At 42.0% G+C, this 63,114-nt stretch overlaps 1 protein-coding gene across 1 annotated transcript; it reads left to right on the top strand.

The window, feature by feature from the left end:
• Positions 1 to 30,656: 30,656 nt before the first annotated feature.
• Positions 30,657 to 60,099, top strand: LOC140191534 (meiosis-specific coiled-coil domain-containing protein MEIOC-like). Its single transcript, XM_072248983.1, has 4 exons — positions 30,657 to 32,480; positions 49,557 to 49,691; positions 54,214 to 54,385; positions 60,095 to 60,099. Exons 1-4 carry the CDS (start codon positions 30,657 to 30,659, stop codon positions 60,097 to 60,099), a joined length of 2,136 nt encoding a protein of 711 aa, XP_072105084.1.
• The last annotated feature ends 3,015 nt before the right edge of the window (positions 60,100 to 63,114 follow it).

Here is a 63,114-nt window from a genome sequence, read left to right on the forward strand (position 1 = left end):
CTTCCAAGGCGCAAATCCATGGACTCACGAGACTAACGGATGCCTATATATTGTTAGTCACTATTATTTATTTATTTTTATTGCTAAGTGTGTTTCCCATTCAGGATCAATAAAGTACTTATTATTATTACAAGCACAAATACATGCTACAAGGTGTTATATTTTAGTTATGCTTTCACAGAACCAAAGTAAATAAGGTGCTTGAGGAGTATAAGAAGTGCAAGAAAATACTTAAGAAAGAAATCAGGAGGGCTAAAAGAAGACATGAGGTTGCCTTGGCAGTCAAAGTGAAGAATAATCCAAAGAGCTTTTACAGGTATATTAAGAGCAAAAGGATTGTAAGGGATAAAATTGGTCCTCTTGAAGATCAGCGTGGTCGGCTATGTGCCGAACCAAAGGAAATGGGGGAGATCTTAAAGAGGTTTTTTGCGTCTGTGTTTACTAAGGAAACTGGCATGAAGTCTATGGAATTAAGGGAAACAAGTAGTGAGATCATGGAAACTGTACAGATCGAAAAGGAGGAGGTCCTTGCGGTCTTGAGGAAAATTAAAGTGGATAAATCCCCGGAACCTGACAGGGTGTTCCCTCGGACCTTGAAGGAGACTAGTGTTGAAATTGCAGGGGCCCTGGCTGAAATATTTAAAATGTCGCTGTCCACAGGTGAGGTGCCGGAGGATTGGAGAGTGGCTCATGTTGTTCCGTTGTTTAAAAAAGGATCGAAAAGTAATCCGGGAAATTATAGGCCAGTAAGTTTAACGTCGGTAGTAGGTAAGTTATTGGAGGGAGTACTAAGAGACAGAATCTACAAGCATTCGGATAGACTGGGACTTATTAGGGAGAGTCAACATGGCTTTGTGCGTGGTAGGTCATGTTTGACCAATCTATTGGAGTTTTTCGAGGAGGTTACCAGGAAAGTGGATGAAGGGAAGGCAGTGGATATTGTCTACATGGACTTCAGTAAGGCCTTTGACAAGGTCCCGCATGGGAGGTTAGTTAGGAAAATTCAGTCGCTCGGTATACGTGGAGAGGTGGTAAATTGGATTAGACATTGGCTCGATGGAAGAAGCCAGAGAGTGGTGGTAGAGAATTGCTTCTCTGAGTGGAGGCCTGTGACTAGTGGTGTGCCACAGGGATCAGTGCTGGGTCCATTGTTATTTGTCATCTATATCAATGATCTGGATGATAATGTGGTAAATTGGATCAGCAAGTTTGCTGATGATACAAAGATTGGAGGTGTAGTACAGTGAGGAAGGTTTTCAGAGCCTGCAGAGGGACTTGGACCAGCTGGAAAAATGGGCTAAAAAATGGCAGATGGAGTTTAATACTGACAAGTGTGAGGTATTGCACGTTGGAAGGACAAACCAAGGTAGAACATACAGGGTTAATGGTAAGGCACTGAGGAGTGCAGTGGAACAGAGGGATCTGGGAATACAGATACAAAATTCCCTGAAAGTGGCGTCACAGGTAGATAGGGTCGTAAAGAAAGCTTTTGGTACATTGGCCTTTATTAATCAAAGTATAGAGTATAAGAGCTGGAATGTTATGATGAGGTTGTATAAGGCATTGGTGAGGCCGAATCTGGAGTATTGTGTTCAGTTTTGGTCACCAAATTACAGGAAGGATATAAATAAGGTTGAAAGAGTGCAGAGAAGGTTTACAAGGATGTTGCCGGGACTTGATAAACTCAGTTACAGAGAAAGGTTGAATAGGTTGGGACTTTATTCCCTGGAGCATAGAAGAATGAGGGGAGATTTGATAGAGGTATATAAAATTATGATGGGTATAGATAGAGTGAATGCAAGCAGGCTTTTTCCACTGAGGCAAGGGGAGGAAAAAAACAGAGGACATGGGTTTAGGGTGAGGGGGGAAAAGTTTAAAGGGAACATTAGGGGGGGCTTCTTCACACAGAGGGTGGTGGGAGTATGGAATGAGCTGCCAGACGAGGTGGTAAATGCGGGTTCTTTTTTAACATTGAAGAATAAATTGGACAGATACATGGCTGGGAGGTGTATGGAGGGATATGGTCGTGTGCAGGTCAGTGGGACTAGGCAGAAAATGGTTGGGCACAGCCAAGAAGGGCCAAAAGGCCTGTTTCTGTGCTGTAGTTTCTATGGTTTTATGGTTTCAAATATAAAGTACTGGAGATATGAAATCTTCACCTCTGGACAACAAACGGCTGGGATCATTTGGCTGTTATAGAACAAGTTTCACTGGAAAAGAAAATATCCAGTTAAACAAAAAGTAGACACGGCTCCGGCATTTGAGATTAATGTGAAAATGTCTATTAAAATATACAAATCTTCCCCGTCTTCCTTTGATAAACGAGACACTCCAGTAGATTAGAATATTGATTTATGTAAAGACGTTAGCAAGGAACCTTGGTTAATGCGTACCCTAGTGACCGAGCCTGGTTGGAGACTGATGAAGATTTAAACATATATTCCCAGAAAATGTAGGGTTAGGAAATTTCCCTCAAGAAGGAGCAAAGATCAAACTGACATCATAACTCAACCACAAAAGCGCAATCTTTATCTCGAATTTCGAAGCATTGCGGTGTTTTTTCACTGAACGGATTTTCTGTCAGTAAAATGTAATTTGACAAAAGTAGCGTGAAAACAATTGGAGCAAATTACACTGGGTAATAAAGTTAGTTCTCTTTTAAAAATTCGAATCCCTTTAATACCTCGAACAAGAAGCTTTGACTAATGGAGCCAGGCCGTGGCGGGACTCTTACAGTGGGAGGGTAGACTCAACCAATAGGCGGGTGTGGAGATTCCCTCGCCTGAGTTTCATCCAATCATAATTGAGGCTTCGCAGTCCTTTCACCCAATCGAGGAGGAGGAGGAGCCGCCTGGCTTTCGCGGAGTGCGAGCGTGCGGGACTTCGAAGTCACTTCGTAGCTGGCGGTTGGCACCGAGTGGCGGCAAGTTGTTGTCCTCCTCCACAAAAACTGCGGGTGACCAATTCTTTGAGCGCGAGAGGCTGTGAGATCGTGAGCTTGCGGACTCTCCAACGGTCGTGCCCGTAGGTAGCGAGAACGGAGCAGAAACAGAACCAGGTGATCCACAACTGACCCTGTTCCTCGCCTGACAAAAAAAACTCCTCAGCGGTCTCGCCACCCTGTTCTCTTCGTCAGTGAAGGCCGTTTGAAGGTGTATGGAGGTGAGACCGTCACTACTGGCGAATAAAGTCACTAGACCCTAGAATACAGTGTTTTGGGCTGGGTGGGAAAAAATTCTCCTGTGGGTTTTACTGGTTTTGAAGGGTACAGTTCGAGGTCGGGCTGGACGGTTTGAGGGTCAAATTTCAGGAATTTCCCTGTGGTTTCTGTGCCGAATAATTCGGGGGGGGGGGCAGAAACGGTCGACGTTTTGAGTCAATGCCCTCCATCTGGATTGGGATTTTCCGCTTCGTATTTCAGAACCTGCAGTTTCTTGTGGCTTCAATGACAGAATACAGACTAGTGCAGGTTATGATCAGGCTCCTTACCCACTATGTCTGTGCCAATGTAATCCCTTTTCCAGCATTTGGTAACTTCGAGAGACTAGATTGACTGGCAAGATGTCTCTACCTTACTAACTAGAGATGACACACTGGAAATGAAATAGTTAGAGATGAAAAACACCTAGACATAATGTAATGTTGTAAAGAGAACTAGGATATTGTTCAATATATTCAATTACTACAAGGTAGTAATCAATATTACCAAAAGGATGTTGTGATATAAAGCACAAATAGAATTTAAACCAGAAGAATACAGTTTGTTTTCCGTGGAGCACAAAGCCAAAGTAGGACTTGATACCAAAAATATAAAGTGCATAGTTGTCCAGATAGTAGAAGGAGCAGAAATGTCTTAAATCAAAATCGGGTGGGGATGTGTTAAAGGATTAGAGGTGATGAGATTTTCATCCATATAGTGGCTGTGATCTGGAATGCAATGTCTTATGGAGCTGAAGGAGGTCATTTAATTGAATTTTAAGAGTTAATTTCATTTCCCAACATTATGTGGCTGATGTATTATGATTAGTCAAGTAGTAAGATCAGTCTTCTGGAGATTGAAGCTACGTAAAACATCTGGCCCGGATGGTGTCCCTGGCATAGATCATGCACAGATCAACTGGTAGAGATCTTTGCGGATATTTTTAACTTCTCCCTGCTTCAGTCTGAAGTTCCCACCTGCTTTAAGAAGACCACCATCATCCCAAGAAAAACAAGGTAACGTGCCTAACTACTACTGCCACCCAGTGACTCTGACATCAATCATGAAGTGCTTCAAGAGGCTGGTCATGGCACACATCAACTTCCCAGACAATTTTGACTCATTGCAATTTGCCTACCAGCAAAATTGATGCATCACATTTTGACATGGCATCTGCTTTGTTGTCATCACAACAAATAGCAGAGCTTTGTGCACATAGCTCAACACATCACAGAAACTAGCCTCCCTTCCATGGACTTTGTCTACGCTTCTCAAATATCCCTCCCCTTTCCTATTGGGCAGATGATGCAAAAGCCTGAAAGAAATGATAATTACTTCAGGAAAGCAAGAGGTAGTGGAAGGGGTCTCCAGTTTCAAGTTTCTTGGATCACCGAGGAGCACTCTTGGTCCATCAACACGACCTCAATAGTGGGGAAGGCACAACAGCCTGAGGTGCTTAAGCAGAGCTAATCTGCCCCAAAAATTGCTGGCCAACTTTTATTGATATGCGATAGAAAGCATACTGACATACAGAATGACAGTAGGACAGATCACAAAGTACTTCAGTGGGTGATTAGGATGGCTCAGTGCATCATTGGGACTCAACTACAAGACCTGGAGATGATCTACAACTCTTGATGCTGTACCCCATGCATTGTAAATATCTGTTTTTCATGGACTGGAGTAGGAGTGCAATCTTGTTGTCTTGAGCAATGACAAAAAATTATTGTCTACCTGTACTGCATTTGCTCTGTAGCTGGTGCACTTTATTCTGCTTCCTGTTATTTTACCTTGTACTATTAATGCACTGTGTAATGATTTGATCTGTAAGACAAGCTTCTCGCTGTACCTCAGTACATGTGACAGTAATTGTCAACCAAACCAATTAGTATCTTTGAAAAGTCACTAACCTAAAAACGTCAACTTTGTTTCTGTCTTGGGAGATCCTGCCGAAGATGCTGAGTGTTTTTATTTTAATATCACAAATTTCAAGCATGTTTGCATCCCTTATTGTAGGCCCAACTCTCACGGGAGGGAAGTTCCTGACTTGTTGAGGTAGTGAAATTATTTAATTTTCACTCCCAGCCAGTTCTAGCATTTCCCATCCTGAATGTGTAAAACTGCAGTGAGCAAAACGGTTCTGAATTGTTTTCCTGCTTATTTTTCACCAACTCAAAAAGGCAACAGTTATACCAGCGCCTAAGAAGAGTGCTGTGAGCTGTCTTAATGTCTATTGCCCAGTAGCGCTCCCATCTAAGGAGATGAAATGCTTCGAGTGGTTGGTCATGGCTGGAATGGACTCCTGCCTCAACAAGGACCTGGACCCACTGCAAATTGCCTATCGCCACAATAGGTCCATGGCAGACACAATGGCTCTTCACACAGCCTTAGGTCGCCTGGACGATACAAACATCTATATCAGGATGCTGTTCATTGACTGTAGATCAGCATTTAACACCATCATCCCCACAATCTTGATCGATAAGTTACAGAACCTGGACCTCTGTACCCTCCCCTGCAATTGGATCCTCAACTTCCTAACCAGAAGACTACAGTCTGTGCAGATTGGTGACAATATCTCCTCCTCACTGACAATCAACACTGGTACACCTCAGAGGTGTGTGCCTAGTCCACTGCTCTTGGGGGTATTCTATAGGCCCCCTGGTAGCAGCAGAGATACAGAGGAGCAGATTGGGAGGCAGATTTTGGAAAGGTGCAAAAATAACTGGGTTGTTATCATGAGTGACTTTAACTTCGCTAATATTGATTGGCACCTGATTAGTTCCAAGGGTTTAGATGGGGCAGAGTTTCTTAAGTGTGTCCAGGACGGATTCCTGTCACAGTACGTGGACAGGCCGACTAGGGGGAATGCCATACTAGATCTAGTACTAGCTAATGAACCGGGTCAGGTCACGGATCTCTCAGTGGGTGAGCATCTGGGGGACAGTGACCACTGCTCCCTGGCCTTTAGCATTATCATGGAAAAGGATAGAAACAGAGGGAACAGGAAAATTTTTAATTGGGGAAGGGAAAATTATGAGGCTATAAGGCTAGAACTTGCGGGTGTGAATTGGGATGATGTTTTTGCAGGGAAATGTACTATGGACATGTGGTTGATGTTTTGAGATCTCTTGCAGGATGTAAGGGATAAATTTGTCCCGGTGAGGAAGATAAAGAATGGTAGGGTGAAGGAACCATGGGTGACAAGTGAGGTGGAAAATCTAGTCAGGTGGAAGAAGGCAGCATACATGAGGTTTAGGAAGCAGGGATCAGATGGGTCTATTGAAGAATATAGGGAAGCAAGAAAGGAGCTTAAGAAGGGGCTGAGAAGGGCAAGAAGGGGGCATGAGAAGGCCTTGGCGAGGAGGGTAAAGGAAAACCCCAATGCATTCTTCAATTATGTGAAGAAAAAAAGGATGACAGGAGTGAAGGTAGGACAGATTAGAGATAAAGGTGGGAAGATGTGCCTGGAGGCTATGGAAGTGAGCGAGGTCCTCAATGAATACTTCTCTTCGGTATTCACCAATGAGAGGGAACTTGATGATAGTGAGTGAGGTTGATGTTCTGGAGCATGTAGATATTAAGGGAGAGGAGGTGTTTGAGTTGTTAAAATACATTAGGACGGATAAGTCCCCGGGGCCTGACGGAATATTCCTCAGGCTGCTCCATGAAGCGAGGGAAGAGATCGCTGAGCCTCTGGCTAAGATCTTTATGCCCTCGTTGCCCACAGGAATGGTACCGGAGGACTGGAGGGAGGTGAATGTTTTCCCCTTGTTCAAAAAAGGTAGTAGGGATAGTCCGGGTAATTATAGACCAGTGAGCCTTACGTCTGTGGTGGGAAAGCTATTGGAAAAGATTCTTAGAGATAGGATCTCTGGGCATTTAGAGAATCATGGTCTGATCAGGGACAGTCAGCATGGCTTTGTGAAGGGCAGATCGTGTCTAACAAGCCTGATAGAGTTCTTTGAGGAGGTGACCAGGCATATAGATGAGGGTAGTGCGGTAGATGTGATCTGTATGGATTTTAGTAAGGCATTTGACAAGGTTCCACACGGTAGGCTTATTCAGAAAGTCAAAAGGCATGGGATCCGGGTAAGTTTGGCCAGGTGGATTCAGAATTGACTTGTCTGCAGAAGGCAGAGGGTGGTGGTGGAGGGAGTACATTCGGATTGGAGGATTGTGACCAGTGGTGTGCCACAAGGATCTGTTCTGGAACCTTTACTTTTTGTGATTATTATTAACGACCTGGATGTGGGGGTAGAAGGGTGGATTGGCAAGTTTGCAGACGACACAAAGGTTGGTGGTGTTGTAGATAGTGTAGAGGATTGTCAAAGATTGCAGAGAGACATTGATAGGATACAGAAGTGGGCTGAGAAGTGGCAGATGGAGTTCAACCCAGAGAAGTGTGAGGTGGTACACTTTGGATGGACAAACTCCAAGGCAGAGTACAAAGTAAATGGCAGGATACTTGGTAGTGTGGAGGAGCAGATGGATTTGGGGGTACATGTCCACAGATCCCTGAAAGTTGCCTCACGGGTGGATAGGGTAGTTAAGAAAGTTTACGGGGTGTTAGCTTTCATGAGTCGAAGGATAGAGTTTAAGAGTCGCGATGTAATGATGCAGCTCTATAAAACTCTGGTTAGGCCACACTTGGAGTACTGTGTCCAGTTCTGGTCGCCTCACTGTACGAAGGATGTGGAAGCATTGGAAAGGGTACAGAGGAGATTTACCAGAATGCTGCCTGGTTTAGAGAGTATGCATTATGATCGGAGATTAAGGGAGCTAGGGCTTTACCCTTTGGAGAGAGGGAGGATGAGAGGAGACATGATAGAGGTGTACAAGATAATAAGAGGAATAGATAGAGTGGATAGCCAGCGCTTCTTCCCCAGGGCACCACTGCTCAATACAAGAGGACATGGCTTTAAGGTAAGGGGTGGGAAGTTAAGGGAGATATTAGAGGAAGGTTTTTTACTCAGCTGCCAAATCATCCTACTCCTACCTTCTCTGGCACGTGGCAGAATCAGCAATCCAGAGATTACTACCCTGGAGGTAGTGTTTTTCAGCTTTCTACCTAGCTTTTATATTGTAATATGGAGTCAACTCGCCCAACTTTGTATCTCAACTACAATCTTGTTTCCTTCAAGACGTGTTGATACATTTCTACTGCAAAATCAGACTCATTGTTTCTCAGTGTTTCAGAGGCATGATTAAACATGTCTGTTTGGGATATGGGTATATGTAATCTCCTGTAATACCTTTGCTGAAAATGTTTTGTAAGAACTAGTATTTATTTCTAAAGAGAAGTATTTCATCATGCTTGCTTTAACATGTGAATTCCTTTTAGGTACCTCAATATGAAGAAAATATTGATTGGCCTCAGTCCTACACTACATCTGTGTCAACCACTCCTGATTCTTCATTGTTTTATGTTCCTTCGTCAACATCTGGAGAGGACTATAAGCACTCTGTTGGATCACAGAGTAATCCTAACCAGTACGTGGATTATCTGTTTTTTTAATTGGGTGAAATCAATGCAAAATTAATGTACAGGCAGCCCTCACATTACTAGAAGTGTGTTGAAGGGATAGCATTCCAAATAAACAACTGGTAATGCAAGCCACTCATCTGTGCATGTATCAAGAAACAGAAGATGGGGGTGGGGGTATTATTTTTCACAATTTCTGAGAACAAATCATATTCCTGACCCCAGATAATTGGATTTTGTGTAGGTGATTTTTTTAACCACAATCATAGAAACATAGAAAATAGGTGCAGGAGTAGGCCATTCGGCCCTTCGAGCCTGCACCGCCATTCAGTATGATCATGGCTGATCATCCAACTCAGAACCCTTTACCAGCCTTCCCTCCATACCCCCTGATCCCTTTAGCCACAAGGGCCATATCTAACTCCCTCTTAAATATAGCCAATGAACTGGCCTCAACTGTTTCCTGTGGCAGAGTATTCCACAGATTCACCACTCTCTGTGTGAAGAAGTTTTTCCTCATCTCGGTCCTAAAGGGCTTCCCCTTTATCCTCAAACTGTGACCCCTCGTTCTGGACTTCCTCAACATCGGGAACAATCTTCCTGCATCTAGCCTGTCCAATCCCTTTAGGATTTTATACATTTCAATCAGATCCCCCCTCAATCTTCTAAATTCAAACGAGTATAAGCCTAGTTCATCCAGTCTTTCATCATATGAAAGTCCTGCCATCCCAGGAATCAATCTGGTGAACCTTCTCTGTACTCCCTCTATGGCAAGGATGTCTTTCCTCAGATTAGGGGACCAAAACTGCACACAATACTCCAGGTGTGGTCTCACCAAGGACTTGACCACTGCAGTAGTACCTCCCTGCTCCTGTACTCGAATCCTCTTGCTATAAATGCCAGCATACCATTCGCCTTTTTCACCGCCTGCTGTACCTGCATGCCCACTTTCAATGACTGGTGTATAATGACACCCAGGTCTCGTTGCACCTCCCCTTTTCCTAATCGGCCACCATTCAGATAATAATCTGTTTTCCTGTTTTTGCCACCAAAGTGGATAACTTCACATTTATCCACATTAAATTGCATCTGCCATGAACTTGCCCACTCACCTAACCTATCCAAGTCACCCTGCATCCTCTTAGTATCCTCCTCACAGCTAACACTGCCGCCCAGCTTCGTGTCATCCGCAAACTTGGAGATGCTGCATTTAATTCCCTCATCCAAGTCATTAATATATATTGTAAACAACTGGGGTCCCAGCACTGAGCCTTGTGGTACCCCACTAGTCACTGCCTGCCATTCTGAAAAGGTCCCGTTTATTCCCACTTTTTGCTTCCTGTCTGCCAACCAATTCTCTATCCACATCAATACCTTACCCCCAATACCGTGTGCTTTAAGTTTGCACACTAATCTCCTGTGTGGGACCTTGTCAAAAGCCTTTCGAAAGTCCAAATATACCACATCCACTGGTTCTCCCCTATCCACTCTACTAGTTACATCCTCAAAAAATTCTATGAGATTCGTCAGACATGATTTTTCTTTCACAAATCCATGCTGACTTTGATGATTTCACCGCTTTCCAAATGTGCTGTTATCACATCTTTGATAACTGACTCTAGCAGTTTCCCCACCACCGATGTTAGGCTAACCGGTCTATAATTCCCTGGTTTCTCTCTCCTTTTTTAAAAAGTGGGGTTACATTAGCCACTCTCCAATCCTCAGGAACTAGTCCAGAATCTAATGAGTTTTGAAAAATTATCACTAATGCATCCAGTATTTCTTGGGCTACTTCCTTAAGCACTCTGGGATGCAGACCATCTGGCCCTGGGGATTTATCTGCCTTTAATCCCTTCAATTTACCTAACACCACTTCCCTACTAACATGTATTTCGCTCAGTTACTCCATCTCACTGGACCCTCTGTCCCCTACTATTTCCGGAAAATTATTTATGTCCTCCTTAGTGAAGACAGAACCAAAGTAATTATTCAATTGGTCTGCCATGTCCTTGCTCCCCATAATCAATTCACCTGTTTCTGTCTGTAGGGGACCTACATTTGTCTTAACCAATCTTTTTCTTTTCACATATCTATAAAAGCTTTTACAGTCAGTTTTTATGTTCCCTGCAGTTTTCTCTCATAATCTTTTTTCCCCTTCCTAATTAAGCCCTTTGTCCTCCTCTGCTGAATTCTGAATTTCTCCCAGTCCTCAGGTGAGCCACTTTTTCTGGCTAATTTGTATGCTTCTTCTTTGGAATTGATACTATCCCTAATTTCCCTTGTCAGCCACGGGTGCACTACCTTCCTTGATTTATTCTTTTGCCAAACTGGGATGAACAATTGTTGTAGCTCATCCATGCGATCTTTAGATGCTTGCCATTGCATATCCACCGTCAACCCTTTAAGTGTCATTTGCCAGTCTATCTTAGCTAATTCACGTCTCATACCTCCAAAGTTACCCTTCTTTAAGTTCAGAACCTTTGTTTCTGAATTAACTATGTTACTCTCCTTAATGAAGAATTCCACCATATTATGGTCACTTTTACCCAAGGGGCCTCTCACGACAAGATTGCTAATTAACCCTTCCTCATTGCTCAATACCCAGTCTAGAATAGCCTGCTCTCTAGTTGGTTCCTCGACATGTTGGTTCAAAAAACCATCCCGCATACATTCCAAGAAATCCTCTTCCTCAGCACCCTTACCAATTTGGTTCACCCAATCTACATGTAGATTGAAGTCACCCATTATAACTGCTGTTCCATGATCATGGGAGTCACTTTTATAAGTATTGCTATTTTTCGAGAACTGTCAATTTTTGCCCTGATGATATCAGAAGGAATTACTTTGCTAAGGCTATTATGAGTCTAATCTGTGCAACTTCAATCCCATATCTGTGGTCATTTACTTTTAACAATGAGAAATTAATAACTTAAAAATGAGCAACACATCAAAGTTGCTGGTGAACACAGCAGGCCAGGCAGCATCTCTAGGAAAAGGTACAGTCGATGTTTCAGGCCGAGACCGTTCGTCAGGACTAACTGAAGGAAGAGCTAGTAAGAGATTTGAAAGTGGGAGGGGGAGGGGGAGATCCAAAATGATAGGAGAAGACAGGAGGGGAAGAGATGGAGCCAAGAGCTGGACAGGTGATTGGCAAAAGGGATATGAGATGATCATGGGACAGGAGGTCCAGGGAGAAGGAAAAGGGGGAGGGGGGGAAAACCCAGAGGATGGGCAAGGGGTATAGTGAGAGGGACAGAGGAAGAAAAAGGAGAGAGAGAGAAAGAATGTGTGTATATAAATAAATAACGGATGGGGTACGAGGGGGAGGTGGGGCATTAGCGGAAGTTAGAGAAGTCAATGTTCATGCCATCAGGTTGGAGGCTACCCAGACGGAATATAAGGTGTTGTTCCTCCAACCTGAGTGTGGCTTCATCTTTACAGTAGAGGAGGCCGTGGATCGACACTCAGAATGGGAATGGGATGTGGAATTAAAATGTGTGGCCACTGGAAGATCCTGCTTTCTCTGGTGGACAGAGCATAGGTGTTCAGCAAAACGGTCTCCCAGTCTGCGTCGGGTCTCGCCAATATATAGAAGGCCACCTCGAGAGCACCGGACGCAGTATATCACCCCAGCCGACTCACAGGTGAAGTGTCGCCTCACCTGGAAGGACTACCTGGGGCCCTGAATGGTGGTAAGGGAGGAAGTGTAAGGGCATGTGTAACACTCGTTCCGCTTACACAGATAAGTGCCAGGAGGGAGATCAGTGGGGAGGGATGGGGGGGACGAATGGATAAGGGAGTCGCATAGGGAGCGATCCCTGCGGAAAGCAGAGGGGTGGAGGAAAAGATGTGCTTCGTGGGGGGATCCTGTTGGAGGTGGCGGAAGTTACGGAGAATAATATTTTGGACCCAGAGGCTGGTGGGGTGGTAGGTGAGGACAAGGGGAACCCTATTCCTAGTGGGGTGGCGGGAGGATGGAGTGAGAGCAGATGTGCGTGAAATGGGGGAGATGCGTTTGAGAGCAGAGTTGATGGTGGAGGAAGGGAAGCCCCTTTCTTTAAAAAAGGAGGGCATCTCCTTCGTCCTAGAATGAAAAGCCTCATCCTGAGAGCAGATGCGGCAGAGACGGAGGTCCCCCCCCCCCACACCTTTTCCTTCTCCCTGGGCCTCCTGTCCCATGATCCTCTCATATCCCTTTTGCCAATCACCTGTCCAGCTCTTGGCACCATCCCTCCCCCTCCTGTCTTCTCCTATCATTTTGTATCACCCCCTCCCCCTCCCACTTTCAAATCTCTTACTAACTCTTCCTTCAGTTAGTCCCGACGAAGGGTCTCGGCCTGAAACGTCGACTGTACCTCTTCCTAGAGATGCTGCCTGGCCTGCTGCGTTCACCAGCAACTTTGATGTGTGTTGCTTGAATTTCAATTTCAATTTCAGCATCTGCAGAATTCCTCCTGTTTGCAAACTTAAAAATGAGAAGTAGTTTAATCATATAGATTAGAGCAGGGGTCCCCAACCTGTTTCGCACTGCGGACCGGTTTAATATTGACAATATTCTTGCGGACCGGCCAACCGGGGGTGGGGTGGGGGGGGTTGTTAGGATTGCCAACGGACAAGAGTAGCAGTCAAACAAGAGGAATTCTGCAGATGCTAGAAATTCAAGCAACACACAAAGTTGCTGGTGAACGCAGCAGGCCAGGCAGCATCTCTAGAAGAGGTACAGTCGACGTTTTTCAGGCCGAAACCCTTCGTCAGGACTAACTGAAGGAAGAGTTAGTAAGAGATTAGTAGCAGTCAAATACGTTGTGTTTACCCCGAGAAAGACTACAATGACCATGAAGCCTTGCGCGGGCACCAGTGCGCATGCGTAACCTGCGTATGCGTGTGCCTGCCGATTTTTTCCCCTGCAAATAGTTTTTGGCGATTCTGTTCGGGGGTGGGGGGGGCCTTGTTTATCACGACCGGAATATAGGTGATAAAGTGGCTAATAAGTTTTTTTTCTAAAAGGGTTTATCTAATGAATTTAATATTAAACACACAGCGCATATTTTCCTCGCATAAATACAGTGATAAGTCAATTATCAGGGGAGGACAGGGGAGCTTGAAGTAAGTGTTGAACGAACTCTCAGTAGAAGTGGCAGAAACAGGTTCGATATTATCATTTAAAGAAAAATTGGATAGGTATATGGACAGGAAAGGAATGGAGGGTTATGGGCTGAGTTCAGGTCGGTGGGACTAGGTGAGAGTAACGTTCGGCACGGACTAGAAGGGCAGAGATAGCCTGTTCCCGTGCTGTAATTGTTATATGGTTATATAAGTCAATAGTATCATAATATTTTAAGTAACGTTTGGATATTAAACACACAGCGCATATTTTCCCCGTATGAACATATAAAATCATTGCAATGCACCAATATTGCTGAATCAGTGGGAGCCCTGGGCTTGTTTCCCTGCAACAAGACTGCCCCATCGAGGGGTGACGGGAGACAGCGATACTCGAAGGGGGTTCCTTATGTCCGGTCTATTCCGCAATTTAGTTATCATTGCAGAAAACTCCGCTTTGCAGAAAAATGTTGGAAGCAATGTTTTCGGTGCTTTCGTGGCTATCTCAGGATATTTCGCCTTGGGTTTGATCCGGAATGCCAGCAGAGACGTTATGTCAAACATACCTTTCAGTCCACCGTCATTTGCAAGCTCGAGGAGTTGATCTCCTTACCGCGCTGACACGGATAACGCGCGGATAATGACCTCGCATGCGTAATGGCTTAACAGTGGCCGTGACAAGGAATGAGGAAAGGTGCAGCTGACTCATATCCTCATATCATAGCGTTTCCTCATGGCCCGGTGGTTGGGGACGGCTGTATTAGAGAGAGAGAAATTGATAAGTGGCAGCCAACCAAAATTTAAACTAATAGGTACACAATAAAAAGAATTAACTGTCATAACAATTCACAGCCATCATAGTGTGTATGAGAGAAGAACTAATGGCTAAAGTCAAAATGATAAGACCCCCCACCAGATAAACCAGATACAGCTTTCATGCAAACTTGCAGTTCCTTTATTTCTACCTGATCCTTGCTTTAGCAATGCAAACAATCAAGGTGCAAACTTCAGTTGTCGAGGATGGTACGCTCATTTTCCAACGTTGACTTTAGTAGGGTGGGGACCAAAAGACACTATCACAAAAAGATGTAGTGCCAGCTAAGAGAAGTTGGTGAATGCTTGTTAATGGCTGATGACTCGTCTGAATGAGATGTGTAGATGAGATGAATGAAAACAGAAAATTGAGAAATAAAAGTTGGGGGTAGAAAGTGTTGGAACTGAGAAAGAAACTGGAGAAGGAAAACATGGCATATATTGGCCGGTTCTGAAGCAAGTGGGAAAAGTTGCTTATCTGCAATTGTTGAATTCAGTGTTGAGTCTTGAGGGCCACACAGTGTGCCTGGACAGATGACAAGATACTGTTAGTGTGTTTGTGTTGGGTTTCTTTGGAACAGTATAGGAGGGCTTGGAGGTAGAGAACTAAAGTACTGGGCCTCCATGCAGACTGAATAATAATGAACTTATGTTTTCACTTTGAGTATTTTTAAGTTACCTTTTAAGTACTCGTGTTTGGTCATAGAAGATGGAGGGTAGTTATGAAAAGATGCTTCTCTGACTGGAGGTCTGTGATTACCTGTGTTCTGCAGGGATTAGTGCTGGATCCTCTGTGATATAAATGATGTGGATGAAAATGTAGATGGGCTGATTAAGTTTTCAGGCGAGACAAAAATTGGTGGAGTTATGTAAAATGAGGATTGCTGTGGAAAGCAGCCAGTGCGTGAGTGGGCCAGTGAAGGAGGGGAGCTTTGAGGCTTTGACTCGAGAGGCTTCGACGAGAAGAGGCGGAGGACAAGCTAGCTCGCAGTTAGTTTTTACAATATCTCCTGAGACGGTGATGTGCCTCTCATGTGAGATGTGGCAGTCTTGGGGGATCTCCCCTCTCCCGCAGAGTCACATCTGCCAGAAGTGTATACGGCTGGGCGATCTGGAAGACCGTGTAAGGAATCTGGAGCAGCAGTTGGATGACCTTCGACTCATAAGGGAGAATGAGGCAGTCATAGATCAGAGCTACAGGGAGGTAGTCACACCTAGGCTATCGGAAGCAGGTCGTTGGGTGACAGTCAGAGGGGGGAAAGCGAAGGTTAGCAGACAGGTAGTGCAGAGCACCCCTGTAGCCATTCCCCTGAATAATAAGTTTACCGTCCTGGATACTGTTGGCAGGGACGACCGACCAGGTGTGAGCCACGGTGGCAGGGCCTCTGGCACTGAGTCTGATCCTGTGGTGCAGAAGGGTGGGACGGAGAAGAGGAGAGCTGTCATCATTGGAGACTTTATAGTCAGGGGATACAGGAGATTTTGTGGACATGAGAAGGACACCCGCATAGTTTGTTGCCTTCCAGGTGCCAGGGTCCGGGATGTCTCTGACCAGGTGCATGACATCCTGGTACGAGAGGGGAAGCAACCAGAAGTCGTGATACATGTTGGGACCAACGACATAGGCAGGAAGAGGGATGAGGTCCTGAAGTGTGAGTTTCGGGAACTAGGCAGAAGGCTGAAGAACAAGACCTCAAGGATGGCGTTCTCAGGATTGCTGCCAGTGCTACGTGACAGTGATGCTAAGAATTGGAGGAGATGGCAGTTGAATGCGTGGCTGAGGAGTTGGTGCAGGGAGCAGGGTTTTAGATCTTTAGATCATTGGGATCTCTTCTGGGGAAGGTGGGACCTGTACAGATTGGATGGGTTGCACCTGAACTCGAGAGGGAGCAATATCCTTGCAGGTAGATTTACTAGCATGGTTCGGGAGGGTTTAAACTAATTTGTGAGGGGAATGGGACCCACAGCGATAGAGCAGTGAAAGAAGTGCATGGAGTAAAGCCAGATCTAACATACAGAGAGGCTTTGAACAAAGAGAAGCAGAATAAACGGTGTAAAGACAGTAAGGTAGAAGGGCTGAAATGTGTGTACCTCAATGCAAGAAGCATCAGGAATAAAGGTGATGAACTGAGAGCTTGGATACATACATGGAATTATGATGTAGTGGCCATTACAGAGACTTGGCTGGAACCAGGGTGGGAATTGATTCTCAATATTCCTGGATTGCAGTGCTTTAAAAGGGATAGAGAGGGTGGAAAAAGGGGAGGAGGGGTGGCATTACTGGTCAGGGATACTATTACAGCTACAGAAAGGGTGGGTAATGTAGCAGGATCCTCTTTTGAGTCAATATGGGTGGAAGTCAGGAACAGGAAGGGAGCAGTTACTCTATTGGGGGTATTCTATAGGCCCCCTGGTAGCAGCAGAGATACAGAGGAGCAGATTGGGAGGCAGATTTTGGAAAGGTGCAAAAATAACAGGGTTGTTATCATGGGTGACTTTAACTTCCCTAATATTGATTGGCAACTGATTAGTTCCAAGGGTTTAGATGGGGCAGAGTTTGTTAAGTGTGTCCAGGATGGATTCCTGTCACAGTATGTGGACGGGCTGACCGGGGGAATACCATACTAGATCTAGTACTAGGTAATGAACCGGGTCAGGTCACAGATCTCTCTGTGGGTGAGCATCTGGGGGACAGTGACCACCGCTCCCTGGCCTTTAGCATTATCATGGAAAAGGATAGAATCAGAGAGGACAGGAAAATTTTTAATTGGAGAAAGGCAAATTATGAGGCTATAAGGCTAGAACTTGCGGGTGTGAATTGGGATGATGTTTTTGCAGGGAAATGTACTATGGACATGTGGTCGATGTTTAGAGATCTCTTGCAGGATGTTAGGGATAAATTTGTCCCAGTAAGGAAGATAAAGAATGGTAGGGTGAAGGAACCATGGATGACAAGTGAGGTGGAAAATCTAGTCAGGTGGAAGAAGGCAGCATACATGAGGTTTAGGAAGCAAGGATCAGATGGGTCTATTGAGAAATATAGGGAAGCAAGAAAGGAGCTTAAGAAGGGGCTGAGAAGAGCAAGAAGGGGGCATGAGAAGGCCTTGGCGAGGAGGGTAAAGGAAAACCCCAAGTCATTCTTCAATTATGTGAAGAAAGAAAGGGTGACAGGAGTGAAGGTAGGACCGATTAGAGATTAAGGTGGGAAGATGTGCCTGGAGGCTGTGGAAGTGAGCGAGGTCCTCAGTGAATACTTCTCTTCGGTATTCACCAATGAGAGGGAACTTGATGATGGTGAGGACAATATGAGTGAGGTTGATGTTCTGGAGCATGTTGATATTAAGGGAGAGGAGGTGTTAGAGTTGTTAAAATACATTAGGACAGATAAGTCCCTGGGGCCTGATGGAATATTCCCCAGGCTGCTCCACGAGGTGAGGGAAGAGATTGCTGAGCCTCTGGCTAGGATCTTTATGTCCTCATTGTCCACAGGAATGGTACCAGAGGATTGGAGGGAGGCGAATGTTGTCCCCTTGTTCAAAAAAGGTAGTAGGGATAGTCCGGGTAATTATAGACCAGTGAGCCTTACGTCTGTGGTGGGAAAGCTGTTGGAAAAGTTTCTTACAGATAGGATCTATAGGCATTTAGAGAATCATGGTCTGATCAGGGACAGTCAGCATGGCTTTGTGAAGGGCAGATCGTGTCTAACAAGCCTGATAGAGTTCTTTGAGGAGGTGACCAAGCATATAGATGAGGGTAGTGCAGTGGATGTGATCTATATGGATTTTAGTAAGGCATTTGACAAGGTTCCACACGGCAGGCTTATTCAGAAAGTTAGAAGGCAGGGGATCTGGGGAAGTTTGGCCAGGTGGATTCAGAATTGGCTTGTCTGCAGAAGGCAGAGGGTGATGGTGGAGGGAGTACATTCAGATTGGAGGATTGTGACTAGTGGTGTCCCACAAGGATCTGTTCTGGGACCTCTACTTTTCGTGATTTTTATTAACGACCTGGATGTTGGGGTAGAAGGGTGGGTTGGCAAGTTTGCAGACGACACAAAGGTTGGTGGTGTTGTAGATAGTGTAGAGGATTGTCAAAGATTGCGGAGAGACATTGATAGGATGCAGGAGTGGGCTGAGAAGTGGCAGATGGAGTTCAACCCGGGGAAGTGTGAGGTGGTACACTTTGGAAGGACAAACTCCAAGGCAGAGTACAAAGTAAATGGCAGGATACTTGGTAGTGTGGAGGAGCAGAGGGATTTGGGGGTAAGTGTGGAGGAGCAGAGGGATTTGGGGGTACTTGTCCACAGATCCCTGAAAGTTGCCTCACAGGTGGATAGGGTAGTTAAGAAATCTTATGGGGTGTTAGCTTTCATAAGTCGAGGAATAGAGTTTAAGAGTCGCGATGTAATGATGCAGCTCTATAAAACTCTGGTTAGGTCACACTTGGAGTACTGTGTCCAGTTCTGGTCACCTCACTATAGGAAGGATGTGGAAGCGTTGGAAAGGGTACGGAGGAGATTTACCAGGATGCTGCCTGGTTTAGAAATGCATTATGATCAGAGATTAAGGGAGCTAAGGCTTTACTCTTTGGAGAGAAGGAGGATGAGAGGACACATGATAGAGGTGTACAGGATAATAAGAGGAATAGATAGAGTGGATAGCTAGCGCCTCTTCCCCAGGGCACCACTGTTCAATACAAGAGGACATGGCTTTAAGGTAAGGGGGTGGGAAGTTTAAGGGAGATATTAGAGGAAGGTTTTTTACTCAGAGAGTGGTTGGTGCATGGAATGCACTGCCTGAGTCAGTGGTGGAGGCAGATACACTAGTGAAGTTTAAGAGACTGCTAGACAGGTATATGGAGGAATTTAAGGTGGGGGCTTATATGGGAGGCAGGGTTTGAGGGTCGGCACAACGTTGTGGGCCGAAGGGCCTGTACTGTGCTGTACTATTCTGTGTTCCATGTTCTATGTTCAAAGGATTTAGTAGATCTATTGGAGACATGGCAGATGCAGTTGAAACCCACTTTTACTGGGCTGTGGAAATGCGGCTTGTTAGCCCCTCGCTAACAGCTGCTGCAGTCGTTGGTAAGAAACTCGCCTTTCTCAGGTGTCATACGTCTAGGGTGCATATGACTTTGGTCCTGCCAATCCCTGAGGTTGGGATGTCTTGTCCACCCACACCCCAGTTTGTGTGAATGTTGTGTGATTTACTGCCCCGGCAATTGCCCATTGGCAAGAAATAACAGATCGTACATTGCATACAATTATACAGAAATATATTTAACAATGTTAACTTAAGCAAACAGTCAAGGAAGGCAAGAAAAAAAAAACAAAAAGGGCCCATTACTCTTGCAGTCAAATGTGCACTTAAGATGGAGCTCATTTTGAACTTGTCTGTCACTCATGGAAAAGCAAGTAGATGGGGGAAGGGGTAAACAAGGCATACAGCATGCTTGCCTTTTAAGTATAAAAGTTAGGAAGCCACATTTCAGCTGTATAAAACACTAGTTAGGCCACATTATGGAGTATTGTGTGCAGTGTTTATTGCCACATTATGGGACTGATATGGAGGCTTTAGAGAGAGTGCAAAAAAAAAAGGTCTACCTGGATGTTCCCTGGATCAGAGAGTATTATCTATAAAGAGAGGTTGGACAAACTTGGATTGCTTCCTTGAGAGTGTCAGAACTGTAGATGGTCTTTTTCATTATACACCTGCTCAGGACTGAGATTTTCGTCAGCTTTGAGCTTCACAAATTTGTCCACGTACTCGGTAGCTCCTTCATGGTTTGCAGACTGTTATGCATGGAAATTCCATGGTGCTTCTTCAACCTTTGAAGCCTTCCTTCACTATAGTCACACACATGTTCTAATTTAAGTTCTTTATGGAACAATGTAGCTTGGTTTATTATCATACGGCCTGACAAGTGGCTTCCATCGCTCTGACGCTGGTGAAACCAGTTATCACTTGATCAAGTTCAGTGCTCTTACCAACTTTCATAGTTTTTCTAATGCTCATTTGTTTTAGCGAATCACTATTTGCATAGAATTGCAAATTTTTTTCTCTTTGGTGCTTTATATCATACACGATTGATTAACTAATGCCATATAAGTCACACAGCTTATGCACAGAAACACCTCGGTCCAGTTTTTTTTTCAACATTTTAATCTTCTCTTGGATCGATATGGGCTGGTGTTTACATTTGATATCACCACTGGTACTTGCACTCATTTTAAAAGCCATAGCTAGGTTTAAATTTACATAGAATAAACACAAAATATTGGGACTACCACCAGCAAGTGCAATGTAAATAATAACAATGGTGTGGTTTTGTCAAAGTGAGCCTCGCCGCAGATGGCTATGCATGCACTACACAGTGCCATTTGCTGGCCGCCGTCCTCCCCACCCCCCATAAACTTCATCTTGTGATTTCATCCAAATTAAGAGGTGCCAACCCATCAGTTTCTGGAAAATCTGTGGTCAAACATAGAACATAGAATAGTACAGCACAGTACAGGCCCTTCGGCCCACAATGTTGTGCCGACCCTCAAACCCTGCCTCCCATATAAGGTCCCACCTTAAATTCCTCCATATACCTGTCTGGTAGTCTCTTAAACTTCACGAGTGTATCTGCCTCCACCACTGACTCAGGCAGTGCATTCCACGCACCAACCACTCTTAGTAAAAAACCTTCCTCTAATATCCCCCTTGAACTTTCCACTCCTTACCTTAAAGCCATGTCTGCTTGTATTGAGCAGTGGTGCCCTGGGGAAGAGGCGCTAGCTATCCACTCTATCTATTCCTCTTATTATCTTGTACACCTCTATCATGTCTCCTCTCATCCTCCTTCTCTCCAAAGAGTAAAGCCCTAGCTCCCTTAATCTCCGATCATAATGCATACTCTCTAAACCAGGCAGCATCCTGGTAAATCTCCTCTGTACCCTTTCCAATGCTTCCACATCCTTCCTATAGTGAGGTGACCAGAACTGGACACAGTACTCCAAGTGTGGCCTAACCAGAGTTTTATAGAGCTGCATCATTACATCGCGACTCTTAAACTCTATCCCTCGACTTACGAAAGCTAACACCCCATAAGCTTTCTTAACTACCCTATCTTCCTGTGAGGCAATTTTCAGGGATCTATGGACATGTATCCCCAGATCCCTCTGCTCCTTCACACTACCAAGTACAGTATCCTGCCATTTACTTTGTACTCTGCCTTGGAGTTTGTCCTTCCAAAGTGTACCACCTCACACTTCTCTGGGTTAAACTCGATCTGCCACTTCTCAGCCCACTTTTGCATCCTATCAATGTCTCTCTGCAATCTTTGACAATCCTCTACACTATCTACAACACCACCAACCTTTGTGTCGTCTGCAAACTTGCCAACCCACCCTTCTACCCCCACATCCAGGTCGTTAATAACCTGTACAAGTTTGCTGATGACAGCACTGTTGTGGGCTGTATTAAAGGCGGTGATGAATCAGCATTCAAGAAGGAGATTGAAAACTTGGCTGAGTGGTTTAGTAACAACACCTCTCACTGAATGTCAGTAAGACTCAAGAAACTGATTGTAGACTTCAGGAGAAGGAAGCCAGAGGTCCATGAGTCAATAATCATCAGAGGATCAGAGATGGAGAGTCACTTTAAATTCCTGTGTGTCACTATTTCAGAGGACTTATCCTGGACCCATGATATAAATATTATTGTGAAGAAGCACGGCAGTGTCTTTACTTCCTCAAGAATCTGCAGAGGTTCGGCATGTCATCTATAGATGTGTAGTGGAAATTGTGCTGACTTGGTTGCATTACAGCCTGGTATGGGAACACCAATGCCTTTGAATGGAAAATCCTACAAAAGATAGTGGATTTGGCCATTACATCATGGGTAAAACCCTTTCAACCATTGAGTATATCTACATGAAATGTTGCCGTAGAAAAATGGTATCAATCATCAAAGATTCTCACCACCTAGGCCATGCTGTTTTCTCACTGCTGCCATCAGGTAGAAGGTATGGGTGTCTCAAGACTTTTACCACTAGGTTCAAGAACAGTTACTATCCCTCAACCATCAGGGTCTTGAACAAAAGGGGATAGCTACACTCGTTTAAGGATTTTGTTATATTGTTATTTCATTCTCATTATTTATTGCTATTTATTTATATCCGCATTTGCACTTCGTTTGCAGCTAACAGTTTCCGACCTTTATAGTTTAGTTACTATAAGTTTGCTAAGTATGCCCACAGAAAAAGAATCTCGGGGTTGTGTGTGGTGATGTATGTACTCTGATAATAAATTTTACTTTGAACTTAAGCATAAAAGGAGATTTGACTGAAATTTTTAAATAGAGAAGTGTCCGATGCTTATTTTTAAAAGTTGTGCTTTCAGTGTTAATTATGTAATATAAAAGTTACAGATACAGAACTTGTAGACAAAGAAGTAAAATGATTTTTTTCTTATTTTCACAGCATGTCATCTTCTGGAGCATGCAGTGGATAATGTGGAGCTGATGTTTTTTTTTTTGGAAGGGCGAGCCCCAAGTAGACCAAGCCTAAATAATTGTTAGCCATATTTGAGGTGCTGAGAACAAATTGGAGCACATAAATCTGTCTTCAGTATTTGAAGATTAAATTTCCCTTATTCTTCTTGACTTGGCTGAAGATTTATTTTTTGCTACCTATCAGCCAAGGACTGGATGAATGCTGCAATTTTTTCTTTGGATGGTTCAAAAGTAGGAAATGCAGTGGATTCTGGTTAATTGGGGCAGCTGTTTATTTGGGATACATTTCAAAGAACAAGAACTAATCAAGAAAATAGTCAGGATTCCCTTCATTTATTTGGGATACTATGCTCCTTAATTGGGACAGAAGATTGTTGCCAAGCGGTTTCTAACTAGTGTCAGTTGCATGCGTTTCTGAGGCTGTTAGACACTACACCATGCAAAGAACAAATGGTTTTTAAATAGCATCAGTTGCATGTGTTTGTGTCCAAAAAGTAGTGATTTTTCTCTTGTTTAAGATTGGACTGCTGCACTGCGAAGTCTCTTCCAGGGATGCCTACCCTGAAGAAGTTTAAATCTTCCCTTTGCATTTTGTGTGTGTTGATTTTTGTCACTGATAGTTGGCGAGAAATAAGCAGTAAGATAATTCAGAACTGTTGCTCGCCGTGGTTTAGAAACATAGAAACATAGAAAATAGGTGCAGGAGTAGGCCATTCGGCCCTTTGAGCCTGCACCACCATTTATTATGATCATGGCTGATCATCCAACTCGGAACCCCGCCCCAGCCTTCCCTCCATACCCCCTGATCCCCGTAGCCACAAGGGCCATATCTAACTCCCTCTTAAATATAGCCAATGAACTGGCCTCAACTGTTTCCTGTGGCAGAGAATTCCACAGATTCACCACTCTCTGTGTGAAGAAGTTTTTCCTAATCTCAGTCCTAAAAGGCTTCCCCTCTATCCTCAAACTGTGGCCCCTCGTTCTGGACTTCCCCAACATCGGGAACAATCTTCCTGCATCTAGCCTGTCCAAACCCTTTAGGATCTTGTACGTTTCAATCAGATCCCCCCTCAATCTTCTAAATTCCAACGAGTACAAGCCCAGTTCATCCAGTTATTCTTCATATGAAAGTCCTGCCATCCCAGGAATCAATCTGGTGAACCTTCTTTGTATTCCCTCTATGGCAAGGATGTCTTTCCTCAGATTAGGGGACCAAAACTGCACACAATACTCCAGGTGTGGTCTCACCAAGGCCTTGTACAACTGCAGTAGTACCTCCCTGCTCCTGTACTCGAATCCTCTTGCTATAAATGCCAGCATACCATTCGTCTTTTTCACCGCCTGCTGTACCTGCATGCCCACTTTCAATGACTGGTGTATAATGACACCCAGGTCTCATTGCACCTCCCCTTTTCCTAATCGGCCACCATTCAGATAATAATCTGTTTTCCTATTTTTGCCACCAAAGTGGATAACTTCACATTTATCCACATTAAATTGCATCTGCCATGAATTTGCCCACTCACCCAACCTATCCAAGTCACCCTGCATCCTCTTAGCATCCTCCTCACAGCTAACACTGCCACCCAGCTTCGTGACATCCGCAAACTTGGAGATGCTGCATTTAATTCCCTCATCCAAGTCATTAATATATATTGTAAACAACTGGGGTCCCAGCACTGAGCCTTGCGGTACCCCACTAGTCACTGCCTGCCATTCTGAAAAGGTCCCGTTTATTCCCACTCTTTGCTTCCTGTCTGCTAACCAATTCTCCACCCACACCAATACCTTACCCCCAATACCGTGTGCCGTTTCAAGCGTTCAGGCTTAGAGATGCCAGAAACAGGCCGGGGTGAAAGTGAAACTATTTCACTAGTTCAAGTTAAGAACTATGAACTATTTGAAGGTATCAACAATCACCTTGAATGTTTCAATGAAAATTAAGATTTGGTGGATGCAATTGTTGATAGCATTGTTTGAAGACAGTTCATTATCTGCACTGATTTTGTTTAATTACGCAATCAAAAGAACATGGCAGTGCACACTGGATGAATTCCTCTGTCAATAACTATTAGGAACTAACTAGACAATGGGGTGACCCGTTGGGGCACCCTTTGAGAGAAGGGTAGTGCAGTCTGATGTGACCAGAATGAACATTAAATTTTCCTGAATGCTATTGGTATCACTTTGCTTTGGAAACTGAAGTAGAAAACCTCAGTTTATTAAGGAAGAATGACACGTAGTAAAGCAAATATAGCTCCTCCTAGTTTAACGAAGGACACTTTTGATGGCATCATTTCTGGTTTATCTGCCACCCTTGTGCCTCTCGTTGTTATTATGGAGACGTGCAGTCCTTTCATCCCCTGTCTCTTCATCTCTTCTGCTGTTTGTTGCTTGTCTCTGATCCTGGAGACGTGCTTGCCTCTCCTCCTCCGTCTCTTCTTCCCTCATCTTTTTTTGACCTGACTGTTTGATCCTAGAGTCGTGCGGCCCTGGCCTCATCAGATTCTTGTTCTCTCTCTCTCCTTGCTGCTTTCCGACGACGTTTGGCGTCATCTCGTGACCATAATGGCCCCCTTCCCTTTCCACGCGGCATAATTAAGCTGACCATTTTTTTTTTACCCTAATGCTGGATAGAAGATACGAAGCAGTAATACCAAAGGATGCTGATTATTCTTGATGATGTGGTTGGCTAAATGGACGTGATATAGTCACCGCTGTCCTTTGACTGCAGCAAAGGGTTTTATGGGTGTCTCGAAGTACGTCATTAGAATAAGATTTAGTTATCTCTTATTGATGGGTGGCAGTTAGATCTGTCCCAATCCTGCACATGCTGATGGTGATTAGCAGAATGTGACCCCTCGGAATAGAGCTGCCCTGCCCTTTTGCCCCAGTAGGCGTCGCTGTTGAGGCTGGCCGTGCGCATGCGTCGGGCTGCCGCGTTCCAATTTCCATGATGGCGGATCGGCTTTCGGGTGAAAGCGAGCCTGTTGATTTTGGCGAATGAGCAATTTTGTACGAATATATAACCCTGAACTTTGACTGCATTCTGTAAGTTAACGCATCTTAATTCGATTTAGCCAAAAAAGTGCCGCTGTAATGCACCGTTTGCGCTAATTGGAGGTCACAGACAGAGCATGAGGGTTTTACTAATATATAGATAGACAGTTTTATAGTGCTGTGGAGGATTTGGTAGTGTTCTAATCTGTTCTGAATTTCCATTTAAATAAATTTTTACTCAGTTAACTGGTAGTCTGTCTTTTTTATATCTTTTTAACCATTTCCATGAAACTTTGTCTAATTGGGGCAGCTGTTTAATTGTGCCAAAATATACTTGTCCTGATGTATCCCAATTAAATGGAATCTACTGTATATTTTAATTGAAAGAAAACTCAGTTAATATTTTGGACCTACGTATAATGGCCTTGGGAGCATAAAACAATTTAATATAATTTAGCAGCACATAAATTCAGTGTAATTCAGTGGTTTAATCCTGCTGGCTTATTTAAATAAAACAAAATGTTTTGAAAAATGCTCTTTCAAAACACTTTGTGTTCTAGTTGGTGGGGCTACTGAGCAAATGTACATTTCAGTGGATGTGCTCCTTGTGATGTTTAATCTCAAAATCCGTGGTATCTAATTTATCGCCTACCTATTTTAATTATATTATATTGCTCCCATTTATTCTGACTTGAAGTTAGGACAATAGTAAAAATGTTGATATTTTTTGATTTTATTTCCTGGATAGGTCACAGGATGAAATGAATGAGTTTGGGAGTGCTGCAGACCTGTATAAACTTGTTTCTGACATTCTGGAAGAACCTGATGAGCCACAGTCGTTATTTGTTGAAGGGTAAGTTTATGCGTAAGAAATCTATGGTAAAAATCAAATAAATATCTGTGGGGACAGAGCATCTTTAACTAGAAATTGGATCAGTTAGCACTTTAAGCACAGCAAAACTAAGCATTCAGTTTTTCCACATAAAATCGCAAAACCACAGTTATTCTCCACAAATTGCATAGTTTGGATACTTGAGTGTGATGCATGATAGCACATGTCCAAATATTGGTCTCATAGCTCACAAAGAACAGTGCCTTAAGCAATGTTGTTTGTAGAATATTTGTGGGACAAATTGGTCTGCATATTTCAACTTATAACTTTATTGACCATTCAGTGAATCATTTTCATAACACCTCATTTACTGCATATGCTTGATTTTGTGTAGGCATGCATGTGCACCTCTTCAATGTGCTGCATAACAGTCTGGAATCTGTCTCATGATTCAAAGCCGCTGCTTTTTATCATAGTGATTTGAATGCATTGCCATTTGTACATTTGATTGCTCATCTATGGGTGCTTTGGGGCTCTCATTGCATGTAGTCAACCAACTGGAGCTGCAGGGCAGAGAACCTTGGAGAATAAGAAGGGCTGGTTTTGCAGGCTTCATTTACTTCTCCATCACCACTGCTAAACAAATTTATAGAGAACTATTGTCCTGTCTCCAGTTCTTTGAAAATCAGTGTACCTAGATGTTATGGTTTTTAAATGAATGACCAGAGATTGTGAACTTTTTGTGGATAGAGCTTGGCACTGTGAACTATGGACGTTATACGCTGCAGCAATCAATTATGGAATGCTTCCCAGTTGTTGCACATCACAGCATTCAGACTTTTGAGTATGTCCTGTTCAACGAGTGAGGGAACTTAATACCCTCTTCTCATGAAGGTCCAGTCTATGGACTTAAAAATGACAGGTTGCGTCCTCAACATCAGCCTATGGATTTCAATAACACAGGTGCCTTGGCAAGAGGTGAGCACCTTTTGGCACCTCAAACCTTGTCTGAAGAGAAACTTGCACAATGTTGACAACTCCTTACTGGTAGATTCCACTGAGGGATAGAGCATACTTTGGTCACCAATATGGTGTGAACGAAGAAACAGATTTTTGTGGAGCATTCTTTCTTTAAGGATTCGCTGCCTTAAGCTATTAGTCACTCAGGAACACCAGATATATCGTCCACAGCTATTCTCATTAAGATTTTTTTTAGTATACTATGAATGTTACAGTCATATGGATTAATGAAAGTTCCCACATTTCAATCAACACTACTTTGTATCATTTGAGAAATCAATTAGATTGTTTCTATCCACACAACTAGTGAAGGCAGGAAATATTTAATATTATGTTCTAAGCTACATCACTCAGCAGACTACAGCTGGGTAGCTAACTCTTTGGCTAACACTTAATTGAGGTGTTGAGTCTAAAGGAACCCCATATGAAGTGACTTTCAGACTTTGAAAGTTAGACCAATGCATTAGAATAGTGCTTTTCTTCCAAGTAAACTTTATTATTCCCTTAACACATTTATTTCAATCTGAGCCAGTTTCAAAGGTGTCTTTTAATTTGCTGGCTTCAAAGACATGGATCTTGAGTATTGAGAATCATATCTCTTCTCATTGCAGTCCTGACCCCTCAAAACAAAAGACATAATGAAAATGCATGATGCAGCTATAAAGGAATTTGCTACTTGACAGTAGATTAAGCTGCTGTCAAAGCATCTAGACGTGCCAGCACATGATCAATTCCCACATAGCAGTGGGTGCTCTCACTTGTCTGAACTTTACACTTGTAGAATAAAAATCCACTCCTGAATGACAGTGCTCCAATGACATTCCTCTTGTTGCAGAAAGCTCCTTGATGACAAAAGCATTGATTGGAGTGGCTTAACATTTTATCATGGCACATGACTTGGCATAGTCTCTACCTGTGCCTCTGGTTGCTGCATGGTAAAAGTACCAGGAGGCATGGAAGTATATTAACCTTCCACTGGGGAAATAATCTGCCCTGTTTGAAAATGGATTCTTTAATATCATCTTGGATTCTATAATGCAGTCTGTATAATGTGCTAGATATCCTGATGCCAACTGTTTCACTAGGTGATGCATGACTTTAAAGCGCCTTCTCAAATGCTTTGGTGCTAGTAAATGAGCTGGTACTTTGTAGTACCTTATGGAGTGATGTTCCTGTTAAGCTGCATGTCCTACGTCCTATGTCCTGATGCATTTGTGGATTCAAAACAGAAAAGCATGGAAGTGAATGTGGCGCTTTTAGGTGGAGTGATTAACATGCATGCATGTAAATAGAACATTAATTACTGTGAGAGAAGGATGTATAGTAAAGGTTTAGAAAATACTTTCATGTCTCAGATAGCTGACTTGTCCTTGACCTCACTGTGTGCTGTGGTTTGAACGCTGATGTTATCCGTTATGAGGTAGACCACTTCTAACTTGATAAATCTTTGTCTGTGGAAGATTCTCTCCTGCTTGTATTTTAAACACTTATTCCATCAAAGCATTGGAGCTACACTTGAGGCAACAGTTCAAATATTCTTCTCATCTTCATCTCGGATCTGAGTAGCATTCTGACAAACCTGGCAAGGTGATGTGACTTCTCCATTCTCATTTCAGGATGTTGATGTTGCTGGCTATGAAATGGACAACTGAGGGTGCTTCCTTCCCTCCAGTGTCTCCCTTGCAGCTATTTGATTAGAAAATACAGCAGCACACAACTATTGTTTATTTGGCTTGTGGGAGAGTAACTATTAAGGGCTGGATTCCTGATATCAAATGGCAGAGTAAAGAGCTGCAGCTATGCTGAATTCAAATCATTAGTGTTGGGATCAATACAGTTTGCTATTTAAAATAGGATAGCAATTACATACTTTTTTTGAGGTGCATTTGCACTGGCAGATTAAACATGCTGTGCAGGATTAGCACATCTTTTTCACAGTGATGCACATTCTAGGCATTGATGCTTTTTGTTTTCTGCAGTCATGCATCCGATTCACAAGAACTGTTGAGCTAAATGTCTTGCTACTGTATAGCAAAGTGATCATGTAATACAAGGATTGCAGAGATTCAATTTGTTGTACCATCTTATGCCAAAACTAAACAAAATATTGTGAGAAATCTTTTGACGTGCTGGTACAAAATTGGACTCTCAAAAGTCCTAGTTTCTAGTGTTGGCAAGAGCTGGTGATGTCATTTTCTCCTCTGCCCACTGTACTCCTGGCTGCTCCTGCATTGTACTGGTGCTGCTTATAGAATTCAGCCATAAAGCATGACCTCCTACAGGCTTCTCAGCATGGGAAGTTTGCCCATCAAGTCTATATCTGACTCACATGTATTGGGAAAACCAGCTACCAGAAGAAAGTTATATCAATTTTTAGATTTAATGAAGTCGTGTAAGTAATTGCAAGTTTAAAAAGAAACATTTATTTTAGCAGACTCCTTAGTGATTCTGTGTATCATTGACATTCACAAATATTCAGCAGTTTCATAGCTAGTAAGACAAGGCTTCACCAGTTCACCAGCTACCCAAGCTATTCTGTGAGTGTAAGGTTATATTTGGGGCCATGGGCAAGTAGTCAGCATTCTTGGGAGATTGGAAAATCAATCTGAAAAATGCATAATGTCGGTTGAGAATTGTTATATTCACATCTAATGTTCCCTAAAATTCATCTTTTGTTTTAGAAATGCATCTTCTCACTTGTTAAGATCAAGGATGTCTTCCACAACTAGCAGATTTACAGAACATCTTGATCACTCGTCTGAGCCTGACAAGCCTGTAGATGCATCATATGCACTACCTGTTTTTAATGTAAACGAATTCATAGAAACTTCTGACAGACAACAGTATCAGCAGGATAATCATTTAGTCCCTCAGCGAAATTTAAACATGGAAGATGTTTTACGATTTGATGGCTTGGCTCTCACAGAGTTATGGCCGTTGCCTTCAAAAAAAGACACTCCAGATCGCAGACCCTTTCAACTCACCGATACCACTAAGCTGAACTTTCAAGAGTTCCCTTATGTGAAGAATTATACTAAACTTCAAGTTGGATTACCAGTTAGAGAACCAGGAACAGAGATGTACATGTACGGCAGAGATGGGGGAGACTTTAAAGAAGTTGGTAATGCGTTCAATCCAACATCTACAGAGCTGCTTCCTTTCCTTCAGAATTCGAGAAACAATCACATTAATAACAGCAACAGGTACATGGAACAATTACATGACAATAAGTTCAGACAAAACAAATTTGTGAACTTTAATATGACAAGTGGAAAATCTGCTTCTAATTGTACAGCAGAAGTATCAGAAATAGACATGTATACATGTGCTACAGTTGCCAAAGGAAATCAATCACAAAAGGGGTTTGATGAATTCAACTTTGATCAACATACCTTAACATATTGTACAAAATCTGCACCAAGTTTGAGCGATGAACAACTTTCAAAGGAAGTGGGATTAGGTAGTGGTTTGGGACAAAAGTGCACTTCAGGATCTGGAAAAATTCCTCTCATATTTTGTCCAATTAGAAGCGACTTTGAGAAGACCTTTGAAAAGCAACGTTCTAACTATGATCACTTTTCACAGCAGTCTGAATATGTTCGGCCATTAAATGCATTACCAGTGTCTGTATATTCTAGAGAGTCTTACCAAGAAAGGCAATCCTGGACAAACTTGGCTACTTCTACAAACGTTTGTAGTTTGGAAACTAATACTGCTTTTTCATTTGGGAAGCCAGATAGTTCAGCAGACCTAGCTTCTCATCAGTTTTCCATGCCTTTTCCTCAAAATAATGCTTATTTCCAGAGGTCTACAGGGATTTATAATCAGGATAACTACACCAAGGTGCCCAGTACTCAATTCATCTATAATATAGAAAGGGCTGAGCCAGGTACACACATTGAAGGACAAAACAAAGCTAGTGGAGAAATGTATTTTGAGTCACCCATTGAGAAAATTTGCCAAAATGGAAAGCAAGCAAATGAAAATTCATCTCAGCAATATGTTGCAAATAAATATCCCAGCTATCAAACTAAACAGCAAAGTTGCCATGATTTGAATGAGGACATGAAAAAAAATGATGAATTTTCACAAAATATGTACAGAGAATTTCTAAGTGCTCAGTCTTATTATAATAATCACAACTCTCAACAAGAAGCTCAAGACACCAACAATGTAGCAAATTATATAACTCGTTCTTCAGCTGATTTTTCAAGTCCCTTTATGATGGGTGACTTCAGGCAGAACCATATTTCCCAACTTGGTCTTCTTGGTGTTGCTTCAGGAAGTAATCTTCAGTTTGATCACCCTGCAGTTTCATTAATGGATCGCACTGAGTTAATTTCTTATGAAGAGCTTAGTTATCGCTATCCTTATCACACTAATATGTTTTATGGAGATGTTCCCGTTTATGGATTTGTACCATCTTGTGGATTTCCAAGACCTATGAAAAATCGTAGCAACTTAGCCAATGAACTTCATCTTGGATTAGAAGAGGGTTATGAACAATGGAGGTCTTTGGAAAAAGAACGAAGAAAGGTAAATAAGTCTGTTGAAATTGTTAAATATTAACTTGTATTTCAAGAGCCCTAGGAGCATCTTAAGCTTAAATATTCTTATTTTATTAATAAAATACTATACTGTCTATTTCTTCAGTAAAACAGAGAATTTTATTTCCAGCATTGAAATTTTCCCCATTTTGTTTGTTCCAGGTGTTTAGAAATTAGGACTATCTCAGCTTATGTTTATTTAAAATAGAGTTTGAGAGTTAATCAGAAGCCCAAGAAACTTGATGACTTAAGTCTGAAAATCCTGTCTGAAAATAATGATGAAAATCTTAAGGATGAAGATTTTGTATAAACATGAAAATCAAGTCCTTTTCATTGACCTTGATAGTAACAGAAGAGGAAGGAAAAACAATTTTGGAAATGTAAAAAGCCTTGAAGAAATGGTTACCTTGGGTTTTGGTAAATTTAGCAACAGTGATTAATTGACATTTTTGTCTATATTTCTCAACCAAGGAATTTGCTAACTATTGGTAGATATCTTCAGCTTTGGACTCCTATTGGGGATCTCAGAGCTAATGTGAAATCTAAGATCTTGAGGTATGAACCCAATTAAAATTTATGGGTGAGAAAACATCATCCAACCTCTGTCTGGGGACGGTTTAAACTAATTTGGTAGGGGAATGGGAAATTTGAGTGATAGGGCTGAGGATCAGGCAGTTATTAGGAATGGTCTTTCAAGGATCACTAGGTTCTGGAATGGTTCCAGAAGGTTGGAAAATTGTAAATGTCACTCATTAAGAAGGGAGGAAGATCAGAGGAAATTATAGGCCAGTTAGTCTGGCCCTAGTAATTGAGAAGACATTTGAGTTGATTATCAAGGATGAGATTTTGGGGTACTTGAAGGAACATGTTGGAATTCTTTGAAGAAATAACAAGCAGGATAGGCAAAGGAGAATCGGTGGATGTTGTGTACTTGGATTTTCAGATGGCCTTTGACAAGGTGCCACACATGAGGCTGCTTAACAAGCCATGACCCCATGGTACTGCAGGAAAGATACTAGCATGGATAAAGCAGTGGCTGATTGGCAGGAGACAAAGAGTGGGAATAATGGGAGCCTTTTCTGATTGGCTGCCGGTGACTAGTAGTGTCCTGCAGGGGTCTTCATTTTATATGTCAATGATTTGGATGATGGAATTGATGGCTTTGTTGCAAAGGGGCAGAAAGACCTGAAGGGAAGTGAATGGTTGTGCACTGTGGTAGAAGGAATAAAGGTATGGGCTATTTTCTAAATGAGAAGAAAATTCAAAAATCAGAGGCGCAGAGGAACTTGGGAGCCCTCGTGCAGGATTCCCGAAAGATTAACTTGCAGATGGAGTTAGTGGTAAGCAAGGCAAATTCAGTTCAAGGGGACGAGAATACAAAAACAGGCATGTAATGCTGAGGCTTTATAAGGCATTGGTCAAACCACACTTGGCGTATTGTGAGCGGTTTTGGATCTTTTATCTAAGAAGAGATGTGCTGGCATTGGAGAGTCCAGAGGAGGTTCATGAGAATGATCCCAGAAATAAAAGAGTTAACATATGAGGAGCTCTGGGCCTGTACTCGCTGGAGTTTAAAGAATGATTGGAGATTTCATTGCAACCTATCAAATATTAAAAGCCACAGTTAGTCAAGGCATGAATGGATGCGGGGAGGATGAGGTTAAGGATAATAAATCAGCTGTGATGGAATGACGGAGCAGGACTCGATAAGCTGAATGGCCTAATTCTACTCCTCAACAGATTGGGTTTGGGATTTATTTTAAATTCCAAAATGTACCTTTCTGTAAGGGTTAAAATTTCCCTTATTCATATCACCTTCATCTCTTCCATGTTCTGGGGAAAATTTGAGACTTCCTGGAGTAAGAGCGATTTCCTGGAGTTTTTCTTATCTGCAACAGTATGTATGAGGGCTCTTGGAGAATGATTTTACTCAAAAGTAACATTAGTCCCAGATTACTCTTAATAAATTAGTATCCTGTATAAATAGTCCTGCTCTCTAAAAAATTTACCTAGCTCTCTTTGAGGACCTGCGCATTATACTGGACAACAAATTTTTTCAAAAGTGTTGCTTCCTCAGAATTTTTTTTTGTTTATGATAGACTGCTTGAAGATGAACACAAATATAATTTCAGACTACTTGTATCACATAGGAAGTTGGAGAAACAACAAATTAACTTTTATTGAATATAATGTGTTTAATTGCATAATGGTGCTGATGCTTTGCAATAGTTCAACTAAGTTAAAAAATACTTTGTTAATGGTTTTCATTTTTACTCAGTGTCTGAGGCTTCTCACTTAAGTGTCCAACAATAATTCACCAGCATTGATGGATACCAGTTGCCCTGGTGTCTTTTCTCCATGACCGCAATGTCATAGAAACATAGAAAACCTACAGCACAATACAGGCCCTTTGGCCCACAAAGTTGTGCCGAACATGTCCCTACCTTAGAAATTAGTAGGCTTACCTATAGCCCTCTATTTTCCTAAGCTCCATGTACCGATCCAAAAGTCTCTTGAAAGACCCTATTGTATCTACCTCCACCACCGTTGCTGGCAGCCCATTCCACGCACTCACCATTCTGAGTAAAAAAACTTACCCCTGACATCTCCTCTGTACCTACTCCCCAGCACCTTAAACCTGTGTCCTTTGTGGCCTTTCACCATGCTCGTCACTAAGATTTGCAGGGAAGAAGTCTAAATGGGAATGCAGAAAATGAATCTAGTGACATGTTGCATTTCATGGTTTTATATGCTTGAAGCATGCTTTCAACCAGCTGCATGTAGCTTGGTGCTCTGCAGATGCCGAGAAAAATTTCAACAACTTCCTTGAATACCTTCCATACCTTCCATGTCACTTTCTCCGGTCCCACTAGAAAGTCTTCAAATTGCCTGTCATTGATGACCTGTTTGATTTGTGGACCAACAAAAATGCTTTCCTTAATCTTGGCATCAGTTATTCTGGGAAGCATCTGTCTCAAATATCAAAATCCTTCATAGAAATTTTTGTGCCATTATTAAAAAATGGTGCGTGAGTTTAAAAAGCAGCAGATTAATGGAGCGGGTGACGTAGTAGTGGGAGACAGAGTAGGAAGGCTTTGGCTCGAGAGGCTTCAGCGAGCAGAGGCTGAGGACGAACCTGCTCCCAGTGAGGTAAGGCCGGGTAAGTTCATTTAATTAATTTAATTAACTTAGGAGTAGGTATTGGAGGCAGCAGTTAGGGCAGTCGAGTGCTCCGTATGCAGTATGTGGGAAGTCAGGGCGAGCACACTTGTAAAAAGTGCATCCAGCTGCAGCTCCTGACAAACTGAGTTAGCAAGCTGGAGCTGGATGAACTTCGGATCCTTTGTGAGGCAGAGGCAGAAATAGAGAGGAGTTACAGGGAGACAGTCACCCCTAAAAGTCAGGAGGCAGGTAGCTGGGTGACTGTCAGGAGAGGGAAGGGGAGCAGACAGAATGAGCAGAGCACCCCTGTGGCCGTTTCCATCAATAATAAGTATACTGTTTTGGATACTGGTGGTGGGGACGACCTACCAGGGACAAGTTGCAGTGGTCGCGTCTCCGGCACCGAGACTGGACCCTCAGCTCAGAAGAGAAGGAGGGAAAAGAGGAGAGCAGTATGATAGGGGATTTGATAGTTAGGGGGACAGATAAGAGGTTTTGTGGGAGCGATCGAGAATCCCGGATGGTCTGTTGCCTCCCTGGTGCCAGGGTCCGTGATATCTCGGATTGAGTTCTCAGTATTCTCAGGAGGGAGGGTGAGCAGCCAGTTGTCGTGATCCATGTAGGGATCAATGACGTGGGTAGGAAGAAGGAGGAGGTCCTGCAAAGAGAATTTAGGGAGTTAGGTGCAAATTTCAAGGACAGAACCTCCAGGTTTGCAATCTCAGGATTGCTACCCGTGCCACGTGCTAGTGAGGCTAGCAATAGGAAGATAATGCAGCTAAATACGTGGCTAAGGAGTTGATGCAGGAGGGAGGGCTTCATGCTTCTGAACAGTTGGGCCTTGTTCCAGGGAAGGTGGGACCTGTTCCGACGGAACGGGCTGCACCTGAACTGGAGGGGGACAAACATCTGTGTGGGAAGGTTTGCTAGGGCTGCTCTGGGGGGTTTAAACTAGGTTTGCAGGGGGAAGGGAACCAGAGTGTTAGAGCAGATAGTGAGGTGGAGGAGGATAAAGGTCATGCAAGAACTGCAAGTATTGTGCATGGGGTAAAGCCAGATCTAATATATAAAGAAGCTTTGAGGAAAGAGAAGCAGAATAAAGGGTGTAAAGGTAGTAAGGTAGAAGGGCTAAAGTGTGTGTACCTCAATGCAAGAAGCATCAGGAACAAAGGTGATGAACTGAGAGCTTGGATACATACATGGAATTATGATGTGGTGGCCATTACAGAGACTTGGCTGGCACCAGGGCAGGAATGGATTCTCAATATTCCTGGATTTCAGTGCTTTAAAAGGGATGGGGGGGGAGGGGAGGAGGGGTGGCATTACTGGTCAGGGATACTATTACAGCTACAGAAAGGGTGTGTAATGTATATATGATTTATATCACAAAAAATAGAAATTAAAAAAGGTAGTGAGGTAGTGTTCATGAGTTCAATGGCCATTGAGAAATCAGATGTCAAAGGGGAAGAAGCAGTTCTTGAATCACTGAGTGTGCGCCTTCAGGCTTCTGTATTTCCTTTCTGATGGTAGCAATGAGAGCAAGGCATGATCTGGGTGATGAGTGTCCTTAATGATGGATGCCTCCTTTTTGAGGCAGCGCTCCTTGAAAATATTCTGGATACGCCGAGGCTAGGGACCATGATAGAGCTGACTAATTTTACAACCCTCTGCACTTTCTTCGATCCTGTGCAGTAGCCCCCCTTACCAGACAGTGATGCAGCCAGTTAGAATGCTGTCCATGGTACATCTGTAGAAATTTGTGAATGTCTTTGGTGACATACGAAATCTCCTCAAACTTACAATAAAATATAGCCACTGTCTTGCTGCCTTTATAGCTGCATCGATGTGTTGGGTCCACGTTAGGTTATCAGAGATGTTGACACTCATGAACTTGAAATTGCTCACTTCTTCCACTTCTGATACCTCTGAGGACTGGTGTGTGTTCCCTCATCTTACCCTTTCTGAAGTCCACAATCTGTTCTTTGGTCTTACTGACGTTGAGTGCAAGGTTGTTGCTGCAACACTACTCACCTAGCTGGGATATCTCACTCCTCTGCACACTCTCGTCACCATCTGAGATTCTGCCAACAATGGTTGTATTGTCAACAAATTTATACATGGCATTTGAGCTGTCCCTAGCCAAACAGTCATGGGTGTAGAGAGGGTAGAGCTATAAGCTACGTACACATCCCTGAGGTGTGCCAGTGTTAATTGTCAACGAGGTGGAGATGCTATTTCCAATCCACACAGATTGTGGTCTTACAGTTAGGAAGTTGAGGATCCAGTTGCAGAGGAGGATACAGAGGGCCAGGTTCTGGAGCTTTTCAATCAGAACTGTAGGAATGATGGTGTTAAACGCTGAGCTGTAGTCAATAAACGGCATCCTAACATCAGTTTTTTATTGTCCAGGTGATCCAAGGCCACGTGGAGAGCCAATGAGATCGCGTCCGCTGTAGAGCTATTGTGATAGGCAAATTGCTGTGGGTCCTGGAGCTTGCTGAGTCAGGAATTGATTCTAGCTTTAACCAGCCTCTCAAAGCACTTCATCACTATAGATATGAGTGCTACTGGACAATAGTCGTTAAGGCAGCTCACCCTGCTCCTCTTGGGCACCGGTATAATTGTTGCCCTTTTGAAGCAGTTGGGAACTTCTGACTGTAGCAATGAGAGATTGAAAACGTCTTAGAACACCCCCACCAGCTGGTTAGCAGAAGTTTTCAGAGCCTTACCAGGTACTCCATCAGGGCTCCTCGCCTTGCGAGGGTTTACCCTCTTGAAAGACAGTCTAATGTCACCCACCAAGACAGAGTTCACAGGGTCACCAAGTGCTGCAGGTATCCTCATAGCTGTAGTTTTATCCTCCCTTTCAAAGCAAGCATAATAGGCATTGAGCTTGTCTGGAAATGAAGCATTACTGCCATTCATGATGTTGGATTTCACTTTGTAGGAATTAATTGCCTTAAAACTCTGCCAGAGTTGAAGTACATCCAATATCTCCTCCAACCTCATTCTGAATTGTTCCTAAGCTCTTGAAATAGGCCTCCACAAGTTGTACCTGGTTTTCTTGTACAAACCTGGATTGCCAGACTTGAATGCTACAGGTCTAGCCTTCAGCAGACTTCGAACCTCCTGGTTCATTCATGGCTTTGATTTGGGTATGTACAGTAAGTTCTCATAACCACACACTCATCCACACAGATTTTAATGAAGTCATTGACAGCTGTGGCGTACTCATTCAAACCCGAAGGTGAATCCCTGAATACGGTCCAGTCCACCAATTCAAAGCAGTCTTGTAGGTGCTCCTGTGCCTCCCTGGTCCATACCTTCTTAGTCCTCACTACTGGTCTTCAGTCTCTGTCTATACCCAGGGAGTGGAAGTACAGCCAGGTGATCAGATTTTCCAAAGTGTGAGCATGGGATGGCACGGTAAGCGCTCTTGATGGTGGTGTAATAGTGGTCCAGTGTGTCATTTCCTCTGGTATTACAAGTCATTTGTTGGCAATAATTATTTAGAGACTTCTTCAAGCTGACCTGGTTAAAATCCCCAAAATGATGGGGAAGGCATCAGGACGTAATAGAGCTTTGACCAGTAACCAATATGAACATCAGAAGTTTGAGAGGAGCGGATTTCACTCGGGTCCACTGTCCAAGTAAAACAAAAGGCAGCAACAGGTCATGGCAGCGTAATAGAGCTTTGACCAGCAATCAGTCGGCATTTGGGATTGATTAGCAAGAGCAAATTAAAGGAAGACAGGGCAAGCGCAGCGGCCATCATCAGAGTGGTGATCTTGAGGCTTCAGCGAGGAGAGGCTTCAGCGAGTCAGAGAAAGTCAAGAAAAGAGAGCCTCTAGGTAAAGTTTTTTTCCCCTTCCCTTCTTTATAATTGCTCAGCTAGGACAGTAGAGATTCCAAGCAGGATAGTTGAATACCCCTCTTGCGGGATGTAGGAAGGCAGGGAGACCTCAAATATCCCTGACATTTACAACTATGAGAAACACATCCAGCTGCAGCCTCTAACAAACCGTGTTAAGGAGTTGGAGCTGGAACTGGAATAAATCCGGATCATTAGGGAGACTAAAGTGGTGATCAATAGGATACATAGAGAAGTAGTTACACCCAAGGTGCTGGACGCTGGAAACTGAGGCTATGTCCACACTAGACCGGATAAATCCGTAACTGAAGCTTTTTCTCTTCATTTTGACCCTTCGTCCACACTGAAACGGCGTTTTCCTCCCAGTTTGTGGTTGGGGTGACTTGGGTTCCCAATGATCCTTCGGGCCCTTTTTACACACCTGTCTTTGTAAATATCCTGAATAGTGGGAAGTTCACATATACAGATGCGCAGGGCTGTCTGCACCACTCTCTGCAGAGTCCTGTGATTGAGGGAGGTACAGTTCCCATACCAGGCAGTGATGCAGCCAGTCAGGATGCTCTCAATTGTGCTCCTGTAGAAAGTTCTTAGGATTTGGGGACCCATACCAAACTTCTTCAATCATCTGAGTGAAAGAGGTGCTTTTGTGCCTTTTTCACCACACAGCTGGTGTGTAGAGACCATATGAGATCCTCGGTGATGGAACTTAAAGCTGTTTGCTCTCTCAACCCCAGATCTATTGATGTCAATAGTGGTTAGCTTGTCCCCATTCCTCTTGTAGTCCTCAACCAGCTCCTTTGCTTTTTGCGACATTGAGGGAGAGGTTGTTTTCTGAACACCACTGTGTCAGGGTGATGACTTCTTCCCTGCAGGCTGCCTCGTTATTGTTTAAGATAAGGCGAATCAATGTCGTCGGCAAATTTAATTAGCAGATTGGAGCTGTGGGTGGCGACACAGTCATGGGTATACAGAGAGTAAAGGAGGGGGCTTAGGACACAACCCTGAGGGGCACCTGTGTTGAGGGAGCCCACTCTTACCACCTGCCGGTGATCTGACAGGAAGTCCAGACTCCAGACCTAACACGGTCTCTGAGGAGCTGCATCTGGGTGCACCTGGCGCAGATGTGGCCATCAGGGAGGCTGGAGGTCTCCCAGGATTCCCACATCTGACACCCTGAACAAAGCACTAACCCTGCAGGCATGCTATCTAATTCTACAGGAATGAAACAGGAAAAATAAGTATACTCACTCACTTACCTCGCCAAACAGATGAACTTTTTAAACTGTTAGCTCGTACTGTTAACTGTGAGAGCCCTGCTGTTCCTGTCTGTCCAGGCCGATTCGTGAAGGGGGGGGGAGAAAATAAGAGTTAGTGCTTCGCTCTCGCCTCTTCCTGTTTACTGCCCAAGCCCGTTGAAGCCAAAGCCCAACACTCTGCTACCGCTCACTCTGCTGCCCGCTGTATAGGGTGGTCTCCTTTTTAAACTCTCAGTGCTTTTTTTTTGTGTGGATAATCTCTTTGAGTCACACCAAACCTTAGGCTATGTCCACACTAGATCGGTTAAGTCCATAACCGAAGCTTTTTCTCTTTGTTTTGACCCTCTGTCCACACTGAAACGGCGTTTTCTTCCCCCAAAAACGGAGCTTTTCTAAGACACTCTCCAGAGTGTTTAAATCTGAAAACACCGGTTGGGCATTGTAATGTGTATGGGGGAACCGGAGGTTTGAAAAAAACCTGTTGTCCCTTTCATCAGTGAAGAGACTATGGCTGTAGGAAATGTTTCCAGGGTGACCCCTTTGTGGGAGTGGGGAAGATGCTGGTGGGGCCACCCGGGGGTCTCTGTGTCTGTATGTGTATCTATTGTAGTGGCTGTGAGGCTAGCATTGTGGCGGTGAAAAGTACTGTGGGGGGGGGGGGGTAGCCATCATATTCCTCATAATTGAAAATCCCTCTGCAACAGAGTTAGTCAGTTTTTCAATGTTCGCCGTCAGCCGGGTCATACTGTCCATGAACTCCCTGTCGGCTGCCTCCATACGCTCCAGTATTTTTTTTTAGTTTTAAGTCCTCCTGCGCGAGAGCCAACAACTGTCTGTTGTTTGGCAATTTCCTTTTAAGTTTTTCTGGTCTGTAACTGGACAAACGCGCACCAAGTATACAGTTTCTTCTTCACTTGTTTTCTGTAGATGTGTCCTGCGCATGCCCAGTAGGAAGAGATTCGCCCAAATACCGTTTTAATGTAGGCAGAGGTATTTTCAAAAATGCCTGGTGTGGACGCCTATTGTTTTTATGCGAAACTGGCGTTTTCAAAATGACCCGGTCTAGAGTGGACGTAGCCTTAGTCCCTGCAACGTCCATAATAAAGTACCTTAATCACTTTCCCAAACACTAGTTTAAACACAAGTTTAAGCACACAAACCGTTTAATCAACTCTCAGCAGCAGTTACACGGCATCTGAGAGTTCCTGGACGAGCACCCACAAATTAACCCTCTCACTGGGCTCATATGCAAACTTGGTTCGTTAGCTACCACTGCTAACAGCCACGTGACTCAGCAGTGAGAAGGCCACTTTTTATAAACAATATACGTCTAGGGTTGGTATGATTTGGTGTTCAACCAAATAGGAACATAGTGATGTTCAGATTAAAGAAACCTCAATTTGAGGAATGCTGTGTAAATACTGCCCATACACAATTATCAGTTAGCAAGAAATAACAGATCATACACTTCATAAACTGAAAAAGTATATTTACTAATTTCAGCTTTATTAAACAGTTATTAAAAGAAAGAAGAAAAAAAAATAAAAGGGCCTATTACAGTTAGACCAGTCTAAGTGTGCACATGACCGTCAGAGCTCATCTCTTCCAAAGCAGGGTATAACTGTTATGCACCAAACCCCTGGTCTGCATGAAAGCGCTTGCCACATCCTGAACTTTTCTCAAAGTCCATATCAAACAAACTGGCTCTCTCTCTGTTTACTACCAAATACTGATGTGTGCACCAGATCTTTGATGATTTGAAAACTTATCCAACTGTCTTGCAGCCTTTTAGCTGGTGCCAAGCCGGCATGAGATGTTTCTTGTGAAAGTATCTCACTGCTCTTGGGTTGTAAAGAAATGATTTGCGGATTCATTTGGCAATAAAGATAATCATGTATCTTTTTATATGGGTTGGTGTAACGGAGAGCAGTCGGTAAGCACACTCCTGACACACGTGCATTTTCTCTCTCTCTCCCTCTCTCTCTCTCTCTCTCCCTCTCTCTCTCTCTCTCTCTCTCTCTCTCACACACACACACACACACACACACCCCATTGTGCTGAGTGTGTGAACTTCAGTGTCTTCTCATAATAGGTCCTAAACTGAGCTGATACACTTGAAATGGCTTTATGGTGCCTTTCCCACCATACACAGTGGAATATAAAATCCTAAAGGGATTGGACAGGCTAGATGCAGGAAGATTGTTCCCGATGTTGGGGAAGTCCAGAACGAGGGGTCACAGTTTGAGGATAGAGGGGAAGCCTTTTAGAACCGAGATTAGGAAAAACTTCTTCACACAGAGAGTGGTGAATCTGTGGAATTCTCTGCCACAGGAAACAGTTGAGGCCAGTTCATTGGCTATATTTAAGAGGGAGTTAGATATGGCCCTTGTGGCTACGGGGATCAGGGAGTATGGAGGGAAGGCTGGGGCAGGGTTCTGAGTTGGATGATCAGCCATGATCATAATAAGTGGCGGTGCAGGCTCGAAGGGCCGAATGGCCTACTCCTGCACCTCTTTTCTATGTTTCTAATATTCCAATTATTTAGTCATAGGGATTTGTGACTGTGTATAATATTGATTGTATGCTGTATTTAAAGTAGATACTTCTATTTATTTTGTAATCTGATTGTATCTACATTGTGGAGCGCATCATATTCTAATTCATGTGCAGTCTTGTCTTAACTTTGTGGGTAATTAACAATGGTATGTCCTGGTGTCTAATAAATGGGGCTCATCACTCAGTAGGAGAGAGAGATAGGGGCTGCCAGGAGTTCACACTGGGCAAAAATAGTATTGAGCTATGATTGTGTTTTCTGGTAGTTATCTTTTTGTAAATATTGGCAGTTTTCTTTTTGCTATTTTCACTAATTTTTGATGCACCGAATAAACACCCTTGCCCAAAAGTGCTGAGCGACTCCAGACATTTTTTTCTTTGGTCATAACCCACATATTTAACAGTGACACTGCATGCCACTACAAACAGAATTTTTGGACATACCATTTTGGCCATGTATGCCAAATATTTGCCACCCCTGAGTCATCCTAACTCTTGTATTCATTGCTACAACCAATGAAAACAAACAGGCCAACTACCTTTTTCACTGTCCTATCTACTTTTCTCTTCACTTCCATCGAACTATAGTGGCAACCTTATTGCTACGCCTGCACACTTGTTAATGCAAATATACAATCAGCCAATCATGTGGTAGCAACTCAATGCATAAAAGACTATAAGGCATTTATAGCGAGAGGATTCGAGTACAGGAGCAGGGGGGTACTACTGCAGTTGTACAAGGCCTTGGTGAGACCACACCTGGAGTATTGTGTGCAATTTTGGTCCCCGAATCTGAGGAAAGACATCCTTGCCATAGAGGGAGTACAAAGAAGGTTCACCAGATTGATTCCTGGGATGGCAGGACTTTCATATGAAGAAAGACTGGATGAACTGGGCTTGTACTCGTTGGAATTTAGAAGATTGAGGGGGGATCTGATTGAAATGTATAAGATCCTAAAGGGATTGGACAGGCTAGATGCAGGAAGATTGTTCGCGATGTTGGGGAAGTCCAGAACGACGGGCCACAGTTTGAGGATAGAGGGGAAGCCTTTTAGGACTGAGATTAGGAAAAACTTCTTCACACAGAGAGTGGTGAATCTGTGGAATTCTCTGCCACAGGAAGCAGTTAAGGCCAGTTCATTGGCTATATTTAAGAGGGAGTTAGATATGGCCCTTGTGGCTACGGGGGTCAGGGGGTATGGAGGGAAGGCTGGGGCGGGGTTCTGAGTTAGATGATCAGCCATGATCATAATAAATGGCGGTGCAGGCTCGAAGGGCCGAATGGCCTACTCCACCTATTTTCTATGTTTCTAAGACGCAGGAGCGGAATTTGGCCATTTGGCCCAGCGAGTCTGCTCCACCATTCAATCACGGCTGATCCTTTTTCTCCCTCCTCAGCCCCACTCCTCAGCCTTCTCCCCATAACATTTGATGCCATGTCCATTCAAGAATCTTTCAAGCTCTTCCCTAAATACACCCAATGACCTGGCCTCCACAGCTGCCTGTGGTAATAAATTCCACAAATACACCACCCTCTGGCTAAAGAAATTTCTCTGCATCTCTGTTTTAAATGGACGCGCCTCTATCCTGAAGGTGTGCCCTCTTGTCCTAGACACCCCCCTCCCCCCCCATCATGGGAAACATCCTTTCCACATTTACTTTATTTAGGGCTTTCAACATTCGAAAGGTTTCAATGAGATCCCACCCCCCATCCTTCTAAATTCTAGCGAATACAGACCCAGGGCCATCAAATGTTTCTAGTATGATAACTCTTTCATTCCCGAAATCATCCTTAAGAAACGCCTCTGGACCCTCTCCAGTGCCAGCGCATCTTTTCTAAAATGAGGAGACAAAAACTGTTACTGTTCACAATACTCAAGGTGAGGCCTCACCAGTGTCTTATAAAGACTTGGCATCACATCCCTACTCTTGTATTTTAAATAAGTGCCAACATTGCTTTTGCCTTCCTCGCTTTTCAAGAAGGGAGAGAGTCAGAAGAAAGGAAACTATAGGCTATAGGTCTGACCTCAGTGGTTGGGAAGATTTTGGAGTCGATAGTTAAGTGTGTGTTTTTGGGGTACCTAGAGGCACATGATAAAATATGCCATAGTCAGCATGGTTTCCTCAAGGGAAAATCTTCCCTGACAAACCTGTTCCAATTCTTTGAAGAAATAACAAGCAAGGTAGGCAAAGGAGAATCTGTTGATACTGTGTACTTGGAGCTTCAGAAGGTGCCACACGTGAGGCTGCTTAACAAGCTACGAGCCCATGATACTAGAGGAAAGATACTAGCATGGATAGAGCATTGGCTGATTGGCAGGAGGCAAAGAGTGGAAATAAAGGGAGCCATTTCATGTTGGCTGCTGGTGACTAGTGGTTTTCCACAGGAGTCTTGGTTGGGACCATTTCTTTTTATGTTATATGTCAATTGGATGAAGGAAATGATGGCTTTATGGCCAAGTTTGCTGATGATAGGAAGATAGGTGCAGGCACAGGTAGTGTTGAGGAAGCAGAGAGGCTGCAGAAGGACCGAGACAGATTAGGAGAATAGGCAAAGAAGTGGCAGATGAAATAAAGTGTCAAGAAGTTGTATGATCATGCACCTTTGTAGAAGAAATAAAAGCATAGACTATTTTCTAAATGGAAAATTCAAAAATCTGAGGCGCAAGTGGACTTTGGAGTCTTCGTGCAGGATTCCTGAAAGGTTATTTTGCAGGTTGAGTTGGTGGTGAGGAATGCAAATGTGATGTTAGCATTCATTTCAAGAGGACTAGAATATAAAAGCAAGGATGTAATGTTGAGGCTATATAAAACACTGGTGAGGCCTCACTTGGAGTATTGTGAGCAGTTTTGGGCCCCTTATCTAAGAAAGGATTTACTGACATTGGAGATCCTTGAATGGAGTTTCATGAAAATGATTCTGGGATCGAAAGACTTGTCATGAGGATCGTTTGATGGCTCTGGGCCTCTACTCACTGAAATTCAGAAGATTGAGGAGTGACCACATTAAAACCTATCAAATATTGAAAGGTCTCGATAGAGTGGATGTGGAGAGGATGTTTCCTGTGGTGGGAGAGTCTAAGACCGGAGGACACAGCCTCAGAGTAGAGGGGTGTCCTTTTGGAACGGAGATGAAGAATTTCTTTAGCCAGACAGTGGTGAATCTGTAGAATTTGTTGCAAGTGGCTGGAAGCCAAGTCATTGGGTGTATTTAAGGCAGAGATTGATAGATTCTTGATTAGTCAGGACCTTAAGGGATAAGGGGAGAGGACAGGAGATTGGAGCTGAGAGGGAAAATAGATCAACCATTATGACATGGCAGAGCAGGCTTGATGGGCCAAATGAATTTATTCTGCTCCTATCTTATGGTAATTTAGAAATTTACTTTCTCATTTCCTTTTGACATTAAGTTGCCCATAAACCAAACTAGCCAAAAAACATACATTTTTTAGAAAAATTAACTGGAAGGAAGTCTTCAGAAGTATGCAGTGGATTCTGGATAACTGGGATACATTGGGACCAGTACATTTTAGCCCAATTAAGGTGCTGTCCAAAAGTTTCATGGAGATGGTTTTAAAGGTATAAAAATACAAACTGAGTTATAATTTTCATATCTAAATGAAATACAGAACAATTTAGAGCACTATCAATACTACTATAGTACTATAGAACTGTATTAGTTCCTAATAGTTGATTTGGTGGTTGTCCGTCGTAATTGACAATGGCAGGAAACCTGTGCGGGAGAGTTTTTAAAGTGAAAACGCCATTGTACTGGGGCAGTTCCACTGTCTCGATCTCAGAAGTCCAAGTCCAGTGGTACGAAGGTCATCACTGGAGTTCCTTGGTTGCAATTGGTTGACCATGACTACTTCTGTGCTTCATCATGTCCTTCGCTCTCTACGGAGCATTGCAGAACCACCTTCCTGGCTGTTGGATCTCACTGCAGGTCTCATCCATCCAGTCTACTGGAGATGCTTTTGCAGGCTAGGACAGGCATGTCCCTATCTCACCGAAGTATCAGGTCTGCCAGCTATCCTCCCCTGATTTAGCCTGCCTATCGAAACTATGTACTGGGGCATGTCAGCTGTTGCATGCAAACAGCTCTTTGGAGTCACAGGTGAGAGCTGAGTGTACTTTGCTGTGTTCTTTTGATTGACTATAAATAAACAAAATCAGTGCAGACACCTAGTGTGGGTAATGCATTGCCTTCATATAGTTTTTGACAATTGCATCCTCCAAATCTTCATTTAAATTGTACCATTCAAGATGATTGTTGACATCTTCAAGTTCTACGTAGTTCCTAACTTGTTGAAGTAGTGAAATCATTTCATTTTCACTCCCGGCCATTTCTGGCATCTCCAAGTCTGAATGCTTGAAACCGCAGTGAGCAAAACAGTTCCAAATTGTCTTTCTGTTTATTTCTCACCAAACTATCAGTGACAAAAATCACTTTTTTAAACACAAACACACGCAAGTGACACTATTTAAAAACTGTCTCCACAGTGTAATTTTTAATGGCCACGCAAGTGCACATATCTGACACTAGATCGAAACTGTTTGGGAATAGTCTCCTGCCCCAGTTAAGTGACATTTGGTCTACTGACAAGAGATGACCAGAAAAGATGGAAAGTCTATCTCCATCCTTGTGCAGGTGCTCTTACAGAGACAAGAACAGATTCTTTTAAGCACTCTGAAAGTGGTCTACACTTCTTTGCTAGCCAGCATTACTCTCAACTGTTTCACATTGCCATGACTGTTGGAATAGGCTTCCTGCTCAGTGGAGGCACAAATAGGTGTCAAACATTTTTTGGCTTGAGTGATTGCGATTAGGGTATAGGCTGGTACCTTGTGGGAGTTGTTGGTTATCAGTATTGAAGTAAGCCTGGAATCTTTAACAGCATCTGTAGTTGCAACAGATATGCCACTCATTGTCTGCTTACCCCTCCTAAGAGTCCCGTTGATATTGTGGAGGTGAAAATGCTGTCCTCTTCCGAGAAGTAAGTATTATACCTCCCAGCATTAATCTCCAGGCAGTGTTATTACTTGTGCTGCACAGCAGCCATTGTAAGATCAGATCTCCTCTTGTCAAGATACTAGCTGCATGCCAGCTCTTAAGTAAGAGTTTATTGTGGTTGCCTGTCATGGACATTTGTACTTCATTACAGTAGTAAAGAAGCAACAGTTCCATCAGCTACTGATAGCTACAATCAATGTGGGAAACTGCATTGTAGTATTAAAAATTGAAAATAATGGAAACATTCAGGTCAGACAGCACCTGTTGAAATTTATTTATTTAGAAAGAGAGTGCAGAATGGGCCCTTCTGGCCCACTGAGCCGCGCTGCCCAGCAACCCACCTTAATTACTTTTCATTATATAAACTGCTGATTCAAAAGTTGCTGGTGTATATGATTATGATTCATGGCCAGAGTTAAATCATTCTAATTGTTTTAATATAAGCAACATACACAAAATGTTGGAGGAACTCAGCAGGCCAAGCAGCATCAATGGAAGAGAGTAAACAGTTGACGTTTCGGGCTAAGACCCTTCATTAGGACTCGTGTTTGTAATTGTTTTAATACTTCTCTTTTGATGCAGTTCAGAAAATTGGATCTTTGATCTTGTGTCCAATTTTCACTATGCCTGATTTTCTATAGGGTAATCCTGGGTGGATGGCATCAAAGGTTACAGGGAGAAGACTGGGAACTGGGGTTGAGGAGGAGATAGTAAAAAAGGATCAGCCATGATTGAATGGCGGAGCAGACTCGAGGGGCAGATAGCCTAATCCTGCTCCTATGTCTTATGGTTTTATGGTCTTACAGATTAAAGAAGCCTCACTGGAGATGTATGTATTATCTAGACGATAATCTTCAGTTTTATCTTGCCCTAACATGCCTTTCTCAGAAGGTGCTCCTAAATGTACCAGTTTGATATTTTATAATTTGCCACGTGGTCTGGATAGAGCCATAATAACGCAAAGTTTACTTTTAAAGAACAGTCTTGATGAGCTTAATGCATATTCTTTTATCTCATTGTTTTCTTGTATTTTGACTTGTCATTTTGTTGTGTGTGGACAGCAGGACTAGTGGTATTAGGTAGACAATCGGCAAACTCTTACGCCGTATTGCCATGTGCAAACCATTTTTCACTGAAATGTTTAAGGATAGTTTAATTTTGTAAGAATTTGTATTGGTTATGATAATCTTCCCCTTCTCTCTTTTTAAGACTGAAGCAGCACTTGCCCGGAGCCACCCAGGAAAGAGAGTGACCAGTACAAATAACACACCTATTCCTAGGCTTCCTTCAAACCCTTCCCGGGTTGACCGTTTGATTGTTGATCAACTACGTGAGCAAGCAAGAGTATGTTTGATCATATCTGGTAGAATGATTAATTAAACATATTCCTATTAATATGCTTAGGTGTTTACTTAGCTTTTTTTTGTTTTATTTTGTTATTTTTTGTTGCATTTTGAAATGAAGATATGCCCAGATTTGTAAACAAGTCTTCAGATGCTGGAAATCTGGAGCAACACACACAAAATACTGGAGGAACTCAGTAAGACAGGCAACATCTATGGAAGGGAATAAACAGCTGACATTTCAGGCTGAGATCCAGTATCAACTGTATATTCCCCTCCAAAACGCTGCCCAACTTGCTGAGTTCTTCCAGCATTTTGTATGTGTTTCTTCCAGGCTTGTAATAATTTGCCATTGTTATTGGCCTTGTCACTACATTGTTCTTTGTAGTGCAAACAAGGTGATTGTGAGTATTTGCCAACAAAATTAATTCAGAATTGAGTTAATACAGAATAGAGGAATGGTGGCAATGAGTAGGCAATGAAATAAAGAGTAATCTTCATTTTTAATTTGATTGCTTGTGCCTTTAAATCAGAATATTGGTTGTTGAAATTGGACAGAATTATAACATACCCTTCCAGAAATGTTGAAAGAAAATTGGAATATGTGCTGCTTTAAAAAAAATAGGCTTCATGCTAAACAAAGGAGAATCATGCTACCAGGGTAGACAAAGGAGAATTGGATGATGTTGCATACTTGGATTTTCAGAAGGCCTGGAAAAGGTACCACCTATGAGGCTACGAGCCCATGATATTTCAGGAAAGATTCAAGCATGGATAAAGCAGTGGCCACTTGACAGGAGGCAAAGAGTGAGAATAAAGGGAGCCTTTTCTCACTGGCTGCCAGTGACTAGTGGTGTCACAGCAGTCCGTGTTGGGACCAATTCTTTTGACATTGTATGTCAATGATTTGGATGATGGAATTGATGGCTTTGTTGCAAAGTTTGCGGACGATACAAAGATAGGTGGAGGGGCAGCTAGTTATGAGGAAGTAGAGAGGCTACAGAAGGACTTGGACAGATTAGGAGAATGGGTAAAAAAAAATGGCAGATGGAATACAGTGTCGGGAAGTGTATAGTCATGCATTTTGGTAGAAGAAATGAAAGGGTTGACTATTTTCTAAGTAGACAGAAAATACAAAAATCTGAGGTGCAAAGTGTGTGCAGGATTCCCTGAGGTTAATTTGCAGGTTGAGTCTGTGAAGGCAAATGTGATATTAGCATTCATTTCAAAAGGACTAGAATATAAAAGCGAGGATATAATGTTGAGACTTTATAAAGTACTGGTGAGGCCACAATTGGAGTATTTTGAGCTGGTTTGGGTCCCTTATCTTAGAAAGGATGTGCTGACACTGGAGAAGATTCAAAGGAGATTCACGAAAATGATTCCAGGATTAAATGTTTTTTCATATGAAGAGCGTTTGATGGCTCTGGGACTGAATTCACTAGAATTCAGAAGAATGGGGGAGGGGGATCTCATTGAAATCGATCAGATGATGAAAGGCATTGATAGAGTGGATATGGAGTGGATGCTTCCTGTGGTGGGGGAGTCTAAGACCAGAGGACATGGCCTAAGAATAGAGGGGTGTCCTTTTAGAACAGAGATGAGGAGGAATTTCTTTAGCCAGAGAGTGGTAAATCTGTGGAAGCCAAGACATTGGATGTATTTAAGGTAGTAAAGGCATCCGTTAGTCTTGCGAGACCATGGATCTGTGCCTGGAAAGTCTTCACTCTCCAGGGCGCAGGCCTGGGCAAGATTGTACAGAAGACCAGCAATTGCCCATGCTGCAAGTCTCCCCTCTCCACGACACCAATGTTGTCCATGGGAAGGGCATTAGGACCCATACAGCTTGGCACCAGTGTCGTCGCAGAGCAATGTGTGATTAAGTGCCTTGCTCAGGGACACAACACATTCCCCTTGGCTGGGGCTCGAACTCACGGCCTTCAGGTCGCTAGTTCAATGCCTTAGCCACTTGGCCACGTGCCTACATGTGGAGGTTGATAGATTCTGGATTGGTCGAGATGGAAGGATAAGGGGAGAAGGCAGGAGATTGGGTCTGAGAGGGAAATTGAATCAGCCATGATGAAATGCCGACGTAGACTCGATGAGCCAAATGGTCTAATTCTGCTCCTATATCCTAGGGTCTTATGGTCTTGTGCTGAGGCTTGTCATCCAATGGAAGTTATCTGTTGGTGGTTTATTGAAGTACTGAATATCAGAATGTCATATAGTTGTAATAAGCAATTATTTTCTATCATTTAAAACTTCAGTTTTAGCCTGTACATTATATTTATGAAGCACTGAAAGTATTCTGCTGAGAAGGCATTTGACCAGTGTAGGTGTACATAACCATTTTATATTTGCTATACAACATAATGCCAATGCAATGTCTTGTGTTGTTGGTTTGTCATTCCTCTTTGTCCACTTTGACTTGGGAGTTTGTTGGTCTTAGTAGAAAGTTTTATGATAAGATTTTTTTTATTGGGACAGCTTACTTTTGTGATGGGGTCATTCTTCATTATAAAGGCTCTTGCAGTCTTTAGTGTAATTTCCTTTATCACTTCTATTACTACAACCAATAACAAAATGTAAATTAGTGTTTTTATTCCCCAATGAGCCAAGACCTCATTGCCTCAACAGGATTGTGTTTGTTGCTTCACATAGGCAATGTATTGTTCACATCAAGAAACCAGATGAGAACCAGGTTTATGGTGATATTTAAGTTTATAATGGTTTCTGTCTCATATGCTGACCTTTTAAAAGAATAGTCTCTGGAGAAAGCTGAAGAACTGTTTATGGGGGTTATCAGTTCCTCAGTTTACCAATTTTATCTGTGGAAGTGATAGCTACTTTTAATTTTTGGCCATTTGGAACCACATATTTGAGAACAAAGGTTAATGTGCATGATTACCAGATCATCTCCAGAAAATCAAGAATACTTGCAAGTGATTCCAGTCTCAATCATTCAAATTGTGCAGAACCTTTATGGTTATACTTTAGCAAATGTTAATTTCTGAATTCCGTAAGTGACTAAATGCATGCTCGTAAGTGATCTAGTAGTTAAAAGGTTAAAAATGCCCATCCCAGAATAGAAGAATGCAAAGAGTTTCTAATCAGAATGTACACTTAGAAGTTGCCACATACAAAAATTATTAATAATCTAGGAAGTTCTCTGTGAATGATAAGAAAATATTACAGTATAACAATTGAAAGAGTGATTTTCTGAGTATTGATCGACTGAACAGAAACTGTTTTGACAAGCCACTGATGATAAATTAAATTGTGAAATAGATAAAACTAAACAAAATCCACACCTTCGTGAAGTAAAAGAGTGCCGCCCTGAAGCAACATTTTTTTTTTTTGGAGATTTGACTTGTCTGGAGACCTAATGAATTGAAAACAACGGGGCTAACCTTTTGTGACATACATAATGGGTAAAATCGCATCTCCCATAGCATCCTGAGACAGCTAATTGAAAAGATGGAAATTAGTAATAACTAGAGATCTAGGTAAAGACAACAGATATCTATCTATGTGATGAGACTTAGTCAAAGGACCCATGTGGGAAAACTGTCAGGAGCAATCCATGCTCTTCTGTACTAATAATTAGGATGTAACACAATTGGCGAAATAGAAAATAAAAGTGGTAGTTTATCAACCAAAAGTCCAGCTGTAACAGGATTAAAGTGGACAAAATAAAATGGACTTGGTCTGCAATATTGTTGTGATACTACCTAATTGGAAGAGAGCAGAAGGAACAGGAAAGAAGTGAGATCACAGTACATTCAGAAAAGAGGATCCCTGAGGATCGGACTCAGAGAACAAAGGGAAGCCAAAAGCCTGATTTGGACTGACCATCTTGTGTTTAGACAGATAGTGTAGTCTGCAACCTGTGAATGCTTGTAGTTGTCTTTATAATTAAGAGTTTGAATAACCAGTTGTCAGTGGCTTAACAGTGTAGTAAAAGTGACGTAAGATTTAATAAAAATATCGTTGCCATTGTAAATAGTCTGTTGATAAATGTATTTTAGTTGGGAGCCAAGATTTGGTAGCCACTTTGAAATATTTTTCAAATTCCCCTGCTGGAGTAAGATTGAAGTTGATATTATGCAGAGAATGAACACAAATTAATCTTGCACTATGCATCCTATTCATGGTTATGCGTGGCAGAATATTGTCACACTATCCCATTGGATTTTAAATGACTGAGATTATAGTACTTATTACATATTATTTTGATGAATGTATAACTATTTTTCAATATTGACTTTGATCTTTAAGAATAGAATTATGAATAAAAAAATGTGAAAGTTGCAGACTACTTAGTAATTTTAATTAAAATTTGTTTTGCAAATGTTCTTTCCTCAATGATAAATTTTACTCTGTTGCAACTGCAAACATGACGTAAATTCATAAATGAGTCAATGATCAAACAGTGTCAGCTTGTGATAATTTAGAATTCAGTTAAAGTATACATTTTTGGTATTTTAAGTGGATGCATGAACTGTATATTTTTTTAACAACAGGTTGTGGCATTGCTCAGCAAAATGGAACGCGTCCGCAGTTCTCCTTTTCATGCGAATATTTCTACAGCTGTTGCCAGATATCAAAAGGCTATTCATATTGCCCAAGCTCGTAGGAAGGAAGAAATAGTGAATCGACAAAGGCAGGGAGCATCAAGGTTTCAGGATGATCAAGGTATCACCATAAACTTACTCTGTTTAATAAAGATTTGTTTTATATATTGGTCAACTGACTTCCAAAAGATCTGAATATGATAAACTTAAGTTACCACAGTATGAATGTATATAATTGATTTTTGGAGAGTCCGTATCAGTGCTGCAGTAATTTAACCAGCTGAAATTTATATCAACCATTGCCTGTTTAGTCCAGTGTGGCTTGTCTGTATCTTTAAATGGAATCCTTGAATGGTACTCTGACACAGAAGGTCTTTCCTCAATATTAACTAAATTTGATCCATGTTGTTGGACGACTTTTCTGAACTTCATGCAAAAGATCTGTTGAAAATAGATAAATATTATCTCATGATTCAGACTGCCCAGCACAACCAGTTGGCTGCAGTGAAGTTACCACGCAATATAATGTTTCATTGTTTCATATTCTTGTAATACACCTTTCTCTGCAAGGAAATGCATCATTAATTTTACAGCATTATTTAACCCTTATGCTTGAGCTGGATTTTCAGCTGGTTTCATTGCTCTGCCCCTTTTCCTTAGCTGTACATTTTTCTTGTGTTCAGGTTTTTTTTAAATAACAAATCTGTTCAAGAATGTGCTGACATTGGAGAGGGTTCAAACGAGCTTCACAAAAATGATTCCCGGATTGAAAGGCTTGTCATATGAAGAGTGTTTGATGGCTCTGTGCCTGTACCCAATAGAATTCAGAAGAATGAGGGGTGACCTAATTAAAACCTATGGAATGGTGAAAGGCCTTAATAGCGTGGATGTGGAGAGGATGTTTCCTATGGCGGGAGAGTCTCTGACCAGAGGACACAGCCTCAGAATAGAGGGGCGTCCTTTTAGAACTGAGATGAGGAGGAATTTCTTTAGCCAGAGAGTAGTGGATCTGTGGAATTCTTTGCCACAGATGGTTGTGGAAGGCAGGTCATTGGGTACATTTAAGGCGGAGGTCAATAGATTCTTGTTTAGTTAGGGCATGAAGGGATAAGGGGAGAAGACAGAAGATTGGGGCTGAGAGGGAAAATAGATCAGCAATGGTGAAATGGGAGAGCTGACTCAATGGGCCAATTGGCCTAATTCTGCTCCTATATCGTATGGCCTATTGACGTTGACTAAGGGTAGTCTAGAATTTGGATACCAATCTTTGCACAAGACTTTGCTTGCTTGATATGTTATGAATGGAATATATTGCTTTGTACTGAATGTTAAGTCATTTCAAAGTTCAGATAGATCCACTCATATTTTTCTTCTGCAGACATTTTTTCTTTGGCCATTGCAATCAAAGAAATGGCTATAGCTACACGGAGAGCAAGGACTGCTTTATGGTGTGCCTTTCAGATGACTTTACCAAAACAGCGAAATGCCAAACCAAATCGCCGAAGTGAAGTAGAAAGAGGACATCAGGGTGTAGTAACTAATAGAAACAGAATATATCAAAATAGATTCAGCAACTGTAGTGGGGAAAAGAATGAAGTGGCAAAAATTCATATTGATTACAGAAATGCTGGAAAATAATAGACTGCAAAGCCAATATATAAATAATTCTCTTCATTATTACCATTAAAATAACTGAAGTATGAATTTGTCAGATAATACTAGTTATAGACACTGCAGCACGTGGTCATGTTTGGTTAGTAAATACATATTTATTGAGACACGTAATATGAAACATCACAACCATAATTTAACAAGATCATTTTACCTCATATTTTGGTGAATTGTTCTTGTCAAATCTTTTCAATTAAAGTGACTAAAGCTCCTTAGGAAATTTTAATCTAATGTATGTTTTAGTTTTTTCAAGACATTTATTTATTACACTTAAAACTTGTAAACAAAGTCATGGCTTTCTTTGACATAACCTTTATTTAGTGAAGGTGAGCAATGAGTTCATCAAGGTGCAGTCTTTTTCACTAAAAATCAGTAAGTGAAAAATATATTAATGTCACAACAGTAAGTGCAGATTAATGAAACCAGTATGTATAATGTAATCATTCTGTTAAGTAAATGTTTATCATAGATTAGGTCTAGTGGTCCTATTTTTATTCATATTACCCTAATCTAGTTGGACCCTCTGCTTAGATAATTGAAGTTACAGAAATGTCAAAGTTCACAGACTTTCATATTATACAGGCCTAGAAATGTTAATCTAATAATATTAATAATAATTCATTAGAAAACACCATTATTAGTAGTAGTAGTTTGACGTTTGTGCAAAGATAATAGAAACCCAGGAGTAACTAAAAGGCAATCATTTCATTTTGAAATTTGGATGATACAAGATTGCAGGTAGGATTTCTGGAATATCCTAATGTGAAATTACAGCCCTGAATTTGCACTCTAATAACATACTTCAAGTTTCTTGGAAGAGTTTAGATTTTTTGGCCAATGGTAAATATTATGCAGATGTATAATATCTACACAGAATAATTAACAATTTGCGACATTAGGTACACACTGGCAAGTACAAGACAATCATATTTTTAAGTTTTTTCCCACATTCTTTCCATACTTAATCTCTTTGTGTGCTGAAGCTTCTTGCTTTTTATTACAGTATAGTTCCATAGCTAATAGCACTAACATTATCTCATCAGAGGAACATTTATCTTATGCAAATATAGATATAAAATTGTAGTACATTAGTTTATCGTGTGAGTCATCAACATCAAAGCTTGATATTGTTCTCAACCAATGTTCACTTACACATTAGCAATCAGAAACAGGAACCTTTCCTAGCCCAAGGAATAGAAAGGTGCCTCAAGTGTGGGTATGGCTGAGATCAGTTAATTCAGCACAGACCGGGGTGGAGTCTAGAATTTCCAGTCTATCTTGTTTGGCCAGTGATGGCTGGTGGTTTTAGCTTTATCAATTAGGGGAGCTGTGGATGGTTAATATTGGCCATATATCACTGTTTGTTGATGCATGTTTTATTTATATGTTTAAAAATCATTTCAAATAGTTTCAATTATTTGTCTTGATATTAGGCAGCTTTACTCATGCCTGTGTGGAAGCCATATAATGGCAATATATGACACAGTTGATATCCCACAATTAATTGTGCTCATATATGCTATAATAGAATAACAATGTGTACTCAAGTAACTACGTTATATAATTAGATACATTAACCAATTGTATTTGACTAATGCTAATCTTAGAAAGCAGATGACTTTCAGCAACATAAAATGTTTTCAGAGAAAAGTGAAAAAGGAATACAAAATATGACCTTATAAGGTAATGCAAAATCTTGTAAAATGAAGCTTGCTAAGTAGTTGAAGCTTGTAGTTATGGTCTGTACCTTTCCAAACTCAAAAAATTCTTTGTTATAAGAAATACTGTTTCATTAACAAAACTGTGACCAAGTACTATTTAATATGTAAATCTTACTTTATTATTAAAGTTATGTGCAGTGAATGTTTGCACCTCTGTAGTAAAACTACAGAAGTAATGCGTTATTTGACAATCTAGATGTGTTGATCTGGTGAGTTTCTTTTGTATTTGAATGTGTTGAGCTTTACTAAGTTTGAAGAGTATATTCATTTTAATTATTGCCAATATGTCTCACATTTAGTGTTTGCTACAGGTTTTTTAAAATGTAGTTATGAGGCAACTTGTTTATAGTATATACGTTGTGTAAAAGTTGATGGCTTATTTTCCATGTAGACATCTGTTGTACTATTCAAAGTTTTTGAAAAAGGTAAAGTGAGCTGTTCTGCATTTCTGATTTAAAAAATCTAGAGGATATAGCTAATGTGTCCACACAAATGAGTTTTATATTATGTCAGTAAATGTTTAGTAACCATCGCAGGACATTTGATACTTATAACTGAAGTGAATTGTTTCCAACTTGACAGAATTGTGCTTGATTTAGTGGTACATAAACAAGCTAAATTGTCATTCACTTCTCATCTAATTGATAATGTTTGTAAGTTTCTTAAAATCATTAGAAAAATACATTAAATAATTTTGAGACATTAAACCTTAGATTACTTTTGAGGAGTTAGCAACTCGCGCACAAATTTGAGATATTTTCAGATTTCTATTGTCTTACCTGATGTAATTGTCACTTAGAAATATTGTATTTTGACATGATTTACAGGGACTTTAATAAATTTCTTCCAATATATAAAATATCTTAAAATTTTAAAATATTTCTCTTGAAATCAGTTTCAACCATATTGTTTCGTAGTGTATCTTGATGTTATCTGGAAGGCATTTTAATGTGTTCTTCAATTATATGTCAAAATAAATGTGATGTATCAGATATCTTTTACATGATTTTGTGTTGTTCAATTAACTTCAGGAACTAGAATCTTTTAACCTTCGAGTTTATGAATTAAATGGATTAACCAATGAAACGTATCTTTGTCATATGTGTGATAAATTGATCACAAATACAGTATGAAAAACCTAGATGTCAAATGTTTGTGATCAGTGAAATAATTGGCAATGTAATACATAACTGCTGACATTTGAGGAGTCAATAGGTCGTGCATTTAAAAAGAAAATGCAGTGACTGCTTGAAACAATGTCATTTAAAATTGGGAAGAGTTTACCCAACTTCCAGAATTAATATTTAAGAAGTTGACCTTGTATCAAAGAAGGTGTATTTTTTGATTTTCCTAAGTTAAAATTGATAAATTTTACTGAACTGGGCAAGTTACTGAAAATGTAACTTTAAATAAATTAAATATTGATTAATCTTTTCTATTAATTACAATTTTTACTATATTCACCTAGAATATTTAACATATCTCAATAGAACTAGCTACACCTCCATCAAATCAGACTGCTAGGAAAATATCCAACTATTTTTAAAATGAGAAAATGCAAAAGTTGTAAATAACAAAATGGAATATCGTCAGGGAAAAAAAATTCAGCCAGAATCAGTACAAGGGAACATAAATAGAAAAACTGCAAGGCCAACAAGTTGTGAAGCATTATACCTGTTGTTTGGGTTTTATGAATGCCAAATTTGTTTGATTATGCTGACATTTGCAGCACAAAGCATGTTGGTTGCTGTAGGAGCCATGGACCTGTTCTCCATCTGCATTATATTCTGTGTTGCTCATTTTTTATATTTATTATGTTTACTATGGTAACTAGTCACGTGTGTGGGGGGCGTGGTAAAAGAGAAGGGAATAAGTTACGTCTTCATGCTTTATTGGTTTGTAGTTTGTACTGGGGACTGACGGGGGTTGTATCTTTTCCTGACTGCTCAATTACGCTTGGGTATGATTAAGTTTCATCGCTTTAAAGTTGTATGTTTGCTAATTAAGGACCGACTACATATCCTCGAAATTTGGAGCATCATTACAGGAGTGAAGACAGGTCATGCAAGTATAACAAATCCGTAGGGTCATCGGCGGCGGCAATTGTTTTTGTTTGGTTTTGGCTTGGTTTGGCTGCTACAGTTGCCATGTTGTTAAGTATTTAAAATGTGCAAAGCTGAATGCTTCCCAGAAGAATAAGGAATAGTCAGTCGGATCAGTTAGCATACAAATTGAAATTTTATGTGCTTGATGTTCTTGTTAACCATGTACAGTTGAACTTGCCATCAGCAATATGCTTAACAAGTACATGCAGGTTAGATACCATAGGAGATTACCTACTATTTTGTATTGTTAGTTGCAGATGTAAAAAGAAAACACTGAGCCTGAAGCTGAAGGAATTTGTCTTAAGATTTCTGTGTTCTTCTTGGTGTCTGCAGCATGACAGAGAATGAGCAGAGGGGTGTAGGGCAGAATAAGCTACAAGACGAGAAAGACTGCAGGAGGCCAAACCAACACCAAGCAACATAACTGCTTCATCTTCAGCAAACACCTGTGCTTCTGTAAAAATATTATTAAAATGCCACATGCTGCAACCACAACTTCAGTCTGAGAACAAGACAAGAACCTTGACTGTCAGCTTTGTCATGTCAAATCCATTCAATTCAAAACTGGAGTTGTAGAGTACTACAACAGAGCAACAGGCCTTTTTGTCCTTCAAGTCCACACCCACCTGATTCAAGATTCATGATTCAAAAAAAAACTTTATTATCATTCTAACCGTACATCAGCTCTGCAGGGCAGAATGAGACAGCGTTTCCCAGGAGCAGTGCAATCATAACATAACAAACGCAACACTAAATAATAAACATAATAAATAGTAAAACACAACAGCCACATGTCAGTTAAAATCAAGTTATTAGTGTCCAGTGCAAGTTAAAAGTGTCCAAAGCAGAGTCAGGTGGAGCAGCTATTTAGCAGTCTGACTGCCTGTGAGAGGAAGCTGTTTAGTAGCCTTGTGGTTTCAGTTTTGATGCTCCAGTAACGTTTGCCTGATGGCAGAAGAACAAACAGTTCATGGAGAGGGTGTGAGGGTCTTTAATGATGTACCGTGTCTTCTGGAGGCATCGACTCTGAAAGAGGTCTTGGACAGAAGGTAGGGAGACCGCAATAACCTTCTCTGCTCCCCTAACCACGCTCTGCAAGGCTTTTTTGTCGACAGCATTGCAGCTGGAGTACCAGGTTGTGATGCTAAAGGTCAGCACACTCTCCACCATGCCTCTGTAGAATGTAGTTAAGATGTTAGTGGGGAGTGATGCTTGTTTAAGCTTCCTCAGAAAGATAATACATCTAGTCCCATCTATCTGCATCTGGACCATATCCTGCCAAACTCCTCCCATTCATGTATCTCTTCAAAATTCACTTAAATGTTACAACTGAGCCCTCATCTACCACTTCTGCTGGCAGCTTATTTCACGCTCGCATCATCCTCTGAGTGAAGAAGTTTCCCCTCAGATTACCCTTAAGTATTCCACCTTTCACCCTATACCTATGACCTCTAGTTCCAGTCACATCCAATTTTAGCGGAAAAAGCCTGCATGCAATCTATACCCCTCATAATTTAGTATAGGTCTATACTATACTAAATAGTATAGTATAGTCAGGAGGCAGGTAGCTGGGTGACTGTCAGGAGAGGGAAGGGGAATAGACAGACAGAGCAGAGCACCCCTGTGGCCGTTCCCATCAATAATAAGACCATAAGACAAAGGAGCATAAGTCGGCCATTAGGCCCATCGAGTCTGCTCCGCCATTTTATCATGAGCTGATCCATTCTCCCATTTAGTCCCACTCCCTTGCCTTCTCACCATAACCTTTGATGCCCTGGTTGCTCAGATACCTATCAATCTCTGCCTTAAATACACCCAATGACTTGGCCTCCACTGCTGCCTGCGGCAACAAATTCTACAGATTCACCACCCTCTGGCTAAAAAAATTTCTTCGCATCTCTGTTCTGAATGGGCACCCTTCAATCCTTAAGTCATGCCCTCTCGTACTAGACTCCCCCATCATGGGAAACAACTTTGCCACATCCACTCTGTCCATGCCTTTCAACATACGAAATGTTTCTATGAGGTCCCCCCTCATTCTTCTAAACTCCAAGGAATACAGTCCAAGAGCAGACAAACATTCCTCATATGTTAACCCTCTCATTCCCAGAATCATTCTAGTGAATCTTCTCTGTACCCTCTCCAACGTCAGCACATCCTTTCTTAAATAAGGAGACCAAAACTGCACACAGTACTCCACGTGAGGTCTTACCAGTGCCTTATAGAGCCTGAACATCACATCCCTGCTCCTATACTCTATTCCTCTAGAAATGAATGCCAACATTGCATTCGCCTCCTTCACCACCGACTCAACCTGGAGGTTAACCTTAAGGATATCCTGCACGAGGACTCCCAAGTCCCGTTGCATCTCAGAACTTTGAATTCTCTCCCCATTTAAATAATAGTCTGCCTGTTTATTTCTTCTGCCAAAGTGCATAACCATACACTTTCCAACATTGTATTTCATTTGCCACTTCTTTGCCCATTCTTCCAATCTATCCAAGTCTCTCTGCAGACTCTCTGTTTCCTCAGCACTACCGGCCCCTCCACCTATCTTCGTATCATCAGCAAACTTAGCCACAAAGCCATCTATTCCATAATCTAAATCGTTGATGTACAAAATAAAAAGAAGCAGCCCCAACACAGACCCCTGTGGAACACCACTGGTAACCGGCAGCCAACCAGCATAGGATCCCTTTATTCCCACTCTCTGTTTCCTGCCAATCAGCCAAAGCCCTATTCACATATGTAACTTCCCTGCAATCCCATGGGCTCTTATCTTGTTAAGCAGCCTCATGTGTGGCACCTTGTCAAAGGCCTTCTGAAAATCCAAATATACAACATCCACTACACCTTCCTTGTCTAGCCTACTTGTAATTTCCTCAAAAAATTGTAATAGGTTTGTCAAGCAGGATTTTCCTTTAAGGATATCATGCTGAGTTCTGCCTATCTTGTCATATGCCTCCAGGTACTCCGTAACCTCATCCTTGACAACTGACTCCAACAACTTCCCAACCACCGATGTCAAGCTAACAGGTCTATAATTTCCTTTTTGCTTCCTTGCCCTCTTCTTCAATAGCGGAGTGACATTTGCAATCTTCCAGTCCTCCGGAACCATGCCAGAATCTATCGACTTTTGAAAGATCATTGCTAATGCCTCCGCAATCTCCACAGCTACTTCCTTCAGAACACAAGGGTGCATTCCATCTGGTCTGGGAGATTTATCTACCTTTAAACTATTCAGCTTCCTGAGTACTTTCTCTGTTGTAATTGTGACTGCGCACACTTCTCTTCTCTGCCACCCTTGAGTGTCCGGTATACTGCTGATGTCTTCCTCAGTGATGACTGATGCA

The sequence above is a fragment of the Mobula birostris genome, chromosome X, assembly GCF_030028105.1.
Source record: "Mobula birostris isolate sMobBir1 chromosome X, sMobBir1.hap1, whole genome shotgun sequence".
In the NCBI taxonomy this organism is placed as follows: Eukaryota; Metazoa; Chordata; class Chondrichthyes; order Myliobatiformes; family Myliobatidae; genus Mobula; species Mobula birostris.

Coding starts and splice junctions, on each gene's coding strand:
- LOC140191534 (XM_072248983.1), top strand. CDS start 30,657: ATGTCTTCCACAACTAGCAGATTTACAGAACATCTTGATCACTCGTCT. Junction 32,481..49,556: donor TGGAAAAAGAACGAAGAAAG/GTAAATAAGTCT, acceptor TCTCTTTTTAAG/ACTGAAGCAGCACTTGCCCG. Junction 49,692..54,213: donor AACTACGTGAGCAAGCAAGA/GTATGTTTGATC, acceptor TTTTAACAACAG/GTTGTGGCATTGCTCAGCAA.